This window comes from Silene latifolia, chromosome 4 (assembly GCF_048544455.1).
Source record: "Silene latifolia isolate original U9 population chromosome 4, ASM4854445v1, whole genome shotgun sequence".
NCBI lineage: Eukaryota > Viridiplantae > Streptophyta > Magnoliopsida > Caryophyllales > Caryophyllaceae > Silene > Silene latifolia.
In genome coordinates this window covers 74,010,043-74,082,131 of record NC_133529.1, presented here as the reverse complement: position 1 = coordinate 74,082,131, position 72,089 = coordinate 74,010,043, and the positions used below count along the sequence as shown (strand labels likewise).

The window sequence follows — 72,089 nt, the reverse complement described above, 5'->3', positions numbered from 1 at the left end:
AAGAGGAGAGGTATTGGCGTCAGAGATCGAGGGCTTTGTGGCTTAGAGATGGAGATCGTAATACAAAAATTTTTCACACTCGAGCTAGTGAACGGAGAACAAAGAATTATATAGCACAGCTAATTGACGATAATGGGATTTCTAATACGGGAAATGAGGCTATAGCTAGAGTGGCAAACTCCTATTTTCAGCAGCTATTTTCGACGTCCAACCCCACAAATTTCGAGGAGGTTTTGGAGGGTCTCGGGCACCGTGTTACTCCTGATATGAATGCGGAGCTGAGCATGGACTTTAGTGAGGAGGAAGTGATTGATGCTCTACACCAAATGCACCCGCTTAAGGCTCCGGGACCGGACGGAATGAATGGGTTATTCTATCAGACATACTGGGGTACGGTGGGACCGGATGTTGTGGGGACAGTGCTTGCTATTTTATGAGGTGAAAGGTCGCCAAGGGAGCTCAATAAAACAAATATTGTTCTTATTCCAAAAAAGAAAGCCCCGGACAAAATTCGTGATTTTCGTCCGATCAGCTTATGTAATGTGGCATATAAATTAGTCTCAAAGGTCCTTGCAAATAGGTTGAAGCTGTTTCTAGCCAATATCGTCTCAGAGAACCAGGGAGCTTTTACTCCAGGGAGAGTGATTTCGGATAATGTCTTAATTGCATTTGAATTATTTCACAAGATGAAGAACTCAAGAAATGCTGAAGGGTATATGGGTATTAAACTGGATATGGCGAAAGCTTATGACCGAGTTGAGTGGGGTTTTTTGGAGCGGGTTCTGGTGACTATGGGCTTTGACCGAAGGTGGATTGACCGAGTTATGGAATGTGTGTCTACTGTTTCTTTCTCTGTGCTGATTAATGGTACTCCGTCTGCTGAGTTTCGACCGTCTAGAGGATTAAGGCAAGGGGACCCTCTTTCACCGTACTTGTTTATTCTATGCGCAGAAGCTCTTTCAAACTTAATGAATGGGGCAGTGGAGAGAAATGCCCTTCATGGAATTTGGGTGTCAAGCTCAGCACCGTGCATCTCACACCTTTTATTCGCCGATGATAGTATTTTCTTTACGAAAGCGACGGTTGAGGAGGCTGATGTTGTAACTAATATCTTACGGCGGTATGAGGAGGCCTCGGGCCAAATGGTCAATCTCGATAAGACCACGGTGTCATTTAGCAAGGGTGTGCCGAGACAGAGGAGGAGTAATCTGGCGAGGAGGTTGTGCATTACGGAGGTGGAGGAACAGGTACAGTATTTAGGGATGCCAACGGTGATTGGGCGGTCTAAGAAGGTTCTCACAGATATCATTCGCGATAAACTTAGTAAACGTTTAGCTGGTTGGCGCGAGAAAATCTTGTCTAGGGCTGGTAAGGAGGTTCTTTTAAAGGCAGTGGCCAATTCACTCCCTACCTATGTTATGAGTATTTTCAAAATCCCGGTTAATTTCTGTGACGAACTATGATCGTTAATATTGCATTTCTGGTGGGGACACGAGGAAGGACGAAGAGGTATAACTTGGGTGGCTTGGAGGAAGCTTTGTCAGCCGAAGGGAATGGGGGGAATGGGCTTTCGAAATTTCCACTTATTTAACTTAGCACTCCTGGGCAAGCAAGCATGGAGATTAGTCACGGAAACGAAGAGTTTGTGGGCTAGAGTTATGAGGGCTCGTTACTACCCAAATGACACTTTTATGACTACAGGCGTGGGTAATAACCCGAGCTATACGTGGCGAGGAATTCTTGAGGCCAGAAACGTGCTCGAGCAAGGGCTTAGGAAGCGTATTGGTGACGGGCTCTCTACGAGGATTTGGCTTGACGCATGGATTCCGGGTACTCAGACGGGTCGGGTTCTATCACCTCGAGTACAGGGGCACGAGGACATGTTGGTGAGTGAGCTAATGGAAAAGAATGGTGGAGGATGGAAAGATGGACTAATTTCTACGTTGTTTTTGCCATTTGAGCGGGATCGAATCTGCAACATTCGGGTGAATACGTCTCGGCCTAGTGATGAGTGGTACTGGAACGTGGAGAAGAATGGGATTTATACCGTCAGGTCGGCGTACCGTACGCTGGCAGTGTTAGAAATCATATTTTAAATATCACATATTTTAGTTTAAAGTTTTAGTCATAAAAACTTAAGGATCTTATGCATGCAAACTAAATATCAAAAGATGAGAAAATCGTTTTCTCACCATTAAATTTTCGGCCATTTTGGGCACCAACAAGATCTCCTACTTGTTAGTTCTTGAGCTATAATGAATATTAGGATGATCCTCCAAAAATCCCAAAGTAGAGATTCTCCTCTTGATTGCACCCAAGATTATCCCTTATCCCCACTAAATAATATTTGCTAGATATTTGTTTAGTAGTTTACCTTAAAATTGATTACTAATACTCATATATTACACTAATAATATTAGTAATTTGATATGAACAATTTGATTGAATCTTCTCATATTTTAGATGAAGATTAAAGAGAGAAGAGAGAATAATGCATAAACTTTTGCATGTGATGTGTAAGAATAAAATAAGAGAACTAAAACTCTCTAAATGAAGGAGGGAACACGGTTTGAAGCCTCACCAAATGCCAAGGATGGCATCTTACTTTCTCCTTTTTGTCTTCACAAGAAATAGATGTGTAAGAGATGTAAGAGTAGGTGTGTAAGCTACATGGTGTAGGCATGAATATAATATTCTATCACATAAAATAATTCACCCATAATCGACCATAACTCCCTCTATTTCGGTCCATGTATGTAAAATGGACTACCATTTTATTTTGTCAATTTGTCATTTGTCACACAATATGTCACATGTAGTATGTTACATGTTATTAATTAATTAAATGCATATTTATCACATAAATATCATTTTTATAAATTAATTAAATTACTTCCAACAAATTGACTAGTGATACTTGATCACATAAATAAAATGGGTCATATAATTATAATTCACAACATCTTGTAATTATAATTAACCATTCATTCTTATCTCTATTGTTTCTCAAACAATAAACAATTTTAGTAATAAAGCCAATTTATTACTAAAATAAATCTTATTTAATCTCATTAAAATAAGAAATCAATATTCTCTCTCTCTCACAAATGAATTGTTCAATTTCAAGGAATTGATCAACTTGTATCGTCATACAATTAATCAACTTTACAGATAAGGGCATCATCCTTTAGGTGTGACCTTAAGGGATCAACTGACCACCACCGTCCCACGACAGTAACGTCAAACTCTAGCAAGCCAATCGTTACCGATTAATGTTGATCAGTTGACTATAAAATGAATCATCCCTTATGTATTCTTAAAAATGAGATTTAAACATGTGATCATCATGATCGACAATTGTGATCGCATTATTGTCGGAGACACTCCAACAATCTCCCACTTGTCCTCGACAAGTGTGCGTCACCAATTCTCTTGTCCTATTACTATCTCCCACTCAATGCAAGGTGTCTTTCAGGTCGTACTTGCAAGTGATCACATCGAGAGTGGTTTCCTCGATCTGGAGAATAACTGATTGACCGGAATTATCTACCATAGATACCTTCCGAGCGTGGCCACGCGTTTCCAGTTCATTACTCCTCGAGTGGCCCTGAGATATTGCTTTAACCCTGATAAGGGGGTGGACAATTCCTATCGCACTATTCCCTTCGACTAGCCACAGCCATCATAACCCAAAATATGCCCATTTGACACCATTTACGAAGGTAGTAGTAACATAAATCAAAGTTAATCTGAAACCATGCCACCTTAGGCGAACAGTCTTTAGTCAAAAGAATCGACTCATTAGAATACTATAGTAGCTCTCGCCACGACCAGGCTTTATAAATTTGCTAGAACTCTATAAGCGGCCACTGCCCGAAAAAGTGTTCCTAACAGTCTGCCTATGTGATCGACTAGTCATCTCACATGACTCTATGGCACTTGAACTTGCCATCAATCGCATCACACTCTAGTCACTTCGAGACGTCACCTCATACAAGTGACTATGGGCAAATACCATGTTAATCCGGGTTCACTTTAACGGGGTTCAATATTGTCTCTACAACCCGTTTGGATGTAATAAAGTAATAAAAGAGTTTTTTAAAGTAAAAACTCGAACGACAAATTCGATTATCAAATATGAATAGTCAATGCCTGATTACTATTTCATATTCTATAATCTAATTTGATCTTGTATGTAGTTGTTCATTTCAATTCAATTGAAATGACATGACTCATCATGTTTAGCCTATGATTGGGCCTTGCTAAGTAGGTTTTAGCAACTCCTTGCTCAACCTTGCTACATACTCGTTTTCCTTTCGTAATGCATACCTTGTATTACAAAACTTTCTGAGTACGTGTCTAGATCCAATCTAGATATAAGCTCTCTAGCCTTAGAATAGATCTCACTGTTTTCACAGTGTGCGGGATCCATCCTCTTGCACAGCTCATGATTGCAAGTGTACTCAATTTCCGTTGTAAATATTTCTCATTGTTCTTTGTTGCCTAGAACGATTCTAGAAAATCTATTTCTTAAAAAACATAGCCACAATGGTATCTTAACCATCCTAATGTGTTTTGATTATGGTTTTGTCGGAAACCATGCGCAATCTCAATTGTCAATTGTCATTTGTGTAACACCCTTACACAAAATTGCATCAAAAATACTTTGCTTTACATCCTTAATGCTTCTGCAAGCACTTAAGGGTAATCTTTATGGCTTACTTGGTAACTATTACTTAAATTCGATTTGAAACAATTCATCATACTCAAAGTATATGAAGCGTTATACATCATTACTCATTTAATTGATCCGGCAGCGGAAGCAAATGGAATCAATCAAATATGTTCAATTCGATTGAACTAGTCATGAATCTTATCAACATAAGACTCCTTATTTGACATTAATATCATGTGGATTTATCTCCATAAATCTGGATATTAAAGATGTATTATATTTCTCCAAAGTCTTAAATCATTCGCAATGATCAATATGTCATCCACATATAAGACTACTAAAATTTTCGTAACTCCCACTAAACTTCATGTATAAACACAACTTCTCGACTTATCGAGAAAAGTTTTATAACATGATCAAAACATTGATTCCAACTCATTGATGTCCTACTTAAGACCCTCTCTTAAGTTTCACATTATCTTAGGATTGCAAGAATCTACAAAACTCAAGACATGTATTGAATACATTCCTTCTAATTGAAGAAGTGGGTTTTAGATTAACTCGCTATATGTATATCATCATAATGAAACACAATCCCTAAGAATATCCAAATATACTTAAGCATTTCAACTAGTGCAAAACCCTTTGCTACCAATTAAGCTTTGATATCTAACAATTCACTTGGAATTTATTTCGGATTTTCATGGCTCTAAGCCTTGTATTGAGTTGTGACTTAAACACTCTCATGTAAGTCATATATTCTTTACTTTCCAGAAGTAATCAACTTTAATCAAAACTTTTCTTTGTAAGTTGCAAGCTCTTTACTTTCTAAAAGTAACACTAATTCCTCATCTTCAACAATCCTAGGTTTTGAAGAAACAACGTCTTACACAAAACGTCTCATGTAGCCAAGAAAGACCAGTTTCTTGCGACATAACATTCTTTGTGGCTCTTTGAATAATTTCTCCCACTCTGTCTTCTAGAAATAAACTTGTATTCTAGAAAGACAGCTTCATGAGCCACAAACCCGTTGTACTCGTGATTATAGTAAGGAAAAATGAGCATTTGTTTCTTTTGAAAACTTACATACATGGTACCCTACCATTTCATATCTCATCTGATTCGTTTAAGATTTAGTGGAAAAATAATTTAGACAAAATGATAAAATCCCCAAAAAGATCAAGTAACTCAAAGTAACTTGATTGAAGTCCAAACCATATCGAATAGCGTTTGATTTCTTATCCAACCACACATTATCCCATAATGTGTGTTAAGAGAGATTAACTTGTGATACTATATCACATTTCATTTGGCTTATATCAAAGTCTTCACTTTGATAATCCCATCACGACTAAATCGTGATTCTTTGAACTCTTTGAACTTCTTCAAAGATTTCTCTATTTACCTTATTAAGTGAACACATTAGCGTCAACTTAAATCGTTGGTAAAAGAAATGATCAACCTATTTTGGATCAATGATTTACAACCTCGATCTCCTTTTCAACCAAAAGGCACGAGACATCTTGCTTTGAATACAAGATACGCATATACCATAAGATCTAATGGTTTCAAGAGTACTCGATAACTCTTTGCGTTCATCATTCCAGAATCTAAGGTTCAATCTTGGGTTACCAATTTGAGTCTTGCATCATCTACATGATATATCATTCTAGTTTGGTTTAGAATATAATCACCTTGATAATGGGCTAGCCATACATCAAATCATGGTGTATAGGGTCACAAAAGTGAAACCTATTTTGTATCTTAACAAGTTATATTCTTATTTAGAGGTTATGCACTTAATAGTCACAATTAAGTACAACTCTAAACGCAAAAACTAGATTGAGTACACAATGACTCTATCTCTCAACATCATTGTTGCTAGTCGTCATATTTTAATCATCCTATGTATCAAATACAATGATGAAAAACACCACCGGTTTCTAATATTGACGAAGAAGTACTAGCAAAATTTATGTCAATCAAATAAACATTTAAAGAAGAAGGTCCCATTAGATGTCCCACAACTAACTTGTTGATTCTTCAATAATTTGGGGTAGTTTCCTTAGCATCCAACAATTAAGACAATGGAAACTTTATCGATCGGGATTGATAGGTTTAGTATCGTTATTCTTAATAACTTTACTTTTAACATTACCTTGTATCAATTCCATTCTAGTTTTACTTCTTAGAACCTCGTCCTTTTCTTAACGGTTTAAGTGAATGCTCCCACTCATTTCAATGAGTCTTTGCTAAGAGAAGCAAAATTGAAATTCATGAAGACTACTCTTCAATTCATTCGTTTAGTCTTAAAACTTTCATTGAAGTGGTTGCGGTATTTTGGTCAATTTTGATTTCCTACAAATCTAGTTACCAAAATGATTTAACATTTCAAAGTACTTAACTCAATTAAGCATATGAGAAACACTTCATTGTAAGTAGATATGTTAGTCAAGAATCAAAAACCCTTTTGATCACGAATGACTTTTATCTATACTCTTCACAAGAGATCCGTCCAATGGATAACACGAGGTTTCTAGAAGAAAATTCATATTTGTCTTTAGTTACGATGTTTCAATGGAGATTTGAACTAAAATCGAAATGATATCATATAAATTGAGGTAAAGAAATAGAACAATATGATAACGAAATAGTGGAAAACTTAACATTTATCGTTTTATTAATACTTGTAAATAACAAGTAAATCATTTATATAGTGACCTCTACCCAACTATGATAAATGATTCCGAGATCCAAATTCATATTAACTTGGGCACGGGGTAGCCGATTCATCCCTCATCAATATAACTCGGTGGATTAACTCTTTAATCGATTCTACTTTTAGAACTCTCAGTCGATAAAATTACTCTAATATTTATCTATAGCCCGGAACACATGCGACTACGGTCACGAATACTTCCGTTGAGCTCAATCCAAATTTCAAATAAATGTGTCCATGATCCAAATTCACATTAACTTGAGCACGGGGTAGCCGATTCATCCCTTATCAACATGAATTCGGTGGATAGACATTTATCACCCACTTCCCCTATGTAACAAGGTTTGTACCCCGGTGTGGCCGAGCGCACTCCCTCACGAAATAGGTTTTCATGGTTTCTACTTTTTGGTAAGGCTAAGTCTCAATTGTTTATTTAAGCGAGAGGTCATGTCAATTTATTATCTATCACGTTTTAAGTGAACTAAAGCGGTGAACTACGATAATTGTAATTGACACGGTCGATAAACTCGATTAAATGATAATGCATGTTTTAGTTATGGCGATTTAGCGATGCATGCAACATATAAATGAAATGCAAAGCATAAATAAAATCCTAGTATGGCCTTCCTAAAATAGTAAATCTAATAAACTATTACAAATTCGGAAACCAACTCCTTTGGTCCCTTGAGCTTCGGTCTTGGCACGCATTTCAAGGCAACACTTTCTTTGAAGGATCGCCTTCTTGAATGGCACCGTCTTCAAGGAACTCCGGAATAATAAAATTACAAAATGAATTACATAATTTCCTATTATACATTTGTAATTAAAATAAAAATAAATCTATTAAATTACAAAACGGTGATACAAGATCACAATAATTACAACTGAATCGATATTCCCATACATTTTGGGTAATACCAATTAAAACTAAGGCCATACTAAGTAAAATTACATAATTCAAAAATTATATAAAATTAAAATATGACAATCATAAATAAAATGCAGCATTATAATATGTATGAACGTGCTCGATTTTATGCTAAATCGCCTTTAAAGAGCCAATATCGTATATTAATCGGTTTTTACGGATTTGCGTGATTTAACCCTTTTAAAAATCACAATAATTACATAAATTCATATTTATGTACAAGTTAATTACCCTAACCATCTTAGGACTCAAAATTAGTCTCCACTAACATTTGACAATAATTAAACTTGATATCTTAATATTGTTCATAAATGGACTCAAAAACATAAAAATATGCTATAAACTTCAATTAAATAATAAAAATTTCAAATAATTTCAAAATTTGAAATTTAAACTCATGAACATTCTGGAAAAATACCATGGCACTCATAATATTCAAAACTTAGGTTAAAAATTTCGAAAATTTATCGAGAAAAATAATGTTGCGGTTTATCGGTTTTAACAATTATGACCATAAAAAATATGAGAAAAATTATATTCATCAACTTTTCACTTTTAGATCTGAAATATGTGATAAAATGCAACATGTGACATTTTTCCTTTAGTCATGAAGTATGTTTTAGCATTATTACTAATTATAGTCACTATTTATGTGATTTTTCATCAAAAATTCATAAATCATGCATAAAGACTTCATTAAAGCCAAATATTTTACACACATCTTGTAAAATTGCATGTGACAACATACTAAATTTCCATGACCAGATTCGAAATATAACTCATATTAACCTATTTACCCATTTAAATACAATTTTAATTTGAAAAATCTATATTTCGAGCAAAACAACTCATTTTATCATGAAAATTTACAGGCCATCAGTAGATAATATATGTGAAAACATATTCAAAAACCACTAAAACATTCGAAGTTTAGCTAATTTTCGTCCAAAAATGACATTTTTATCATAAAAATCACATTTTAATGCCAATATTATATAAAATGAACAATAAAATCCATAAATAAACCAAAATGTCCTAAAAATCACTTAGGACCAGAAACTTTTAACATGCAAAGTTATTTCGTTATTTATCTTCATAAATCCTAAATTTCAAGTTTTATATGTTAATTAAATTAACTCGGAAAACCTAACCCGATTTTGCATGCAACAACCGTGATGCTCTGATACCACTTGTTAGAAATCATATTTTAAATATCTCATATTTTAGTTTAAAGTTTTAGTCATAAAAACTTAAGGATCTTATGCATGCAAACTAAATATCAAAAGATGAGAAAATCGTTTTCTCACCATCAAATTTTCGGCCATTTTGGGCACCAACAAGATCTCCTACTTGTTAGTTCTTGAGCTATAATGAATATTAGGATGATCCTCCAAAAATCCCAAAGTAGAGATTCTCCTCTTGATTGCACCCAAGATTATCCCTTATCCCCACTAAATAATATTTGCTAGATATTTGTTTAGTAGTTTACCTTAAAATTGATTACTAATACTCATATATTACACTAATAATATTAGTAATTTGATATGAACAATTTGATTGAATCTTCTCATATTTTAGATGAAGATTAAAGAGAGAAGAGAGAATAATGCATAAACTTTTGCATGTGATGTGTAAGAATAAAATAAGAGAACTAAAACTCTCTAAATGAAGGAGGGAACACGGTTTGAAGCCTCACCAAATGCCAAGGATGGCATCTTACTTTCTCCTTTTTGTCTTCACAAGAAATAGATGTGTAAGAGATGTAAGAGTAGGTGTGTAAGCTACATGGTGTAGGCATGAATATAATATTCTATCACATAAAATAATTCACCCATAATCCACCATAACTCCCTCTATTTCGGTCCATGTATGTAAAATGGACTACCATTTTATTTTGTCAATTTGTCATTTGTCACACAATATGTCACATGTAGTATGTTACATGTTATTAATTAATTAAATGCATATTTATCACATAAATATCATTTTTATAAATTAATTAAATTACTTCCAACAAATTGACTAGTGATACTTGATCACATAAATAAAATGGGTCATATAATTATAATTCACAACATCTTGTAATTATAATTAACCATTCATTCTTATCTCTATTGTTTCTCAAACAATAAACAATTTTAGTAATAAAGTCAATTTATTACTAAAATAAATCTTATTTAATCTCATTAAAATAAGAAATCAATATTCTCTCTCTCACAAATGAATTGTTCAATTTCAAGGAATTGATCAACTTGTATCGTCATACAATTAATCAACTTTACAGATAAGGGCATCATCCTTTAGGTGTGACCTTAAGGGATCAATCGACCACCACCGTCCCACTACGCACGTCAAACTCTAGCAAGCCAATCGTTACCGATTAATGTTGATAAGTTGACTATAAAATGAATCATCCCTTACGTATTCTTAAAAAATGAGATTTAAACATGTGATCATCATGATCGACAATTGTGATCGCATTATTGTCGGGGACACTCCAACAGGCAGGGGATAGGGAGGCTCTCGAGATGGGTTGTGCGTCGGACTGGGGAAAGAGTAAGTGGCTTTGGAATAGGCTCTGGAAGGTTCCGGTATGGCCCCGAGTAAAGCTCTTCTTCTGGCAACTGTGCAGCGAAGCCTTGGCGACCAGAGCGAATATAGCTAATCGAGTTCGAGGTGAGTGTTCCTTTTGTCCTTTATGTGATTCTTTTGTTGAGTCGAGTCTTCATCTTTTTTGTAGCTGTGTGGTTGCTAAACGGGTTTGGGAGGGTATGGGCTTGGAAGGGGATGACGAGGACGGAAGGGGGGGCATTCGGGACTGGGTGGAAGCGAGGTGGCGTGAGCTTGGAGGACGGGAGATTGTTAAATTTATGGTAGGATGTTGGGCGTTGTGGGAGCATCGAAACAAGGTGATTTTTGAGTCGTGTAGGGTGGATCCTTTTAGTGTCATTCGAAGAGCTTGTGATATTTTAGACGAGATAGAAGGGGGCAGCTTTTTGCGGGACAATAAGAGGCTTGGGGAGGGGCAGGCGCCTGGTTGTAGCGAGGGAAGGGGGTGGACTGGTCCGCCATCGGGTTTCGTTAAGGTAAATGTGGATGCAGGGGTAAAAGATGAGGTGGGTAGTAGCATGGGGGTGGTCTGTCGAGACGAGTGGGGAAAGGTCCTATGGGGCGTGTCGAGAGTGACGGAACAGGTATGGGAGCCTCATATTGCGGAAGCTGAAGCACTCCTTGAAGGAGTTAAAGAAGCTATACGGAACGGGCACACAAGAGTTGTCTTTGAAAGTGATTGTCTACAGGTTATTGAAGCTCTGAAGAAGAAAACTAAAGGAAGAAGTATTTTTTCGTTAATTTTAGAGGATATTTCAAGTTTATGTAATGTTTTTATTTCTGTTATTTGGTCTTTCACTAGTCGGGTCAACAGTGTTGCGCATAGTCTAGCTCATATTGAGCCGCGAGTTGTTGGGCGGTCTCTGTGGTCGGTTGTTCTACCTCCGATTGCGAACAATGCTGTTCTTTATGATTTATCGTTAATGCAGTAATGCCTTCGGGCTTTTACCCTCAAAAAAAAAAAAGAGTACCTTGTGGTGTGATAACTCCTTGGCTACCGTTTATTCCAAGGTGACCCTTGAAACCATGCAACCATCTTCCATATTCTACCACATTTTGTCATCAAAAAGGGAATGGGCACAAAAATTGTTCAAAATTTGAGTTTAAGAATTGAAATGAAAATGAAAAAAGTTTGCAATTGCATCAAAAGAAAAGAGGAGTAACAAAAATGAAAACTCCTATGCTTCAAATACAAGCACCCTCACTACAAATGGGGTAGCTTTGAAAATGTTCAAAAAGAAATGCAAAAAGTTGAAATTGTCAAGTGTTGAAAATGCCAAACATCAAAGAAATAGCAAAAAGAAATGTTCTCAAAATGTCAAATGCCACAAATTGGGGGAAAAAAAAACAACAACAAAAAGCAAACTCCCATATGAAACTCAAGTTCTATAGATCCCTTTTCCATCGTATCCACTTTTGTGCATGGTAGAGAGGGGACGACCCTTCTTCTTGTCTAGGCAAGAAGGGGAATTCCGCGATCCTCCAGTGTTTCTAACACTATAGGGAGTCTACTCTTGATGAAAGCATTTAACGATTGAGGACAAAGGTACCCTAGCTTGACACAACTTGGAGGTGATCTGATTTATTGGTATTCTTCTAGGCTTAGTAGTTTGAAGAAACCATATCTATAATGGAATGTGTACCCTTGGATTGCTTCCCCTTTAGATAATTTCCATCACTTAGATGAGGAAAGTGGCTATTCATTTTTGTAGATGCATCCATTACTTGTTTTGTGTGCTTTAATGCTTGGATGTGTCGCCATTTTGGCAAGCCTCACCTTGCCTTGCAAGAAGGCATCCTACCTCATGGTTGTCTTGTTGTGAGTTGAAGGGGCGGAGTGAGACCCGATAATTGTCTCATATCGGCTATATTAGTAGGTTAGTTTGAATAAGGGTCCTAGTTTTTGTCACCTCTTTACTCGGGACGAGCAAAGGTTCGGTTTGGGGATGTTTGATGTGACTCATATTTGAGCACATTTAGTCCCCAAATTAGCCTCGTTCCTATGCTTTATAGTGCATAATTGGGTCATTTACTATCTCTAGTTTCCCATTTTGCATATTCTTTGAGGTTTTGTTTCCTTGGTAGGAGAGGAGTGCAAACCTTGCATTTACATGGCGAAATGGAGCTTAATTGATCGCATCCAATGACCAAGCATCAAAGGGAAGACGATACTAGAAGGCCTATGTAGATAATACCGTAGATTGGGCAATAATGAAAGGATCCTTGCATCCTCAACAAGATCCCCGCGGATTGTTGAGGAATGAAGAGAAGAGAAGTTGTCTGACCCAGGATCCGAGCGGATTGCCAACAATCCGGGCGTCTCCCTGCACCACAATCCGAGCGTCCCGAGCTTAAGACGCTCGTCTTGAAGCCATAGAATCCGAGCGTCTCCCCTAATGATCCGCTCGGATCTCCTGACAGAACCCACCGTGCCAGCTTCCAAGCCGCTCGGGACGAGCATATCCATACGAGACTAGCAAAACAGAGATGCTCATCTCCTTGGAGAGGAGCATTTCTTCAACTTTTCTTAAGGGTCTTAATAGTCATTTAAGCCCTTAGTAACCCTAATTTATGTACCTAATCTTTAGTATAAATATCCCATAATACTACTTAGATAGGCATGCTCTCTTAATCAAGTTCTAATCAATTAGTAATCATTCGTTAATCTTGTAATCAACTCTTAATTTAGTCTTAATACAAATCTCAATACTTAATCTTTCCTTAATTTCTCTATTGTTCATCATTTATTTTGGGTAATTAGAAGATCATTTGGGTTTATTGGGAGATTGACAACCTTCCATCAATCATCAAGTACTTCTATTATTCTTTGCATTATTATTTTGGAATCTCCATAGGTATAATTCTCTTAATCCTTGCTTTAATTATTGTTAATCATTTTCATTCATTCAATATGTTTTGCCTTGTTAATGTGATTGACAACTTTGTTAGCATGTTAAACTTGATCATGAGTGAGTAGTTTCCTTAGCTAGGATTAATGGGTAATTAGGGGAAACCAACATGGGGAATGATTCATGCTTAATCTAATATGTTCACATAATTTATTTGCTTGCTTGTTGTGATTTCAACTTTTGCACATGTTATGTTTGATGAAATGCGAGCCTATGAATCCTTGCATTTTTTACCCATCACTTATCTTTTCAATGTGGCTTTTAAGATATAAACCAACTCGAGCCTCATTAGACGATGCATAATGTTGAATAGTGAGGATTCAGTTGACTTGTAGGTGTTGTACAATCTAATCGATTCGGTTTTGGGACCCAAACCTTCTTAGGGATTGTAAGATATACACTAACTCGATCCCATCACAACAATAATTGCTTGTTTATAATTTGAGAACATGTTTATATGATCAACTCCCATGTATTTGAAGGAAATGTAGATCTATATACATAAACATACTCATATATGTTATAAATTAATTTGTCATAAAATTAAATAAAGGTCTTATGCATGCAAACAAAGTAGCAAAATAAAGAAGAAATCACCCTTACATTGTAATTTCGGTTCTTGTGGGCACAAGTGAGTTCTCCTACTCACTTGTTCTTGAGCTTTCCAAATGGAAGAACAAGGATTCAAGTATAGAATCCCTCCCAAAAGCATATACCCAAGGAATACTCATAATAACTAATATTATTTAGATCTAGTAATAATATTAGTTTTACTATAAAATTGACACAATATAAATTGTAATTTTACTCTTGAATATTTCGGTCAAGAGAGGAGTAATTTTTGTGAGTTTATTTCTCTAGAAAAATCATATATTGTAGAGATTATCCATTTTCTTACACTAGAAAATTGTATTTTTGTATCACAAAAAGAATGAATAATTAGAGAGGAAAAATTGCTCTCTTTCTTTTGATAGGGCCGAAAAAGAGAAGAGAGAGGGGGCCTTGGGTAGGTAGCCCAATACCTTTTATTTTTGCTCTTCTCAAAAGCATAGGTGTGCATGGCTACTCCTTTAGGTATAATTATTGTGTTTTCCACTCAAGATAAAAACACAATGTATATCATATACTCCCTCCATTATTTCGGCATATACAACATAAAATGGATGCTCCATTTTATTTTGTCATTTGTCAATTGTAACATATGTGACATGTTACTTGACATATGAAATTGTAATGTATTTTTAACATATTAAAAATCAACATACTCATAAAATATGTCATTTACAAAATCGACTAGTAATTCGTAATTACTTGTACCAAAAGTTTCCAAATTATAAACTACAACATTCTGTATTTATAATAATTTATTCATTTCGTTTCAATTGTTTCTGTAAACAATAATTTCATCTAAGTAATAAAACAATTCGATTACTTAGACCGTGTCTTATTTAATCATATTTACAATAAGATACGTAAATTATACTCACAAAATTATCCGTCAATTTTAAGCAATTTAATTAACTCGTATCGGTATACGATTAATTAAATAATCAATTAAGAGTATTTCCCTATAGGTATGACCTAAGGGGATCAACTGATCACCACCGTCGCACGACAGTAATGTCAAACTCTAGTCAGCCAATCATTACCGATATGTGTGGACCAGTTGACTTGTAAAATATTACATCCCACATGTATTCTTAAAATGAGATTTAATAATGATATTTAAATCATGTGATCGCACTATTGTTGAGGACACATTTCCCAACAATCTCCCACTTGTCCTCGACAAGTGTGCGTCACCAATTCTCTTATCCTATTACTATCTCCCACTCAATGCAAGGTGTCTTTCAGGTCGTACTTGCAAGTGATCATATCGAGAGTGGTTTCCTCGATCTGGAGAATAACTGTTTGACCGGATTTATCTATCATAGATACCTTCCGAGCGTGGCCACGCATTTCCAGTTCATTACTCCTCGAGTGGCCCTGAGATATTGTTTTAACCCTGACAAGGGGATGGACAATTCCTATCGCACTCATTCCCTTCGACTAGCCACATCCATCATAACCCAAAATATGCCCATTTAACCCCATTTACGAAGGTCGTAGTAACACAAATCAAAGTTAATCTGAAACTGTGCCATCTTAGGCGAATAGTCTTTAGTCAAAAGAATCGACTCGTTTGAATACTATAGTAGCTCTCGCCACGACCAGGCTATATAAATTGCCAGAACTCTATAAGCGGTCATAGGCCCGACAAAATGTTCCTAACAGTCTGCATATGTGATCGACTAGTCATCTCACATGACTCTATGGCACTTGAACTTGCCATCAATCGCATCACACTCTAGTCACTTCGAGACGTCACCTCATACAAGTAACTATGGGCAAATACAATGTTAATCCGTGTTCACTTTAACGGGGTTCAATTGTCTCCACAACCCGTTTGGATGTAACAAAGTATAATAAAAGAGTTTTAAAATAAAACTCGAACGACAAATGCGATTATCACACATGAATAGTCAATGCCTGATTACTATTTCATGTTCTATAATCTAATTTGATCTTGTACGTAGTTGTTCATTTCAATTCAATTGAAATGACATGACTCATCATGTTTAGCCTTTGAGAAGGCTTTGGTTAGTAGGTTTTATCAATTTCTTGTACCTTACTCAACCTTACTACATACTCGTTTTCCTTTGTAATGTATACATTTGCATTACAAAACTTTATGAGTACGTGTCGAAATCCAATCAAGACATAGGCCCTCTAGCCTAAGAATAGCTCCCACTGTTTTCACAAAGGTGCGGGACTCATCCTTCTTGCACATCTCATGATTGCAAGTGTACTCAATTTCCGTTATAAATATCTCTCATTGTTCTTTATTGCCTAGAACGATTCTAGAAAATCTACTTCTTAATTAACATAGCCACAATGGTATCTTAACCATCTTAATGTGTTTTGATTATGGTTTTGTCGGAAACCATGCGCAATCTCAATTGTCAATTGTCACTTGTGTAACACCCTTACACAAAATTGCATCATAAACACTTTGCTTTACTTCTTTAATGCTTCTGCAAGCACTTAAGGGTAATCTTTACAGCTTACTTGGTAAAGATTACTTAAATTCGATTTTTAAAAACAATTCATCATACTCAAAGCATATGAAGTGTTATACATCATTTCTTTTTAATTGATTCGGCAGCGGAAGCAAATGAAATCAATCAAATATGTTCAATTTAATTGAACTAGTCATGAATCTTATCAACATAAGACTCCTTATCGGCGCTAATATCATGTGGATTTATCTTCATAAATCCGGATATTCAAGATGTATTATAATACTCCAAAAGTCTTAAATCATTCTCAATGATCAATATGTCATCCACATATCGGACTAATTAAAAATTCCGTAACTCCCACTAAACTCCATGTATAAACACAACTTCTCGACTTATCGAGAAATGTTTTATCACATGATCAAAATGTTGATTCTAACTCATTGATGTCCTACTTAAGATCCTCTCTTAAGTTTCACATTATCTTAGGATTGCAAGAATCTATAAAACTTATGACATGTATTGAATACATTGCTTCTATTGAGGAAGTGGGTTTTAGATTTCACTTGCTGTGTATTTCATAACCTTATAATGAAACACAATCCCTAAGAAGATCCAAATAGACTTAAGTATTTCAATTAGTGCAAAACCCTTTGCAACTAATCTTGCTATGAAATATCTCTTTATTAGTGCAAAACCCTTTGTCACTAATCAAGCCTTTTATTTCGGATTTTCATGGCTCTAAGCCTTGTATTGAGTTGTGACTTAAACACTCTTATGTAAGTCCTTTGTCGATTACTTTCCAAGTAATCAACTTGAATCAAACAATTTCTTTTGTAAGTTATAAGCTCTTTACTTTCTTAAAAGTAGCATGAATTCATCATTTTTAACAAGTGACGAATTTAACCTCCTAGGTTTTGAAGAAACAACGTCTTACACAAAACGTCTCATGTAGCCAAGAAAGACCAGTTTCTTGCGACATAACATTTTTTGTGGCATTCTTTGTGGCTCTTGAATAATTTCTCCCACTCTGTCTTCTAAAAATAAACTTGTATTTTAGAAAGACAGCTTCACGAGCCGCAAACCCGTCGTACTCGTGATAATTGAAGAGGGAAAAATGAGCATTTGTTTCTTGTGAAAACTTACAAACATGGTACCCTTACCATTTCATATCTCATATGATTCGATTTAGTGGAAAAATAATTTAGACAAAATGATAAAATCCCCAAAAGGATCAAGTAACTCAAAATAACTTGATCGAAGTCCAAACCTTATCGAATAGCGTTTGAATTCTTATCCAATCATACATTATCCCATAATGCGTGTTAAGAGAGATTAATTTGTGATACTATATCACAATTCCTTTGCTTATATCAAAGTCTTCACTTTGATAATCCCATCACGACTAAATCGTGATTCCTTGAACTCTTTGAAATTCTTCAAAGATTTCTCTATTTACCTTATTAAGTGAACATATTAGTGTCAACTTAAATCATTGGTAAAGATAATGATCAACCTATTTTGGATAGATGATTTACAACCTCGATCTCCTTTTCAACCAAAAGGCATGAGACATCTTGCTTTGAATACAAGATACGCATATACCATTAACAATCTAATGGTTTCAAGAGTATTCGATAACTCTTTACGTTCATCATTCCAAAATTTAAGGTTTAATCTTGGGTTACCAATTTGAATCTTACATCATCTACATGATATATCATTCTAGTTTGTTTTAGAATATAATCACCTTGATAATGGACTAGCCATACATCAAATCGTGGTGTATAGGGTCACAAAAGTGAAAACCCTTTTTGTATCTTAACAAGTTTATATTCTTATTTAGAGTTTATGCACTTAATAGTCACAATTAAGTATAACTTTAAATCCAAAAACTAGATTGAGTACACAATTACTCTATCTCTCGACATTATTGTTGCTAGTCGTCATATTCTAATCATCCTATGTATCAAGTACAATGATGAAAACCTCCACTGGTTTCTAATATTGACGAAGTGGTACTAGCAAAATTTATGTTTAATTAAATAAACATTTAAAGAAGAAGGTCCCATTAGATGTCCCACAACTAACTTGTTGATTCTTCAATAATTTGGGGCAGTTTCCTTTCTTGTGTCCAACATTTAAGACAATGGAAACTTTATTGGTCGGGATTGATAGGTTTAGTGTCGTCATTCCTCAATGACTTTACTTTTAATATTACCTTGTATCAATTCCATTATTATCTTTACTTCTTGAACCTCGTCCTCATCTTAACGGTTTAAGAGAATGCTCCCACTCATTTCAATGAGTCTTTGCTTTGAGAAGCAAAATTGAATTCGTGAAGATTACTCTTCATTTGTTCGTTTTAGTCTTAAAACTTTCATTGAAGTGGTTGCGTTATTTTGGTCAATTACGAATTCTGAAAATCTAATCACCAAAACAATTTATCGCTTCAAGGTACTTAATTCAATTAAGCATATGAAACATAGTCCATTGTAAGTAGAAGTGTTAGTCAAGAATCAAAAACCTGTTTGATAATGAATAACTTTAATCTATACTCTTTACAAGAGATCCTTAGCAATGGTTCGTTTGAGGTTTTAGAAGCAAATTCAAATTTTGTCTTTAGTTACGATGTTTTAATGGAGATTCGTTATCAAAATCGAAATGATATCGTATATGAATTGTGGTAAAGAAATAGAACAATATAAAAAACGGAATAGTGGAAAACTTAACATTTATCGTTTTATTAATACTTGAAAAACAAGTATAGCATTTACATAGTGACCTCTACCCAACTATGATAAATGATTCCAAGACCCAAATTCATATTGACTTAGGCACGGTGGGGCCGATACATCCTTTATCAATATAACTCGGTGGATTAACGTTTAATCGATTCTACTTTTAGAACTCTTGGTCGATAATATTACATTAAAATTTATCTTTAGCCCAAAACACATTCGACAAGGGCACGGTGGGGCCGATACATCCCTTATCAAAAACTTTTGTTGAGTTCAATCCAAATTTCGAATAAATGTGTCCATGATCCAAACCCACATTAACTTGGGCACGGTGTGGCCGATACATCCCTTATCAACATGAATTCGGTGGATAGACATTTATCACCCACTTCCCCTACGTAACAAGGTTTGTACCCGGTGGGGCCGAGCGCACTCCCTCGCGAAATAGGTTTTCATGGTTTCTACTATTTGGTAAGGCTATGTCTCAATTGATTGTTTTAGCGAGAGGTCATGTCAATTTATTATCTATCACGTTTTAAGTGAACTAAAGCGGTGAACTACGATAATTTTAATTGACACGGTCGATGAACTCGATAAAATAGGATGCATGTTTTAGTTATGGCGATTTAGCGATGCATGCGACATAAAATAAAATGCAAGCATAAAAATAAATAAATCCTAGTATGGCCTTTCCTAAAATAGAAAAACTATTTAACTATTACATATTCGGAAACCAACTCCATTGGTCCCTTGAAATTCGGTTGTGGCACGCATCTCGAGGTAACACCGTCTTTATGTATCGCCATTCTTGAAGAAATCCGTCTTTGGGAACTCCGGAATGAATAAAATTACATAATAAATTACATAATTTCCTATTATACATTTGTAACTAAAATAAAATAAATCTATTAAATTACAAAACGCTGATACGAGATCACAATAAAATTACAACCGAATCGATATTCCCATACATTTCGGGCAATATCAATTAAAATCTAAGGCCATACTAAGTAAAAAATACATAATTCAAAATTACATAAATTAAAATTATGACAATCATAAAGAAAAATGCAGCAATATAATATGTATGAACATGCTCAATTTTATGCTAAATCGCCTTTAATTAGCCAATATCGTATATTACTCGGTTTTTACGGATTTGCGTGATTTTAACATTTTTATAATCACAAAAATACATAAACTCATATTTATGCATAAGTTAATTACCCTAACCTCTTAGGACTCAAAATTTAGTCTTCACTAATAATTTGACCATAATTATCCCATATTTTATAAAATTGTTCATAAATGGACCAAAAATTACAAAAATAAGCTATAAACTTCAAATAAATCACAAAATTTCAAATAAATTCGAAATTCGAAATTTAAACTCATGAACATTCTGGAAAATTACCATGACACTCATAACGTTCAAAATCTTAGGTTAAAAATTTCGAAAATTTTCCGGAAAAACAATGTTGCGGTTTATCGATTTTTAATAAAATAATCATAAAAACATGGAAAAATTATATTCATTAACTTTTCAATTTTAGATCTGAAAAAGATAATAAAAAGCAACATTAGACGTTTTTCCTAAGTCATAGATTATGTTTTATTAATTTTTCACTAATAATGTCACTATTTATGCTATTTTTCTTCAAAAATCCATAAATCATGCAAAAAGACTTCTTTATAGCCAATTATTTTACACACATCTTGTAAAATTGCATGTGACAACATATTAATTTTCTATGACCAGATTCGAAATTTAATTCATATTAACCTATTTTTGACCTAAATCCGAATTTAATAATGAAAAATCCATTTTTCGAGCATAACAAGTCCAAAAATTATGAAAATTTACAGGTTATCTCAAAATAAAATATGTGACAACATATCCAAAAATCAATGGAAAATTCGAAGTATAGCTAGCTAATTTTAGACCGAAAATGACATTTTTACTCATAAAATCATATTTAAATGCCATTATTGTATTATATGAACAATAAAAATCCGTAAAATTAACCAAAATATCCTAAAACATTTTAGGACCAGAAATATTAACATGCATGGATTAATTTCGTGATATCTCATAATAACACAAATTTTACAAGTTTTATATGTTATTCTTATAACTCGGAAAAACTTTTAACCGATTTGCATGCAAACAACCGTGGCTCATGATACCGATTGAAGGAAATGTAGATCTATATACATAAACATACTCATATATGTTATAAATTAATTTGTCATAAAATTAAATAAAGGTCTTATGCATGCAAACAAAGTAGCAAAATAAAGAAGAAATCACCCTTACATTGTAATTTCGGTTCTTGTGGGCACAAGTGAGTTCTCCTACTCACTTGTTCTTGAGCTTTCCAAATGGAAGAACAAGGATTCAAGTATAGAATCCCTCCCAAAAGCATATACCCAAGGAATACTCATAATAACTAATATTATTTAGATCTAGTAATAATATTAGTTTTACTATAAAATTGACACAATATAAATTGTAATTTTACTCTTGAATATTTCGGTCAAGAGAGGAGTAATTTTTGTGAGTTTATTTCTCTAGAAAAATCATATATTGTAGAGATTATCCATTTTCTTACACTAGAAAATTGTATTTTTGTATCACAAAAAGAATGAATAATTAGAGAGGAAAAATTGCTCTCTTTCTTTTGATAGGGCCGAAAAAGAGAAGAGAGAGGGGGCCTTGGGTAGGTAGCCCAATACCTTTTATTTTTGCTCTTCTCAAAAGCATAGGTGTGCATGGCTACTCCTTTAGGTATAATTATTGTGTTTTCCACTCAAGATAAAAACACAATGTATATCATATACTCCCTCCATTATTTCGGCATATACAACATAAAATGGATGCTCCATTTTATTTTGTCATTTGTCAATTGTAACATATGTGACATGTTACTTGACATATGAAATTGTAATGTATTTTTAACATATTAAAAATCAACATACTCATAAAATATGTCATTTACAAAATCGACTAGTAATTCGTAATTACTTGTACCAAAAGTTTCCAAATTATAAACTACAACATTCTGTATTTATAATAATTTATTCATTTCGTTTCAATTGTTTCTGTAAACAATAATTTCATCTAAGTAATAAAACAATTCGATTACTTAGACCGTGTCTTATTTAATCATATTTACAATAAGATACGTAAATTATACTCACAAAATTATCCGTCAATTTTAAGCAATTTAATTAACTCGTATCGGTATACGATTAATTAAATAATCAATTAAGAGTATTTCCCTATAGGTATGACCTAAGGGGATCAACTGATCACCACCGTCGCACGACAGTAATGTCAAACTCTAGTCAGCCAATCATTACCGATATGTGTGGACCAGTTGACTTGTAAAATATTACATCCCACATGTATTCTTAAAATGAGATTTAATAATGATATTTAAATCATGTGATCGCACTATTGTTGAGGACACATTTCCCAACAGTATTCCCCTATGAACCCATGATACCCTAGTGCTTTTAATCAATTGTTTACATCTTCGGTTTATCTACCTTGCTTTGTTTTTATTGTTGATTATTTTTAATTGATCTCCTATCTAAACTGTTAGATTTTTAATCTCATTAATTAACATATTCATATATGTGATATTTTAATTTAGTCATAAAATCAAAACTAGATCTTATGCATGCAAACAAATACAAGAGTAAGGAGAAAAACGGTTCCTTACATTTGATATTTCGGATATTTGGGCACAAGTGAAGTCTCCTACCTCACTTGTTCTTGAGCTTTCCATATGATAGGATGATCCTCCAAAGACTTCAAGTATAGAAGCCACTCCTCTTGATTGTACCCAAGATTATCCCTTATCTCTACTAAATAATATGTGCTAGATATTTGTTTAGTAGTTTACCTTAAAATTGATTACTAATACTCATATATTACACTAATAAAATTAGTAATGTAATTGAACAATTTTGAATCAAGATTTCTCAAGTTTTTAGAGAAAGATGAAGGAGTAGAGAGAAAAAGATGCTTGTGTATTTCTTGAACATGCATAAAGAGAATAATTAGAGAAGAAAAACAAAAGTCCCCTTACCTAGTAAGTGAGTGTCACGGTTTTTGGGGAGTATATGGACCAATATTTGGTCCTTCCCTTTTCCCTTTTGTTCTTATCTAAAAGTGTAGGTATGCTAGCTAGTAAAACTAGGTATGATTACAAGTATTTTATCTCATAAAATAAATCAACCACAATCCACTACTACTACCTTCATTTCGGTCCATATAAAATGGACTACCATTTTATTTTGTCAATTTGTCACTTGTCACACAATATGTCACATGTAGTATGATACATGTTAGTAATTAATTTAATGCATATTTATCACATAAATATTATTTTATAAATTAATTAAATTACATACAACAAATTGACTAGTGATACTTGATCACATAAATAAAATGGGTCATTTAATTAAAATTCACAACATCTTGTAATTATAAATAACCATTCATTCTCATCTCTATTGTTTCACAAACAATAAATAATTTTAGTAATAAAATATTTCGGTTACTAAAATAAATCTTATTTAATCCCATTATAATAAGATATCAATATTCTTTCTCTCACAAATGAATTGTTCAATTTTAAGGAATTGATTAACTTGTATCGTCATACAATAAATCAACTTTACAGATTAGGGCATCATCCTTTAGGTGTGACCTTAAGGGATCAACTGACCACCACCGTCCCACGACAGTAACGTCAAACTCTAGCAAGCCAATCGTTACCGATTAATGTTGATCAGTTGACTATAAAATGAATCATCCCTTACGTATTCTTAAAATGAGATTTAAACATGTGATCATCATGATCGACAATTGTGATCGCATTATTGTCGGGGACACTCCAACATAAACCCCACATCGTGACACTCTAAGACACGACCATTTACAATTGAAAATCCTACATCAATACCCGTCCCTTGGGATCCGACCTTTACTTGCCTCTTTACTAAGAGTAGTTGGTGAAGTTATAAATATTGTTTTGGTTAGGTGACTTTTGACGACGAGTTTTACGACCACACACCAGGACCGCAGCCCATCCTCACCTAAATCCCGCTCATCAACGAGCGATATCCATGTCCCTTAATGTGCACATCCCCTCCCGTAGCGGGTTCCACGGAGGGCGAACTAGAGTGTGAAGCCACTCTCGCAAGTGACTCCACCACAATCATCACAACACCACCACTACCACCACACCAACACCACACCAACTCTCCAACGATGATCAGCAGACAAAAATCATACACAGTACAACAAAATAATCTCAAATCAGTTAAACAGGAACTGAGTAGGGAAACCCTACCTTATCGCCAACCATGAAAATGCATCCACAAACAGCCAAGCAAGACTCCGAGACGCATCCTAGTGACGCGGACCAACGGTGACATGGACGACGACCACGCAAGCATCCTTCCTACGTAAACCCTGTCCCCTTCCATGGTTGAGGTCTAGGCTAAATGAGAGTGTATGGAGATATGGGTGATAGGTGAGAGAAAGATAAATTAGGTTTAGAGAAAGAGGAACTGTCGAAAATGAAATGAAACTTGCGAACTTGTGTTTTATATCAACGCGTCAATTGCAGCCATACTCGGTCGAGTACTCTCGTACTCGGCCGAGTAAGCTCTACTCGGTCGAGTATTCACACTACTCGACCGAGTAGTCCCTACTAGGTCGAGTAATCACTCCCGTAAGGCACTTATCCTCACCTAGCCTCTCACCTATCCCCTCCTAAGGTCTTTCCTGGTCAAAGGGTCGGTCAAAAGAGTCTTTAAACATTGTGGGTATTACAGTCTTCCCCCCTTAAAAGGAACTTCGTCCCCGAAGTTCAACCCATACATCTCAACGGCGAGGTTAGCCACCTAAGTGACGATCGATATAACACCAAGACTTACCAAACCCCGACCACCGCAAGACAATACAAAATCCACTGCTACAAAACACTCGTTGCACAAGACTCCGACTACTACAAAACTCACGACCATATTATCCAAATATTGCATCCAATCCTAATTCTCTTGTCGGTTACCACAATTAAGTTCAAGATGAACATAGAAAGAAGGCATATATGGAGAGAAGGCTAAACACCAAAGAACTTTGTTTTCACTTTTGTTTATACGGACTTTTGTATCGTGATATGTTATCTACCCCTCTAAAAAAGAACTTCGCCCCCGAAGTTCATTACACCCAATAACAAGGACTAACCAAAAACCCGATAACCATTATAAGACATATACTTGATGCACGACCACACACACACCTATACTCATAATCAACAACTCATCTACGAGTACTAAGCAAGGAGAAGATACACATATCCTACTTTAAGAACTACAGAAGCATAGAACGCCATGGTACTACTGCCATCTCAAACACAATCACGCTACGTATTACTGTTACCGCCATACTTGAAACTCATCCATAAGTTGTATTTAGGAGTACAAGGTACTCTATACCGGGGGTGTGAAGACACTAGCAAGATAACATAGTACACCCAAGACTAAAGGATTAAACATATGAAGCTAAAACGATTTGCAACACTATAAAACGCGATACCCTGATACTCGGCCGAGTATAAAAGTGTACTCGACCGAGTAGGCTCTACTCGGTCGAGTATGCTGTATACACGGTCGAGTTTTCACGGGCAGAGAGCGATTTCAGTATCTTAAGCACAAATTCGCCCACAAACTAACCTGCAACAAGTCATGATTGCCATTCACAGCTACATGTTCATGTCTACCAAATCACAAACATAGTATACGAAAACAAGTAACGGCCTTAAGGCCAAATACAGTCATCCAAATGAAAAGAGTACGACAAGAAACGATAAATATCCATCCACAACTGAAACAAGTCTATAAATACAAGAAAATCACACGCCAGGACCCTCCTCCATCTCATCATCACCACCTGTACCGGATGTACCAGCCCATGATGCACCAGCTCCCTGAAAACCCTCAGCTGAGTAGCCTCCTCCGCCTAGCTGGCTGCCGTAGTTGGCTCCCCACGGACCCGCGAGGCAGCCAAACTTGGTCTCCGCTGGTGGCCTCCAAAAGTCGGGGTCGACTCCATAGTTGTGAAAGACACCTGTGTTTACTCCGGGTCCTCTCCACCAAACGGGTTGTGCTAGCTCAGTCCCTATGCCCTGATTAAGGGCCATCTCATGCATGTTGCAGAGCACCAAGGTGGTGGAGATCCGCTCAGTCAAGTCGCTCACCTGCATCCTAGGATCATGCACTATGGGGTAGGGCGAGTACTGTTGTGGGTAAAAGTTCGGTGTGGAATAAGAGGGCTCAGTCTCAACCGAGTCCACCCTAGGCTGTCTAACTCTACGACGCTCACGAGGTGGGGGAGGAGCCTGCTGTCCCTCAGATGCCGCTGAAGGCTCAGGTAGGTCCAGGAGAATGGTGGGGTCGATCAAATAATACTGAGGTCCGGGTCTAAGCACCCCCCCCCCCCCCCCATGGGCTCCCACTCAGCTAGATAATCAACTACAGGAAGGCGTGCAGGGTCAGGAAGCACCATCCACGAGGATCCCCTCACTCTCCAAGCAAAAGACCCGTCATCCATCTTTCTCAACCATTTGTCCTTACACCAATACTTGGTGTTCATGGTAGGTACAGTCTCGAATAGCTCGTCCCCGGAGGGAGGTGGAGCCTCAAAGTCAGTCAGACGCTGGGCTAGGTGGGTCACTATGGCCCCGCACGAGATGTGATAGTTCGGGGACCGTGCCATGTGATCAAGGCTAGAGCATACCACCCCCGGAGCACTATAGTAAAAGGGCTTCCTCCGATGGAGGTTCAAGTAAGACATCAACAACATAACCTCATGGGAATTAAGCTTACTCACATCATCCCTCGCATACAAAAGGCAAGTGATCATCCTAAGGAACATGCGGAGGGATACATGCTGAACGTCATTAATCAGCATAGCACTAGTACTAGGAGCAGGTCGACCAGTCAGATATGGTAGGTAAAGGGGTGCGCCACTGTTCTTGGCTACATCACTAAGATATCCCTCCCCCTCTGCCTCTAGGCCCAGGTGGCCAGCAAACTCATCAAGGGTCAACTCATGGTCCTCATTCATGAGACGAAAAGAGACAGTCTTCTCTTTCACGTCATACACAAATGAACTCAAGAATTCCAAGGTCAGGTGAGGGTAGGATTTCTTCCGCAAGTTGTCTAGCCCCTCCATTCCCAAGATTTCAAAGATATGGACTATGTCTCCCTTAACCCCTAAGGCCTCCAAAATCTTGGGGTTCACACACCGAGTTGGTCTGAAAGGACGACTCATCAAAGCTATGAAGGCCTTACGTTGCTTGAAGTCGGGAAAGATTACCGATGGATGTTCGTCCACCGGAGGAACGACGGGTTCATTACTAGATTGACCCGCCTCAAATTGGGTGTTAGCACGAGTCCGCTTGTTGGTTGGGGCTCTTGTTTTCGGCATGCTACAAAAAGATGGATTTTAGCAAGGGTACATATATCAAAATTTGCCATGGTCGGACTGATTTTAGATTGTATACTCTTAAGACGAAGTTTTAAGGCGAAATTTTCTCACAAAACACAAAGCACTCTAACCAAGAGGGGTATTTTTATCATCAAAAATCCTTGAAATGGTATCATAAGACAATCAAAAGGGCCAGAATTCAACTTAGGGCAAAACCCTAGAAAATTTTGTATCACACGAGAAGCGATTTTAAATTAGGAAATTGTGTTTGTGACGGCATAGACGATGTTTATAAACAACTAAACCCAAAATATCAAAAGAAAGGTACCAATTTCAGCTTACACCCGATAGGGATTCGAAACTTGAGTAAATGTATACCATAAATTAAGAACAAATTGAAGAAATTGATTAAAACATTACCTTGGTTGATGTGTTGAGCAAACAAAGAGGAAAAATCCACAAGCAATTACAAGGATTCACCCAAGAACTTTGAGAGAGACAGGTTTTGAAGATTTTAGAAGTGTATAGATGAAGTGGGAGGCGGAAATAAGGAGAAAACAAGGGTTATAGGGTTTTTAGAGCTAATCGGGCTGAGTCACGATAAAACCGTACTCGGTCGAGTATTGGGCTTACTCGGCCGAGTATGGACTGCTCGGCCGAGTATCCAGAGATCAGTAGCAACTTTAATCTGAACTTACTGGGTACTCGGTCGAGTGTTACTATACTCGGCCAAGTGTGGCCTACTCGGTCGAGTCTCACGAAACAGCAACGAGATATCAAAATTGAAATTCATGAAGACTACTCTTCATTCGTTTGTTTAGTCTTAAAACTTTCATTGAAGTGGTTGCGGTATTTTGGTCAATTTTGATTTCCAACAAATCTAGTTACCAAAATGATGTAACGTTTCAAAGTACTTAACTCAATTAAGCATATGAGAAACAATTCATTGCAAGTAGATATGTTAGTCAAGAATCAAAAAACCCTTTTGATCACAATTAACTTTTATCTATACTCTTCATAAGAGATCCTTCCAATGGATAACACGAGGTTTTAGAAGAAAAAATCATATTTGTCTTTCGTTACGATGTTTTAATGGAGATTTGAACTAAAATCGAAATGATATCGTATATAAATTGAGGTAAAGAAATAGAACAATATGATAACGGAATAATGAAAACAAAACATTTATCGTTATAATGATACTTGTAAATAATTTATTTTAAACAAGTTTTATTACATTTATCTAGTGACCTCTACCCAACTTGATAAATGATTCCAAGACCCAAATTCATATTAACTTGGGCACGGTGTGCCCGATTCATCCCTTATCAATATAATTCGGTGGATTAACTCTTTAATCGATTCTACTTTTAGAACTCTTGGTCGATAAAATTACATTAATATTTATCTTTAGCCCAAAACACATCCGGCAAAGGTCGAGAATACTTTTGCTGAGTTCAACCCAAATTTCGAATAAATGTGTCCATGATCCAAATCCACATTAACTTGGGCACGGTGTGGCCGATTCATCCCTTATCAACATGAATTCGGTGGATAGACATTTATCACCCACTTCCCCTACGTAACAAGGTTTGTACCCCGGTGTGGCCGAGCGCACTCTCTCATGAAATAGGTTTTCATGGTTTCTACTATTTGGTAAGGCTAAGTCTCAATTGTTTATTTTAGCGAGAGGTCATGTCAATTTATTATCTATCACGTTTTAAGTGAACTAAAGCGATGAACTACGATAATTGTAATTGACACGGTCGATAAACTCGATGTAAAATGCATGTTTAGTTACGGCGATTTAGCGATGCATGCAACATATAAATAAAATGCAAAGCATAAAAATAAAATCCTAGTATGGCCTTCCTAAAATAGTAAATCTAATAAACTATTACAAATTCGGAAACCAACTCCTTTGGTCCCTTGAACTTCGGTCTTGGCACGCATTTCAAGGCAACACTTTCTTGATGGATCGCCTTCTCGAATGGCACCGTCTTCAAGGAACTCCGGAATAATTAAATTACAAAATGAATTACATAATTTCCTATTATACATTTGTAATTAAAATAAAATAAATCTATTAAATTACAAAACGGTGATACGAGATCACAATAATTACAACCGAATCGATATTCCCATACATTTCGGGTAATACCAATTAAAACTAAGGCCATACTAAGTAAAATTACATAATTCAAAATTACATAAAATGAAAATATGACAATCATAAATAAAATGCAGCATTATAATATGTATAAACATGCTAGATTTTATGCTAAATCGCCTTTTAAAGAGCCAATATCGTATATTTATCGGTTTTCATGGATTTGTGTGATTATAACTTGTTAAAATCACAATAATTACATAAATTCATATTTATGTACAAGTTAATTACCCTAACGATCTTAGGACTCAAAAATTAGTCTCCACTAATATTTTGACAATAATTAAACTTGATTTCTTAATATTGTTCATAAATGGACCCAAAATACAAAATTATGCTACAAACTTCAAATTAAATTATAAAAAATTTCAAATAATTTCGAAATTTGAAATTTAAACTCATGAACATTCTGGAAAAATACCATGACACTCATAATGTTCAAAACTTAGGTTAAAAATTTCGAAAATTTATCGAGAAAAACAATGTTGCGGTTTATCGGTTTTAACAATTATGACCATAAAAAAAATGCGAAAAATTATTTTTATCAACTTTTCACTTTTAGATCTGAAATATATGATAAAATGCAACATGTGACGTTTTTTCTTTAGTCATGAAGTATGTTTTAGCATTATTACTAATTATAGTCACTATTTATGTGATTTTTCATCAAAAATTCATAAATCATGCATAAAGACTTCATTATAGCCAAATATTTTACACACATCTTGTAAAATTGTATGTGACAACATACTAAATTTCCATGACCAGATTCGAAATATAACTCATATTAACCTATTTACCCATTTAAATACGATTTTAACTTAAAAAATCCATATTTCGAGCAAAACAACTCATTTTAACATGAAAATTTACAGGCCATCAGTAGATAATATATGTGAAAACATATCCAAAAACCACTGAAAAATTTGAAGTTAAGCTATTTTTCGTCCAAAAATGACATTTTTATCATAAAAATCACATTTTAATGCCAATAATATATATAATGAACCATAAAATCCATAAATAAACCAAAATGTCCTAAAAATCACTTAGGACCAGAAACGTTTAACATGCAAAGTTATTTTTAGGTTTATCTTCATAAATCCAAATTATTTAGTTTTGTATGTTAATCTTATAACTCGGAAAAACCATAAACCGATTTGCATGCAAACAACCTAAGGCTCTGATACCACTTGTTAGATTCATTGATCTCAAAAGTTTACATATTCATATATGTAATAATTTATTTAGTCATAAAATAAAAGCTAAATCTTATGCATGCAAACAAAAACAAGATAAGAGAAGAAATCATCAATCTTACTATGTGATTTCGGATTAAAGGGCACCAACAAATTCACCTATTTGTTAGTTCTTGAGCTTTCCTTAAAATGGATGAACAAAAGATCCAAAATAGAACCTCTCCCAAAAGTGAATACCCAAGGAAACCTCTTAATAACTAATATTATTTTGTACTAGAAATAATACAAGTCTTACTTAAAATTTGACACTAAATAAATTTTGTTCTCTCTTGTATTTTTCAGCCAAGAGAGGAAAGATTTATGAGGATTTTTATTTCTCTAAGTTTTCATAAGGTGTAGAGAGAGTTCATAATTTCTTACTCTAGAAATTATATCATAAGAAGTGAATGAATAATTAGAGAATAACCCTTGGCTTCTTTTTGGTGGAAAAACCGGTTGGAGGGAGTAATTAGGGCCAATACATGAGCTTGTGTTCTTCTCAAGATAAACTAGGCATGCAAGGCTAAGAGTATAGGTAATCATTGTGCTTTCTTATTTAAAATAAACAACACAATTAGACTCCAATACTCCCTCCATTTCGGCACACATATAAAATGGGAAGTCCATTTTATTTTTTGTCATTTGTCAATTGTAACATATGTGACATGTTACTTGACATGTGAAATTGTAATGTATTTTTAACATATTAAAAATCAACATACTCATAAAATATGTCATATACAAAATCGGCTAGTAATTCGTAATTACTTGTGCCAAAACGGTTTATCAAATTATAAATTACAACGTCTTGTATTTATAATAAATCATTCATTCAATTTCAATTTCAATTGTTTCGTAAACAATAATTTTATCTAAGTAATAAAACAATTCGATTACTTAGACCGTATCCAATTTAATCGAATTATAATAAGACACGTTAATCTTACTCACAAATCATCCGTCAATTTTAAGCAATTTAATTAACTCGTATCGGCATACGATTAATTAAATAATAAATTAAGAGTATTTCCCTATAGGTATGACCTAAGGGGATCAACTGATCACTACCGTCGCACGACAGTAATGTCAAACTCTAGACAGCCAATCATTACCGATATGTGTGGACCAGTTGACCGTAAAATATTACATCCCACATGTATTCTTAAAATGAGATTTAAACATGTGATCATCATGATCGACAATTGTGATCGCATTATTGTCGGAGGACACTTATTCCAACACATAACACCTCATGGCACATTTCTACACCGTTTACCATACCGTTAACTTGTATGCATATATTCACCACATTATCTCAGTTACAATTATGCTTTTGCAAATTTCACAATTCACCCTATACTCACACTACTCTAAACATTCATCTAGCAGTAAACCATCGTATGACACAACAATTTATCAAGTAAACCATTCGACTTAGTCATGCCACAACACAAAGGTATTTAGCAATTATCATCATCATTACATGTAAGACTCACATTATTACAAGAATTACGGCTAACAATCACACATGACAAACACTCTTCACGCAACTACTCCTACTAATTACCCTTTCCCTGTGGCTGGCTTAAGCACGATGGGGCCATGATTTTAAAATGAGGGCGCCTACTCACCCAAAATTTAGCATCAGCTGGGGCTCCCAACGCACATACACCAGGTTCATTTTAATTGACACCCTATGTTCATTTGGTTCATTGGTTCAGGTTCCAAAATCGTCGGCTCTGATACCACTTTGTAATACCCCCGCACACCAGGATACCTTACCAAGGACCACCCCAGTGTATGAAGGTGTTACCATCTCGGTCACCCGAGGTAGTAGATCAAATAGACAATGAAAGAACACTTATATTATATTACTTAAGTCGATTACAACCAAATTACAAAACGTGAAACAAAGAGATAACTACGACTACTATAGAGCTCTCGCGTCAAGACATCTATTTCGGTAGCGTGGTGACTCGAACCCCTCTAAGCCCATCAAAGATCCGCCTAATGGTACCGCTAAACATCGCTCACCATCCCCGAATGGATCACCACAGTTTTGAAAACACAACACGGGGTCAGTTACTGAACAATTACAGTAAGATAAGTACAATAAGCAACCAGCTGATCATCCTCCACCACCGGTCTCCCGAACTCACACTATAACCGACTACACACCGAAGTGTGAAGCCCTGCCATATTACCCATCGCAACAGGTAATCCTCGCCGCCAGTGGGGGACCGCAGCCCATCCCCACCTAAATCCCGCTCATCAACAAGCGATATCCCTGTCCCTTAATGTGCACATCCCCTCCCGTGGCGGGTTCCACGGAGGGCTAACTAGGGTGTGAAGCCACTCCCGCAAGTGACTCCACCACAATTATCACAACACCACCACGATCACCACACCAACACCACACTAACTCTCCAACGATGATCAGCAGACAACAATCATACACAGTACAACAAAACAATCTCAAATCAATCAAACAGGAACTGAGTAGGGAAACCCTACCTTATTGCCAACCATGAAAATGCATCCACAAACAGCCAAGCAAGACTCCGAGATGCATCCTAGTGACGCAGACCAACGGTGACACGGACGACGACCACGCAAGCATCCTTCCTACGCAAACCCCGTCCCCTTCCATGGTTGAGGTCTAGGCTAAATGAGAGTGTATGGAGATATGGGTGATAGGTGAGAGAAAGATAAATTAGGTTTAGAGAAAGAGGAACTGTCGAAAATAAAATGAAACTTGCGAACTTGCGTTTTATATCAACGCGTCAACAGCAGCCATACTCGGTCGAGTACTCTCGTACTCGGCCGAGTAAGCTCTACTCGGTCGAGTATTCATACTACTCGACCGAGTAGTCCCTACTAGGTCGAGTAATCACTCCCGTAAGGCACTTATCCTCACCTAGCCTCTCACCTATCCCCTCCTAAGGTCTTTCCTGGTCAAAGGGTCGGTCAAAAGAGTCTTTAAACATCGTGGGTATTACATTTAGAGAGAGCATTAAAATGTAGTCTATCATTATTTTGGGGTAAGGGATGAAACACAAAAAATGCATTTGCTATGCAGATTTTCTTACTCAACTTACTTTGGTCAACAGCATCATTTATGCTTGAATTTGTTGGGTTTGGTGGGAAATAATCTTTCACTTATCTACCTCCTTTTATTGGTGTTTATTTTACTGGTGTTTTTTTCTTCCTTGCAACAGTCTTTCGCCTCATATCTGTGAATGCATTGACTGATGTTAACACAGGTGAAAATAGAAATTTCGGCCAATGCACAATCGAGAGCATTAAAATGTAAACAAAATATGCAGATTTTCCGAGTCAAGGGCCCTCTACTAATTAAGCATTGGCACCTTATTGACAATGGACCAACTGCTAATTTTAAAGTGACACCTTATTTGATGCGGACAGAACCTTATTTGATGCACATTGAACTCTATTTCATGCACACTGGACCTTATTTCATGCATGTGCAGAGGACGGGTATCCTAAAACCTAAGCCTAATTGGCTAAGAAATGCTGAAAACATCAAGCAACTACCAGCTGGACTATTGTTTCAGATCCGAGCAATATAGGATCATTAAAACCAAAAGATCATCACAAATCTGCAAATTCAATTATAAAAAATTACTTGAACATGCAATTAGAACAAAAATACATAACTCACTAAACTATAAGCAACATATAAACTATGAATTTCTATGCAAATGAGTTCAATGCATAGTCTTGACGCTTGACACAATCTGATGTTGCTGCAAAAAGACTTGAAAAATGTACAAATTTGATTCAAAATAAATTCGATGCGAATCGGTGACACAATCAGATTATCATGCTAGACACTCGTAAATTATAATCCGTAGAACCTAAACCTGTAGCGAACATCCGAAATCACCAAGCAAATTGACAAATCTTAGCAATATAGATCATTAATAATCCAGAGATCATCTAAATTCCACATTTTCGAAACGTAGAACAAAAACTCGAACATGCAGTCGAAAATAAGACTAGAAATCTAAGAATTCGTCATAGAATAACAATGAAATACCTTAATTAGGGAAATTACTGCAAATTAGGGTTAATAGCTGGATAGGAATTGATGAATGTCGGGGGAAAAATACATGTATGATAAAATTAGAGTAGAATCGCCATTAATTTGAGAAGCATATTCCCTTAATTTGTAGTAATGAGATTGATAAATCTCGCGAAAATGCTGGTGATGAATGGATTGAACCGTAATTTGAGAAGCAGATGATCGGAGACGATGAAGGTAGGAGAGAGATGATCGGAGACGATGATCGGAGAAGACGATCGGAAATGGCGACGGAGATGATGATGGTCGAAGAGAGAGAAGAAGATGAGTGAGAAAGTGAAAATGGGAAAATGATTGAAATTGAAGGGTTTGGGGGTGAGCAGCGTAAAATTATTATTATTAGTATTATTAATTATTAATGTTAGTATTAGTAGTATTATTAGTGGTTCTCATGGTTCTCATCATCCTATTGGTTCTCATATGATCCTGAATCTATATATACATATATACATATATATATATATATACATATATATATATATATATATATATATATATATATATATATATATACACACACACACACACACACACACATATATATATATATATATATATATATATATATATATATATATATATATATATATATATACACACACATATATATATATATATATATATATAGAGAATTAGGATCACATGAGTCCTACCTAATTATTTGAGTCCATGAGTCCATCTACAATATCACACATGAGTCATAACAATACTCGCTTTATATCAAGCTATTAGTAAGGGTATTTTCATCATTTCCTCAAGTTGTTATATAAACCCTATTATCACTCTCTCACCTCACCATTTGAATTCATTTACTTTCTCTCTCTTCTCTCTCTTCCTTCCGCAATCACACTTTTCATTCTCACGCCACAATTTCTCGCGCATTGTTGTCTTCTTCGCTCTCGTTGTCATCTTCACCTGTGTTCATCATCATCCGTGATCGATTTCCAGCGATTTCTTCAACATTCGTCTCAGTTGCTTATTCTCCTTCACTTTTTCTTCATCATTCGTCTTCATCTATTTTTTCCTCGGTTTAACATATTCAATGTCGGGTATTTCATCGTTTTCGCTTCTTTAATTTTATGTTTTAATTTTTTCATTCTTTTTCTGTTTTATTGCATGATGTTTTATTGTTATTGTATCTTCGATCAATTCGTTGTATAATTACTGGTTTTTTGTTATAATTGAAGTTATAATTCATCAACATCAGTCACGAATTCATCAATTCGTGCTATTTTATGTATTAAAATCATGTACTGATTATATACTTTCTTCAACATGTAGTTTTTGCTATTTTTGTTGCGTTAAAATTTAATCTCTGTTTTTTTCATCTTCTAATTGACGTATAAAAAATAATGTACTCATTGTCCTTTTGTTTATCATCAAGTTTATTTTGCATTCACTCGCTTGTGTTTACTTCAAGTTTAAATCGTTATTTAACAGCTTCCTTTGTATCACTTTTTATTCAAAAGAGAGTATCATAATTAATTCGAATAGTATCACATTTTATAGTTTTTGTTTGCACGATTCGCTCATTAGAATCAGCTTTCCCTTATACAATATCACATTGAGTCCTTTACAAAGATCATAGGCTTTAGTACATGACTCGCAACTACTTTTTGTGCATTAGTATCACATGTTATGCTTTAGAATATCACATTGAATTCTTTACAAGATCAAAGGTCATGCAGACATGACTGTAATTACTCTCTGTGCATTAGTATCACGTGTTATGCTTCAGAATATCACATTGAGTCCTTTACAAGATATCATATCTTTGCAGTCATGACTTGTAATCGTTTACGTGCATTTGTATCACATGTTATGCTCCGAATATCACATGTATTCCTTCAAAGTATCATAGGCGCAATACGGTTGCGTATTTGTTTTATATTCATCAAGATCACATTTTATGTTGCACAATATCACATGCATTCCTTCACAATATCATAGTTTGTTATGATCTAGTTATATTTGTTATATTTGTATCACATGTTATGCTCCGAGAATATCACATGTATTCCGTCACAAGATCATAGGCTGCAATACGGTTGCGTATTTATTTTATATTCATCAAGATCACATTTTATGTTGCACAATATCACATGCATTCCTTCACAATATCATAGTTTGTTATGATCTAGTTATATTTGTTATATTTGTATCACATGTTATGCTCCGAATATCACATGTATTCCGTCACAGTATCATAGGCTGCAATACGGTTGCGTATTTATTTTATATTCATCAGTATCACGTTTTATGTTGCACAATATCACATGCATTCCTTCACAATATCATAGTCTTGTTATAATCTAGTTATATTTGTTATAATTTGTTTACTCAACTTCTCTTGCTGTAGAAAATACTTTTGTTGTCCCTGTGGTACCTGTTCCTTCTCCACAATGCATAGACGTTGATGAGGTGCATGCTGGGAATCGTCTTTCTTTGATGGTGACGCCTGGAGGTTCTGAAGAGTGGGTCAGAAATATTGCAACTGAATTTACACCTACAATAGGACAAACTTTTGCTACGTTAGACGAGGGTATACAGTTTTATGAGACTTATGCAATAGCATGTGGTTTTGAACCAAGGAAATCTTCAACGAAAAGGTTTCGTAGTAGTGGAGATATTAGGACAAAATTGATTGTGTGTCACCGGGAAGGATTTAGGGATTCTAAGCCGACAATATTACCCATTACTGGTGAGGAGGAGGAGCCAATGGTCAAGGCCTCTAATCCGAAGAAGACTAAGGTTACTAGGATTGGTTGTAAAGCTAGGATTTTCTTTAGATTTGTTATTAAAGAAATTGACCAAGTTCAAGTGCCATTATTTGTTGTTGATCAGTTTCATGCTGCCTATAACCACCGTCTTTCTCCACTCAAGTATAGAGAATTTCAGAAAAAATGTAGAAACCTTGCTTTGCAACATAAACAAACCATCGTTGATAATTGCAAGGTCAATATTGGCCCAACCTCTACTTTCAGGTCCGTCAAGGAATATGTTGATGGCTATGAAAATATTGGAGCTTCTTTGACTGAGTTTAAGAATTTTGGAAGGGAAATCAAGTGTTTTATAGGTCTTAAGGATGCTCAAATGTTTGTAGACCAGTTGGAAAACCTTCATGAAACCCAGGAAGGTTTTTATTATGCCTATGATATTGATCAGAATAAGTGTTTGTTTCGTGTATTTTGGGCTGATGCAGCAGCACGTCGTAATTACGCTCTATACGGTGAGGCGGTGACTTTTGACCCAACCTATTCAACTAATAAGTACGACATGATCTTTGATCCCTTTACTGGTGTTGATCATCACAAGAAGTCCGTCACTTTTGGCGCTTTTTTAAATGGATTTTCACAAAATGTCTAGGGAGAATGACCAGAATTTTAAATGGATTTTCACAAAATTCTTAGATTGTATGGGTGGGAAGGAACCCCATTGCTTTTTTACCGATCAATGTCCTGCTATGAAAATTGCAGTCCCTGCTGCTTTTACGACTGCTGCCCATCGCTATTGCATGTGGCATATTATGAAGAAATTACCTGAAAAGGTAGGCACGACATTGACCAAAGAGACTGACTTCGTCACTCGTCTGAATTCTGTTGTTTGGGATTCGAGTTAGAGCCTTCGACTTCAGAGAGGTGGTGTTCGTTGATCAGTGAGTTTCAATTGGAAGATAATACATGGTTTCAATATCTGTTTTCCAGGCGGCAACGTTGGATTCCGGCGTATTATCGTGATATTCCTCTTGGTTGTCTTTTAAGAACAACGCAACGCTCTGAGAGCGCAAATAGCTTCTTTAAGCGGTTTGAGAATCCTCATGGCACACTTGTTGAGTTTTGGATGCGCTTTCAAAGCGCTATGGATCAGCAACGCTACACCCAAAAATCTCTTGACAGAGATAGTGATCACTCCCTACCTCAAACCAAAACCCTTCTTAGCCTTGAGGTTCATGCATCGACTGTTTATACGCACGCTCTCTTTTATGAATTCCAACAGCAGTGCGTTGATTCTCTAAACTCATGTAGTGCTGGTGATTCTTCAAGGGAGGGCAGTACAAGGTTCCTAGAAGTTGAAGATTCTATCTTCAATAAGACTTACACTGTCGCATTTAATCCTTCAACATTTGATGCAACATGTTCCTGCAAGCTGTTTGAGAGGAAGGGATACATATGTAAACACATCATCTGGATTTTATCAGGTAAAGGGATCAAAAAGATACCTGATAAGTATCTTCTCAGTAGGTGGACAAAGAACACTAAAAAAATGCCCTTGTATGATGCTCACGGTCAATTGTTGGATGATTTTACTTCGTCGGATGTCACTAAGCTTCAGATTTCGACTGTCTGGTCTGAATTCTACTCAACATTAACACTGCTCAAATCTCTGCCTGAAAATCACATAAATGAACTGACTTCATTATCAAGACATTTAGACAAAATTTCAAGTCTCGGTGTTGAAAAATTGACTAAACACCAAGAGTTGGAGATGCTCCTTGGGGTTAAGTCTTCATCTGAGGTCCGTATACTACCTCCTGTTCAATCAAAAAACAAGGGTACTGGCAAGAGGTTGATGTCCAAGAAAGATCAGTCTGTTGCAAAGGCACAAAAGCCGAAAAGATTTTGCAATAAATGTAAACAAATGGCGCATCATGATAAGCGGAATTGCCTAATCCAAATTGTTGATACATCACAACACTAGTTTGATCATGAATCCGATGTAAGTAATTTGTCTTACACCTTTTATTATTTCAGTTTTACGTTTGCTATACCACGATTCTTTGAAGTGTGACCCTGATAAACAATATCGAGTCCACGCTAAAAATATCACATTCCATGGTAAATAATATCAGTACCTTGTTAACCACTATCAGAATATACACTTGATTGTAGACAATATCATCCCAATATTAAAAGGTGTCTACTTTGAAACAATATCACAATAATTTAATAACAATATCACTTGTCACTGGCAACATTTATCAATTTTAAATCCCTATCTATTTTCAGAATCAACCAAACAATATCAACACGTGTATTCAAAAATATCACAGTATGTACCCCAACAATATCAAACAACAAAAGGTTTTTTATATCCTTAGCCACTGTTGTTGTTCCTGAGTATTAATATCACAACAACTAAAACATAATATCATACAACCCTTGAAACAATATCACAGTTTACCAGAAGTTGATCAAAAAGAAGTTATACTTTGTCAAACTTCTTACTAACGTTATGTCACTGTTTTTGTCTGTTTGTTTTGCAGATTTCTTCACTTGTTGATAGTGATTAAGGGCTTCTGCATGCTGAGGAAGTTTATTTAACATCATCAACTTTTCAGAATCGACTTTTCATTGTTTATACTATTCAATTTTTTCTTGTATGTCATTCCAAATGGCATCAATTTTGTATTCTTTCCATTTTGGGTATCAACGTTATAAAAACCGCATAATTACTAATGTCGTTTTGTTGCCATTATTAAATACTATCCCACCTCATTTGAAGGTTTATCACACTTGATACAAAAACAATATCATCATAATAGTTAAACAATATCACAACATTACACTTGCTTGTATACGTATTTTATTATATTGTATTATATTGTAAAATACTTCTAAGGAATATCACATTTCAAGTGAAACAATATCACCAGTATTCATAAATATTACCACTACAATTGGATGTTTTTAGGAAACAATATTACAAAAATATGATTGAAATATCACAGTACATACTAGACAATATCAACCACTGAGTGCAATAATATCACAATTTTCAAACAATGTCAACACGTGTATTCAAAAATATCACAGTATGTACCCCAACAATATCAAACAACAAAAGGATTTTTATATCCTTAGCCACTGTTGTTGTTCTTGAGGATTAATATCACAACAACTAAAACATAATATCATACAACCCTTGAAAAAATATCACGCTTTTCCGAAATTGAACAAAAAGAAGTTATACTTTGTCAAACCCTTGAAATATCACAAAGACATACTAGACAATATCAACCAAAGGAGTACAATAATATCACAATTTTGTCTGCTGAATAATATCACAACTTATCCAACTAAAAAGGAATTTTCAAACCCTACCCCCTGATTTATTTTAGAGAATAAATACAACAATATCAACATGTTTACTTTACAATATCACACTGGGTACCAAAACAATATCAAAGAGAAAAAGATTTTAAGAACCTTGATTGCTGTTATTATTACTGATAACTAATATCACAACAACTTAAGCAAAGTATCACCCAACTCCTGAAACAATATCACAGTTTACTAAGAGTTGATCAAAAAAAAGTTCTATTTCCTACCATTGTACCTACAACAATATCACACAACTCCCGGAACAATATCACATGTCCTACCCTACCAAAGATTACATTCCTAGCCCTATTTTGTCCTCTTCCTCTACCTCTCCCTCTTCCTCTATTATTAGGATTTGCAGTTGTCTTGATCGTTTGTACTTTGGATTGTGGGTGTTTCGCATCATCTTCACCATCTTGTTTGATTCGTAGCCTTGTAAAAACAGAAATGTCATGTTATGGTTCTATGTGAAATTTTTACCTTTGTGTCCTTTCAAATAAAAGCGAAAACGTAATGCTATGATTGTATATCAGAAATGTAAAAGTCGGGTTTTTGGTTTTTACCTTCTGATTGGAGATTTGCGAAGAATGGGTATTTCTGTGTTAATTGTTGGCATTCTAGTAGCATCCTCCTTGGCTTTTGTTTGAACATTGGGCTTCTCTTTTGGCGGACCTTCCGCTTTGTTATTTCTGTTCCACAAGATTGTCCTTCTCAACAACATTATCCTTGGCTTTTATCTTATTGCCCTTGCCTTTTGCATCTTCGTTATTCTTCCTCATTTCCTTCAATCTATTTAAAAGCTCTCCTTTCCCCATTTGTAAATTCTTTAACTTTCCCAATCATTGCGTCCTCATGTTATTTATGTCCTAAAAGTAATGTCGCTATTTCTAACCAAAGTAGCGCCTATGCACTTTCGATCGCAAATCGCCTTCAAACAATCGCCCCTCATAGCGAATCATGTGCATCATTAAGAAGTTTCCGATTCAAAGTATTGTTTGCTTCTTTCTTTTGCCAATTGAAACTCGTGTTGACAACATCAAAATCTATTACGTTATGCGCTCTGTCAACATTTTTCCTCGCTAGAAATCACTCATGTGATAGGCCTACAATAATTAGTTATACTATTAATCATTATTTTGTCAAACAATCATATTCATTTACTCGTATACACTCAACCTATCCTAGCCACAATATCGATAAATTGTATGACATGTCACTAGCAAGAATATCAATAAACCATACCACCGAATCTTCACCTTGTATATTTCAAATCCCCGCTTGTCGTACTCTGTATTGTCTAACACTTCAATCGTCTCGGTTTTGAAATTTACACAAACACAGAAGTAGTGTTCTTGCAACACCATCGGAATAAAAACCAAATCTGCTTCCATGTTACATGGAACTGTGTTTCTTCTTATGAATTTGTCCCATTCTTCGAATAGCTTTTCCCTCTTCGTTTCTTTGCCTTCAGTAACATCTACTATTGATTCCTGTAGTGTATATATATGTATATATATAAGTTAAGAAATCCTTTACATTTAAGATTTACTACATTTTAATCAAAACGTGAATATGTATAAACAATATCACTTTTACGTTTGCTATATCACGCTTCCCGAAGTGTGACCCGATAAACAATATCACAGTGCATACTAAAAAAATATCACAGTCCATGGTAAATAATATCAGTATGGATGTGAACCAATATCAGAACATTATACTTGATTGTAGACAATATCATCCCAATACTAAAAAATATCACTTATTTAAAAGGTGTCTACTTTGAAACAATATCACAATCATTTAAAAACAATATCACTTGTCGCTGGCAACATTTATAAATTTAAAATCCCTATCTAATTTCAGCATCAATTAAACAATATCAATTTGTGTATGCAATAATATCACACTATGTACCCCAACAATATCACATTTTAAATAAGTGATATTTTTAATCAAAGCGTGAATATGTATAAATCAAAACAGAATGTCAGCTTACCATGTGTCGAATTCCAAAAAACAATAAACTTGTTTCACAGGGTTCTGTGTGCTCAATGTGATTCAGAATTAGTGACCAACATTCAATCACATTGTTGTTGACATGTACACTAGGAAGCAACGACAATATATCCTGTCTTGCAAGGTATTGATCATCACTGAACTTGGCAACAACCTCACTGCTCAAAACATTAACACCAATGTTCAAAAATTGTTAGATTAACTGTGATAGTGATAACCAATATCAAAATTAAACAATATCACATATTTAAAAGGTGATCCTGATAAAAAATATCACAGTCCACGCTAAATAATATCACAGTCCACGCTAAATAATATCGATGCCCTTCCAACCACTATCGAACATCATACTTGATTGTAGACAATATCACCCCAATACTAAAAAATATCACTTATTTAAAAGGTGTCTAATTTGAAACAATATCACAATCATTTAAAAAAAATATCACATGTCACTGGCAACATTTATAAATTTAAAAGCCCTACTTATTTTTCAGAATCAATTTAACAATATCATACTGTGTATGTAACAATATCACACTATGTACCACAACAATATCAAAATTAAGTGAACAAAAATCAGAACAGCATCTTTCTTTATGTGACACTTGATTATATACAATATCATGCTTTTATACCAGTTTCTACTCTAAAACAATATCAAACCCATTAACGTACAATATCACATGACACTAGCAACAATATCACCTTTTGTAATTCTTTTGTCAAACTTAGATATCATTGCAAATATTATCAGACCACTAATAAAAAAAGTTGCAGAAAAATATATGTTTTAAAGAACCTTTTATTTTTGATAGCGGGGTCGTCCAATAGGCAGTAGTCAATCACTTCTTTCCTCGTAGTCAACATGTTTGCACACAAATGACTTGTTTAACTTCATAAATCTTGAGACGAACTCAAATTTAGGATCAGCCACACCACGTTCAACGTGCATCCAAGGCCATCGGATTTCCCCTTTTACCGCTACCAACGACAATCGGCGAACCATCTTCTCCGAGCTAGAAACGTTTTATATTACAGTATTTAATATATATTTTGTATTTATAATAATAAAAAAAAATTTCAATGTAGAAGTCGGTGTTTAAAAATATAACCTTTTATTTTTGATAGCGGGTCCGAACTTTGTTTTTCCCACCTTTTTCTCTCTTGCTTTGTTTTTTCCCTCTTTGTCTTTTTGCCAAAGAACTTAGTTAACAAAGATACCTTTTGTGGCGGTAAAGGTCGTAACTCTCTTCCGACCGACTCCTATCTTTATTCAAATCACTCAATACGAGCGTTGCGCCACCTCTCCCCGTATAACCTGTCTCATATTTGCATCGCTTAGTTCACAATCAAAAGGCTCACCAACAAAGAACATCATGTGAAACATCATGAATAGTCCACAGTCCAGGTTCAACTCTTTCGATTGCCAGTGAAACTTCACATTATTCATTTCGTAGTCCTTCACCTTTAGCCCAATTTCAATACCTTTCGTGTTGAGGTAGTCACCATAAAGAGTCGCCTGTATATGATTAATGTACACAACTTTTCAATTTCAAGCTTATCGAACAAAACCATTATACCATTAGTTATTTGTTTTCAATATTGTACTTACAGCCATATGAGCCATGTGTACGTGCTCCTCGTCTTGGAATTCATCATATACTCTGTTGTCAAAATAGAACATTTTCTGCCTCTTCAAATCAACACAGATACAGACGTAGTGCTCTTCGTAGACCAAAGGTATGAACACCTTTAGATGAAAATAATATTAGGAAACAATTTAACAAAAATCAATAAAAATATCACAAAGACATACTAGACAATATCATTCTTAATAATATTTTTTGTCCCTCTGAAGTTTTTTTGTATGTTGTAAAATAATATCAACCAGTGTACCCAATAATATCAGAGTCTGTACCAAAACAATATCAATGTTAACAGACTTTTAAATCCCTATCGATTGTTGTTATTTTTAAGAAGCTATAAAACAATGTCAACCATTGTACATAATAATATCACACTGTCAAATATTAGGGAAAAAAAGTGATTCATTTTCATTTTTTGGGAGACAATATCACAATTAAGAAGTAACAATATCACACAATAGTATGCACAATATCACAGTTGAATTTAAGAATTGTTTTTAAGAACAATATCAATAGTAATCGCTAACAATATCATACATAATACATAACAATATCACTGATAAAAGTAGAAATGTCTCACCATATCTGAATTCAAATTCAAAGGTGGCTCCTTAAAAAGAGCCGACCACGTGTCCCATGTGTCATATAATTTGTTTGCTTAAGTTTTGCCAATTCATCAATATTATCTTCATCGAATTTTAAGATTTTTTCTATATCACCCTGTTGTTCATAAGGGCATCTTATTAGTCTCCATAAAACACATTCTACAATACCTAATTTAAAAGATGATAAATGTGTGTGTGTTTCCATACCGAGTGGGCAATGCCATAGAAAATTCTTGTCAATTTGTCGTTTTCCTTTTGAGCAATTTGGAACTCATTGAGCAATATTGCCCATGCTTCAATTACCACTTTTCTATCTTCGTGTTAGGCAACAAGGACTCAATATCTTCCCTTTGTATACAATGGAAAGTTCCAAAGTTGCAGACAATTTCTCTATTCCATTTTGCAAAAATATTAGCATATTAGTTATTTTTTTAAAGTACTAATATGGTGCAAATTAAGTCATGTCTTACATTTAAAAAATTGTTTAAAGAGTGACTTACAAATTGCTGAATGTATGGTCCGTAAGGAAGCAATAATCCATGACGTCCTTCCGATTCTTCAAGACAGGTTCAAATAAATTGTCGCTTCAACATCGATTCTGATACAAGGATATCATCTTTGACTGGCAAACCACATTGAAAAGTACACCCCAAATTGTGAGGTACCATATCGGCCGGTACTACTCATTCCGAGTGCAACAAATATTCACTGATATTTCCCTTCCCTGCTGTATCTAAACCAGCATTTTTTACAATTTCTTTTAATTTAGTCACCACATTACTATCGTCATTCATTTTATCAACCACAAGTTCTGTTTCAACAGGCTCCTTATCAATCACAACATCTTTTTCAACTCCTTCCCGAATTGAATGATTAATTAACCTCGTCCAATTGAGTCGCCACTTCGTGAACCTCATTGGCCTTCTCTTTCTCGGCCTCTTTTTCAACACAATGCTGATATGTTGTATCATGATGAACGTCTTCATTTGTTTTGTCTTCAACAGGCTGTGTTACTCCAAAATCAACATTTGGAAGAACCTCCTCCAATTGAGTCACAACATTTGTAACCTGATTGTCCTTCTCCTTCTCTGCTTTTCCCCGTAGCAATATCAACCTCCTTATTGATAACCTCATCTTCAACATTCTCGTTATTTTTCCACCTCTCTATCAATGTCCTCCTGATTTGTTGAACCATTATTACCCACCTCATTGTGTGCCTCTTGGACAGTCTTCATAACTCCCAAACCTTCATTTGTTTCCAAATTAATGTTTTCATTCAACTGAGTCAACACATTTGTCTCTTCATTAATGGTTTCATTATCTGTTTCCGTGATGGCTCTAGGAGTTGTAACACGATTCATATCCTCACTAGCCCGTCCTCCTCCGAAAACAATATTGTCTACTATGTCATTCAAATTTGAATACATATCATAATCCTCATCATCTTTTTTTTCATCATCAGCACTATTAAAGTTTGTAATATCAATAATTTCTTCACCTTCTTCCTCGTGATCACTGCTGATTTGAAGATCTTGATATGTACATCCTCCATATTTTTTGTTCAATTCCGCGTATCTGAATTTTTAACATGTCAATAAGACATCAAACGAGGGAAGCCCTTCTCTTGCTTTCGCCCTTTCATAAGACCTTGCTATCAACCCATCCATAAAGGCATGATATCCAATATCTTTCATGAAAGGCAAAGTTTGTGTATTGGGAGTATCTTGTTCTTGCTTCTCCGATGTATCACAATTATCGGTGTTTTCTTCAAGAATGTTTTCTTCTTTTTCGTTTCAACATCTTTACTATAGTCTTTTGTGGCAGTAGTTTGGGTAGAAATAGTTCTTTCATCTATTGAATTGCTGGGTTTCGTTTTGATGAACTTCTTCATGTTATGTACAAATCTTGAAAAGAACAACTCGTTGTCCCTCTTTATACGCAGATAAGCTTCATGAGCACTCGCAAATGACATAATAAAAATATTAAACAAGAGTATTAAATATTTAATCACAAAGAATATCATAATTTATTGAAAAAATATCACCATTATTCTTTAATAATATCACAACATTACACTTGCTTGTAGATGTTACCTATTTGTGTGATATTGTTTTACAATATCACACTTTATGTGACACAATATCACTCTATTTGTCTTACTGTGAATCAATATCATAAGCATTACAATTGGTTGCTATTATGAAAAAATATCACAAATAGCCACCATAAATATCACAGATTCAGTAATGAACAATATCACGCTTTGATAAAATATCATTATCATTAACAAAATTTAGTCTCCCTGGCAGTTTTTAGATTATGGTAAAACAATATCAACTTGGGTAAATAAAAGTATCACAATGTGTTCAAAACAATATCAAAGTAAGAAGAAAAGGAATAGATGTAACTGTAAGGACAACAAAAAGACATTAGTACTTACATCCATTGCTCTTGCTATCATAAGCATTACAATTGGTTGCTATTATGAAAAAATATCACAAATAGCCACCATAAAATATCACAGTTCGTAATGAACAATATCACAGTTTGATAAAATATCATTATCATTAACAAAATTTAGTCTCCCTGGCAGTTTTTAGATTATGGTAAAACACTATCAACTTGGGTAAACAAAAGTATCACAATGTGTTCAAAACAATATCAAAGTAAGAAGAAAAGGAATAGATGTAACTGTAAGGACAACAAAAAGACATTAGTACTTACATCCATTGCTCTTGCTTTGATTTCTTTATCGATTTCAACTCCTATAGGCGTTTAATCATGATGTAGCCCTCTTTTCCTTCAGGTTCACTTCATCATCATCTTTCTCGAGAGGTTTGTGTAAGTCTCATCTCCTATTTCTTCCAAAAATTAATCATCTCTTGTTAGCAACTCAAATTTTATCTTTATCAAAGACTCAAAGAAACATATCAATAACACTTGAGTACTTAATCATAAATATACATAGGAATGTTGTATTGTCTCCCGACCTTGATGTGATAAACAGATTGGGTACTCAATTTTCGAAATTGGTGCATTCCCCAATATTGTTGTTTGTTTCTCATCTTCAACTCTTGATGCCGACTCGATCATCCCAATGTTGGATTAGCGGTAGAGTGTATTTCATAGCCTTGCCCTTAAAATTGAACCTATGGAAGTAGGCTAGCATAATCACTAGTAGGCAACCGGTGATATTCGACTTCTTTTTTTCTTTCCATCCCTTAATACTAGCAGTCATCTCTTCAAAGACATAATCACACCAATCATAGTCTCTAATTTTATTCACATCCGCAACAGACTTAACAAGTTTTAAATCTAGGGTTTTATTTGTATTTGGCGCTAGGAAAATGGACATGCTATACAGAACAAACATTCTCTTAAACTCATCACCAGCCTCAGTACACACCATCAATCTATCATGCACATCCTTCACATTAATTGGAGCAGAAGTACCTTTCACACCAAACTTCATCCTCCAATCATTTTTCATTTTGGTGTCAATCAGAGTAGTGGCATTCCCCCTTTTTGTGGTGGTTACTTTATCACCTGTCCTGGGTAGTAGAAACATGTCATGGACATCATGCTTTGACAGCAGAAAATCCAACTTTTTTGTTCTAAACATATTGCTAGAACAGTCATATGCTTTCAAGACCCGATTCAGGATTCCATGTGGTAGTTGAGTTACCTTTAACTTTAACAAACCTCCAAATCCAATATCCCTTACAGCGTTCTGTTGTTCTTCATTTAAGTTCTTAATCAACTCAACCAACTTTTTTGGCCTCGCACTTAGTCCGAAATTGTTCCTTCTTTTTGTGTACCTTAGGCTGCTCAACTTCTTGAATTGCGACTTCTTTGTTCGTGTTTTGTTCTACCAGCTCCATAGTATTGTTTTCTTTGTTATTCTTTGTTTTCCTACGTTTATACTTCTTTAATGTTGTTTCTTCAACATTATAAATTGCTGTTATTGGCCTCTTTTCGCTAATGGTTATGTTAGGTTCATCTGTAACTGCCAGTTCCATTTTCTTGCTAATAACAATCTGCATTTAAAATTTTATTAGTATCACATTCTGTGCTTAATAGTATTAGATCATATAAACAACAAAGATCAAGTTACAGATAGTATCACTACCAATTCTTAACGGTGTCACACCTTATTTTTTACAGTATCACTGGTTAAACAAATGTTTCTCAATTGACCTAAACTATCAAAATTAAATAGTATCACTACCTACTCTTAATAGTATCACACTTAATAGTATCAACAGAGAACGAGACTTTCCTCATTAACAAGTCCAAATTTACTGGTTAACACTAGATTTCACATTGAACAATAGTATCACTACCTACTCTTAATAGTATCACTACCTACTCTTAATAGTATCAACAGAAAACGAGACATTCCTATTTTTCGCAATTGAAACAAACAAAACAACTAATAATCATCTACAACTATCAAATTTAAATAGTATCACTACCTACTCTTAATAGTATCAACAGAAAACGAGACATTCCTCATTAACAAGTCCAAATTTACTGGTTAACACTAAATTTCACATTGAACAATAGCTAACCCTATTTTTCGCGATTGAAACAAACAAAACAACTAATAATCATCTACAACTACAATCGATCATAGTTTTTTGTTCAATGTATCCATGTTATCGACGAAATACTGTTTAAACTCATTAACAACTAAGACACTGTCTAAATTTACAACAACAACTTGAAAGTAAGCATTTAAACTCATTAACAAGTCGAAAATTAGTGCTTAAATGCTATTTTTATCATATAATTGAACTCAATTTGCAGTAATTAAGAACAAAATCAATATGTATAATCAAATTAAAACTGCAAAAGATGAACAAAAATCGCAAAAATGTAATAGAAACTGATTAGAGCGTACCTCGACGATTTTTCAACCTAATTTCGAAATTAAACTGATATTATGCAAAGGATTGAACGACTGAATCTATATTATTGATATCAAGTTGATATCGTCTTTGAATTTTTAGATTTTTGCGGATTTTTAGTGAGATTTTTGAGGGAGTATTTGTTTTTGTGTGATTTTTATAGAGAGAAACAGTTTTAAAAAAAGTGAACGGTTTTGTTTTGTTTTAGAAGTTTAAGCGCCATTTTCCTGTCAATATTCAGCGTGATATTCTTTTGCCTTACGCGTGATATTGTGGATGGACTCATGGACTCAAATATTTAGGTGGACTCACCGGATCCCGCCTCTCTCTATATATATATACATATATATATATAGAATTAGGATCACATGAGTCCTCCTTATCTTTTTGAGTCTCGTGAGTCCACTTATGTATCACATGCTCTACACAAAAATATCACGATTATTTTTATGAATAAAAAAAATTTATGATTTTTTTTTTTAATCAAAGCTGTGATATTGTTTAGTATAATCTGTGATATTGTATCTAGTCTGTGAGTCCAGTAAAAGAGCATCACAAGTTATACAAAACAATATTACACCTTACATTAAACAATATCACTAATTGTACTAAACAATGTGTTAGCAATGAATGAAAGAATTGGATCAGAAGTCACTACTGCTGAACTTAAAGGGTTTCAGGACTGTGTTGCTTACTGTGGACTGATGGACATACCTGCTCAGGGAGCTTTCTTTACCTGGACGAATAAACATGAGGTGGGGGCCATGGTTTTCAGTAGGATAGACAGGGCTTTGATCACTGATGCTTGGTTGGATAGCTACCCTGATACTCTCACTACCTTCCATCCTGAAGGGATCTTTGACCATTGCCCATGCACAATGGTGCTTAGGCCTTCAATGGAAAAGAGGAGAAGCAACTTTAAATACTTTGATATATGGGGGCATGCTGATGGGTTTATCAACATTGTGAGGAAGGCTTGGGATATCAGAGTTGCAGGTGTAAAGATGTTTCAAATAGTCAAGAAACTTAAGGCTTTGAAAAAACCATTGAAGGATCTGAATAATGACAGGTTCTCTAATGTTGAAATAGCTGCAGAGGTGGCTAAGATGCACATGTTTAATGTTCAAAAGCAGCTGCAGAGCAATCCTACTGATCTCCAGATGCAGGCAGAAGTAAAAGTTGCTGCTGATGCATATAAGGAGTTAGATGAGGCCAGGAGGAGGTTTCTGGTGCAGAAGGCCAACGCTCAATGAATGAAAGATGGGGATGTGAATACTCAGTATTTCCATAGTGTAATCAAGGCTAGAAGATTGCGGAATAAGGTCTTGAGCATACAAGATATGAGGGGAGTTACTCATACTGAACCTGGAGCAATTGAAGCAGCATTTGTTGAGTACTATGTTCAGTTGCTGGGAACTAGTAAGGATGTCAACCCTATTCTCATTCCTGTTGTTAAAATGGGTAGGACTCTGTCTGATGAACATGTGACTGGCTTGCTGAGGCCTGTTACTGAATCTGAGGTCAAGGAAGCCTTGTTTTCTATTCCTGCTAACAAGGCTCCTGGCCCTGATGGCTTTTCATCTCAATTCTTTAGAGATGCTTTCCCAGTGGTTGGGACTGATGTGGTTCAGGCAGTTTTGGAGTTTTTCACTAATGGCAAGCTATTGAGGCAGTTTAATGCTACCACATTAACATTAATCCCTAAGAAAGCTCGGCTTATTTCTGTTGCAAACTTCAGACCAATTGCGTGTTGCAATGTTATATATAAAACTATTTCTAAGGTGCTCTGTAATAGGGTGGCAGCTGTTCTTCCTCATATCATCAGTGACAATCAGAGTGCGTTTATTAAAGGGAGGGAAATTGTTGACAATATTCTGATTTGTCAAGACCTAGTGAGATTATATAAAAGGAAAACTTGCTCACCCAGGTGCTTGATGAAAGTGGATTTAAAAAAAGCGTATGATTCTATAGATTTGGAGTTTATTGAGCAGATGTTGGGTGCCTTGGGTTTTCCCAAGAAGATCATTAAGCTGATTATGGTGTGTGTCACTTCACCATGGTTCACTTTGTCACTCAATGGGTCTTGCTTTGGTTATTTTCAAGGTAAAAGAGGAATTAGACAGGGGGATCCCATCTCTCCTCTTTTATTTACAATTTGCATGGAGTATTTAAGTAGGGTTCTCATGGCTGCCACTACTAGGAGGGAGTTCACCTTCCACCCCTTATGCAGAGCCTTGAAGTTGTCTCATTTGTGCTTTGCAGATGACCTTCTGATGTTTTGTAGAGGGGGCAGGAACTCTCTCACTGTTATTCTGAGAGCATTTGCCACATTTTCTGGCTCCTCTGGTTTAGCAATGAATCAGGAAAAGTCAGAGATTTACTGTAATGGAATGGATGCTGGAGGAGTTGCTTATATCCTTCAATTGTCTGGATTCAAGGTGGGTCAATTCCCTTTCAGATACTTGGGAATCCCAATTTCTTACAAAAGAATGGCAGTGGGAGACTGTTCAAGGCTGATTGAGAAGATTGTTGAGAGGATACGAGGCTGGGGGGGCTAGGAAGCTTAGCTATGTTGGACGTCTAGTTCTTATCAAAGCTGTTCTCACGCAACTGCACTCTTTCTGGGCCAGGATATTCATTATTCCTCTCACTGTTATTGATAAGATCACAAGTATTTGTAGGAATTACTTATGGGCAGGTAGTGATAAGTATGGTAGAGTTCCTGCTGTAGCATGGGAACAGGTTTGTTTGGGGAAAAAATATGGTGGTTTGGGAATAGTGGACTGCATGTTGTGGAATACTGCTCAGATAGCTAAATACACTGCCTGGTTAGCTACTAAAAGTGACCACTTATGGATTAAGTGGGTGGACCATATTTATATGAAAGGAAGACACTGGTTTGATTACTCACCTACATCTAATTCAAGTTGGGTGTGGAGGACAATCTGTAAGGTAAAAGACAGAGTGAAAGCTGGCTTTATAAATGATGTCTGGTGTGCTAATCAGGGACAGTACACTGTGGCCAGTGGCTATGCCTGGTTGCAGGGGGATCTGGTTAAGGTGGATTGGTGGCCTCTGATCTGGAATAGGCTCAATCTACCTAAGTATGCTTTTATTGGTTGGTTAATGATTCAGGAGAGGCTCTATACTAAGGATAGGATGATGAGATTTGGTGTCATCTCTGATGGACTGTGTGATATATGCAGGACACAAATGGAAGACCACCAACATCTTTTCTATTCTTGTGATTTTAATACTAGATGCTGGACTCTGTTGAGGGATTGGCTAGGAGTCCCTCTGCCAGCTACTGATATTCTCTGAATTGGTGAAGTGTGTGGAGGTGTAGGTCTTTGTTGAAGAAGCAGTTAGTTTATGCAGCTGTGGTGGCTCTGGTTTACCACATTTGGATGGCACGGAACGTCTGCAGAGAGGAGTACAGGGTGCCTACTCCAAGGCATGTTATCAATGAGATTAGGAGTTACATCCAAAATTTGTATAGGAGCAAGGAAGTGTTGTCTAGATTTAGTCTTGTGCTGTAAGTTTACATGGTGTGGCTGATCATGTATAAGAGTAGTGTGTAACAATGCTGATGTACTGGTTGGACGCTTAATTATATATATATTCACATTTCACCAAAAAAAAAATATCACGGGTTATACTATACAATATCACACCACTGAACCTACGATACGTTTTCTAAATGACTAAAAAGCAAAGCTAAACTGGGATCACAATCCAAAATCCTACATATAACTGATGTATAAAACTGACATAAATGGTGTGAAAATAAAACAAAGAATTTTGGGCAGATTGAACTAACGGCTCAGATTGAATTAAAAAATTAAAACAAAGACCGACATGGCGACATTCCTTCTTCCCAACCTTATGACATCAAAACTTTTTTCTTCATCCTCTCTCCCCTCAAAACAAAAAAACTATATTTGTGTGAAAAAAAATTAATAAACAAAAAAATACTTAGAATTTTGGTCAAAAAATTACCGTAGCAATGGTATCTCATGGAATTTCTCGAATTCTAAACTCAAATTCAACAATATTGTTAATTTTCGACATTTTCGATCCCAGATATTACGACGTCGTCATATGTACTGTCGATTTTGATGACTTTGTGATCAAGGAGGTAGTTGAGAGGATGATTACGCTCATAAAAACGGTGATTAAAGTTAAGGGGAGATATTTGTGGGACTTGATGATGATTTAGGGGAATCGATCGAAAAAATAGGGATTCTTGATTGAGGTATATATTGATGAATTTGGGGGATTGGTCCGCTATTTTGCGACGACTATTTGGTACAAATTATTTATCCTGTAAATAATTCGATGCCGCAACCGCTTTGAATATGAGCACGAGAATTGAAGCTTGATGGTGCGAGTGGTTGCAAATTGAGTCGAGTTGTTGCTGCTTAGTGCGGTGGTCAAGGTAAGTGATGGAGTCCGAGGATGGTGATGCTGCTAGTCTTGTTTCGCGAGAGCAAATTATGGCCACAGTAGTTGTCGATTGGCGAGCTCCGTCGTTGGTTTTGAGACCGATTTGAATTGTGGTGATGCTGGTGCTTTTCGTGTCGGAATTTGAATTGAATGGCCAGCCATGGTGAGTCGTGGTTGTGGTGGACTCCGGTGATTGTCGATTGATGATGAACGGTGTCACAGGAAGCCATGATGAAGGTGTTGATGGAGGACAAAAAATCTTGATATTCTTGTGTACAACGTGTGATACATAAGTGGACTCATGGGACTCAAAAATATAGGTGGACTCGCCGGATCTTGCCTATATATATATATATATATATATATATATATATATATATATATATATATATATATAGGCGGGAACCGGTGAGAACGAACACTCGGTGAGAACGGTGAGAACGACCTATAGTTAGGAAATTACAACAAATCATACGGAATCCGTGACATTATGTTGCACGCGCATATAAAAGCCTAAAAAAAAAAGACCAGTTCATAATCACGGTAATTCATTCTCTCTCTAACTTTACCCTCTCTCTCTCTCAAACTCTCACAAAAACCCCGCGAAAATACAGGATGAACGCTAATTTCTGCTAATAACGCCGCCAAATTGAAGAAATTGTTCTTGATCAATACATTTGATCAACGAATTGATGTAAGTTTCAATCAATTTTATAGGTTTAACCGCATAATAGTCGTATTTACTCTACAATTAGTATTGTTTGTAGTTTCTGATTGTTGTTTATGTTTTTTTGATCTGATTCGTAGGGAGTTGATGGACATTGAAGAATCTAATGTCTTGATTGAACCTACGGATGCGATTGTTCCAATCGCAAGCAATGATGTCGCACAAACATCCTCCAATTTAGGTATGTATCAAGTTTAAATTGTTGATACGTTACAGTCTATAGTTTGGTTTGATCGTGATCAGATCGTTGCGAATTGATGTATCTGGTAGCCTAATTGTTGAGCTAACTGATGAAAATTGATGTATCAAGTGATCTAAATAGGAGCTGTGTGTGTTATTATAATGTTAACGTGCATTTAGCGTCATAATTTGATTAGTTTTTTTAGCATCATGCTTAATTATTTTGTAGTAAAAGATGATTCATATCAGTTACAGGGTCAAGGATAATCGATGAATAGTTTTAGAAATTTTGCAAATCTGATTAATGTATCTGCTAGCCTAATTGTTAGTACAACAATATTGCAACAATGATGTCATTTATGATGGTATCTGCATAAATGATTAACGTATCCATTAGTATAATTGATGCGGTTACGTTTTTCAATGAGCGTAACTATAATTATATTTGTCGCGTATCAGATAATTGAACTCTCTGCTTATACGAATTACTGTTCTATTGTGTATAGATGCAGGCTCACCAATCATCGAGACAACCTCAAAGGAAAGAATACCTGTATGCGCGCCAGAACTGAAGCCTGTTTTGGGTATGGTTTTTGATAAACTAGAGGATGGGCTAGAATTCTATAAGACTTATGCTGCTAATTCTGGATTTAGAATGAGGAAGTCGACGCAACGAAACATAGATGGGGTGGTGATGACTAAGTATTGTGTGTGTAGTAAGGCTGGTGAAAGTAAACCTAGAGGGAAGGTAAAAAAGAGGCAGAGGACTAGAATTTCATGTAGCGCAAAGATTTTTCTTCGAAGAAATGAAAAAGGACAATATGTGATTGCTGACTTTCATGAAGGTCACACCCACCTTCTCTCAACACCAAACACAGTGGTGCATTTGACCGAGTCACGAGAATTAACCCTTATAAATAAAACCATGATTGTTGAGAATTCTAAAGTGAATAAGGGGCATGTGCAAAACTTTAGGATGTTCAAAGAGTACGTGAAAGGGTATCAAAATATAGGGGCATCACTCGAGGACTTCAAAAAATTTTGGAGGGATGTGAAAAAATTTATTAAAGGGTATGATGCGCAAATGATGATTGAAAATTTCATGCACAAGAAAGCCATGTGTAGTTCTTACTACTTTGATTTTGATGTTGACGATCGTGGACGACTATCTAGGGTTTGTTGGTTTGACCCTATAGCTATAAAGAATTACAGTCTCTTTGGTGATATGACATCTTTAGACACGACGTTTAATATGAACACATATAAAATGATATTTGCACCTTTCACGGGGGTTGACCATCACAAAAATGTGTGACATTTGGTGCAGGACTTATAAGGAAAGAGACTGATGAGGATTTCGTATGGTTGTTTCGGAATTTTCTGAGCGCAATGAGCAATAAGTATCCTGTGTGCATAATTACTGACCAAGATAGAGGCATAAAAGCAGGGGTTAAAATAGTGTTCGGGGACAAAACTCAACACAGATATTGCATGTGGCATATCATGAAAAAGCTGCCAGACAAGATCGGAACTACGTTATATAGAGAAACTAACTTCATGAAAGAGTTGTGCTCCTGTGTTTGGGCAGAAGACATCGAACCGTCTGAGTTTGAGGAACGGTGGTACTCAGTTATATCCTCATACGGGCTGACCGACAATGAATGGTTAGATACGATGTTTGACAAAAGGGCTTCTTGGATCCCAGCATATTTCAGGGATTTATTTATGGGTGGACTAATGAGAACCACGTCCATGTCTGAGTTCGAGAATAGCTTTTTCGGAAATTTCATGAACCCAAACTTAACTTTGGTTGAGTTTCTTATGAGGTTTGAAAGCGCTATGGACGCTCAACGATGGAAACAGTCCAAATTAATAGCCGAGTCAAAAAAACACCTTCCCTGATCTAGAAACGCCTCATCCTTTGGAAAAACACGCTTCTGAGTTCTACACCCCAGTGATGTTTTCTGAATTTAAAAACGAGTGGGTGGCTGCTTGTTTCACCTGTGGTGTTAAAATTTTAGGGGTTACTACCAGTGACAGCATCCCCATTATTGATCGTGAAAAAGACAAGGTTTACTATGTTAACTTTATCTCTGACGAGATGAAATTGAACTGCTCCTGTAAAAAGTTCGAGAGACATGGAATTTTGTGCCGTCATGCGCTTTATGTGTTGAAAGAACAAGGCCTTGACAATGTTCCGGATCGATCTCATTAAGTAGGTGGAGCAAATTGGCAACATGTCAGCCGATTTGTAATAATGTGCCACATACTTTAATTGAAGATTGTAACTCATTAGATGTTAGACGGTACAAAATTGGTACCCTATGGTCCGATGTGTTCTCGTGTGTAACGCTCGCTGAACAAAAACCTGAGTATGTGGATGAATTAATGGGCATTCTGAAAGGTTTTAAAGACAAGATAAGCGCACAAAACAGTACGTCAGAATGTAGTAGTAGTAGTAGTAACACGGGTGATAGGCTGAGGAACAAGAATAGGGAACTTGAGATGCTCTTAGGAACAAAAATACCAACAGAAGTGGTTGTCTTACCTCCTATTCAGTCAAAGACAAAAGGGTCTGGAAAACGAATGATGTCCCAAAAGGAAAAAGCTACGAAATAACAGAAGAAAGCGCCCATAAAATGCAATGCTTGCGGAGAATTAGGATTCCATGACAATCGGAATTGTCCTGGGAGAGTATGATTCCATCATACAGGTACGCTATTAATTTTGGTGCATTCATTATTAGAGAATATGGATAGCAGATTGAATTTGTTAGATGGTACTTGATTAAGGAATAGTATTGTTGTATCTAATAAAATTTGTAACCTTTAATGTTTGATAGCCTTTTTTCGTTTCAGGATTGAACAACGAAAACAGTTGCGGATCACATACACAAAGATAATGAATAATGGCAGAAGGATTTAAGACTTCATTTTTGAGCTGTTCTATGTGATTTTTGAACATTTTTTATTTTGATTTTTGTTATTCTTTCTTTTCCTTTTTTATTTCTTTTATTTTTTATTATCCGTATATCACAAGATACTAGCGTATCTTCATGGATTATATGTGCATCTGTCAAGGCTGAAGGTGTATCTATCAGGATTGTGAATGGAAACACATGTATATGCATGTTAACCTATACAATACATGGATGATCATTAATAGGTTTTGATAGGAAGAGTTATTGTGTATTTTGTTATAGCTATGATGAATTGGTAAACGTGAACTGTCAGCTATTTTCCATTAACTGATGATTTCAGTTTTATGTGAAAATAAAAAAAGCGTGTATATTAACACGATTGTTGCACATGTATTACATGAGAAGCGTACCAGCAGTATTATATATGAAAATAAATAGCGTAAATATTTATAACGATGATTAGCGAATTTAAGTTCCATATACAAAATTAATATTGTATGACGTCTAATTTTCCATTAACTGATGATTTCATTTTTAACCAACGGCAAAAACGTATTCACTTGTGGGTGAGTTGTGTAAATATATATTATTGGTTTGTCTACACATAATAAATATATTTATTATGTGTAGGCAAACGAAATTATCACGATTGTGGGTGAGTTTAATCTGAAAAAATAAAAGAGGCGTGTATATTAACACGATTGTTGCAAATGTTTTACATGAGAAGCGTACCTAGTAATATAATATTGTATGACGTATAATTTTTCAGATCATTGTCACATAACAAAAGAAGATATTGTCCAATTTTCAGACCACTTACCACATAGTCACCACCATTTGTCTAAAACAAACAGACATATGGGTTGCATATCCTACATATTATCCACAAAAGTTGGGGCGATGCCCTTCCATTACAAACTGTCAAATCTGACTTGTTCGATAGTTTGTGGTCATGATTCCATATCCAACATAATGTCACAGATGAAAACAAAGGCGTTTCAAAAGACGCATCATGAACACAAATGTTGGCGAGACTCGGATAACCGTAAACGAAATTATTACAATGCAACAGAAACTGAACAGTCCCGAATTACACTATCACACATTCCAGAAGATATACAAACTCAGCCACACTTCTACCAAATGCAAGCCGCTTCCATGACTTCTAGTAAACCTACATATCAGCCATGAGAAAAAACGATGTAAACCTTGTATTTAATTAGATGTGATCAGTTAAATCTGATGATGAAGACAAATGAAAAATGAGATTAATTTTTACTACCTTGCGCGTGTTCTCCTGCCAACGTAACAAGTTGAGCGCAACGGCCTTCCTATATGAAGCCAACGCCTTAAAGTTGCTCTTGTCTTCCCACAGATCTCGGTTGCGTCCAGCTTCTAACCACTTGAGAACATGCACACCGCAATCAAACCTTCACCAAACAAAACTAAAAAATAAGTACCAACAAAGGCAGCCTTATTATATCATCCGTGAACAAACACCTTATGCCAAGCATACAAAAATCAAACAAACACATGGGACATATCGTCACAACACACATACTGCATTAATGTACCTAGCAACTGACTTAATGTGACTGATAACTGTTGAGACGTACTTAGGTGATAAGTAAATAAAAAAGATGTGTACTTACAGATTTTGCTGCTGAGGAACAGTAAGGGTCGAAAACTTGGCTAGAGGTACCCCTACAAGATGCTTGTGTACCCTTTGGATCGGCATAAGATCTGGCAGACATTACTAACCTAAACAAAATGATATATTGAACCTATGAGTTATGAATCATTATGGAAAGAAATATCTGAACGAAAACAGTTAGAATTCTAATTAAAATATACCACTTCCGCAGCAAGTTCGTTGTCAGCCCGGATATCTTTAGGACGTAGTGAGTTCAGAATATAGTTCGTCTTCATCTCCAGATCACACACGATAAGAAACCAGTGGTTGTTATCAATGATGGGTATAAAAATCTGTTGACAAAATTACAAGACGTATAGTATGAATGAAATGGGTGTGATCTTCATAAACAAAAAATACAGGTGTTACATACCCACATTAAAAAAGTCAGAACAGTCTACTTACAGCTTTCACACACGACCCATCTTTAGGCATATATGATGTTTTGATGTAATTGCGACCAAGATTTCTATCTCGTTGGGGATTGAGATGCTGGAATAGACAAAGATATCGATTTATAAGACGGACATACAAACTGATAATATTAAGTGAATCACGGATGAAAAGGTAACACTCACACGTGTGGTTGATGGGATATACAACAAACCTGGATTGAGTATAGTTGAATAGATCCCGAACATATCGATTACCTAAATTGAAAAAACGAGTGTTGTTGTATACTACATAAATTAGTAGGAGACACGTATGAAATTAAGAACTGACCATACCATATTAGCAACCCATTTCCGAGGTCTCAGAGAGCACATGCCCTCTTTTGTTACTTGCCCAAAGCTTGACTCGACTACTACGTCACTACAAAAATAACGTATACACCAACAAAAAAGGTCAGTATGTGCTATTTCTAACAACACATATAAGTTCTTAACAGATAACTAACACTTCAACATGCTAATAAAAGGATTATCATTACTCTTTATCTACTTCCCCCGCACGTGGAAGGAACACATAGTCTAACAGGTGCGTATCAGAATATACCACTTCCTGTTCAGCCACTTGTTTCCTTTAAAAACAAAAAGGAAATATAATTAGTAAGAGAATCGAGCACGTACAAACAAAAAAAAAACTACCAAACGATTAAAATTTTGAATAATGAAAAATGGGTGTTTGCCCGGATTTGACGTTGAGACGCTTCGCATCTATCAAAACTTGTTTTGATAATTCGTTCTGAGGGCACGACAAGACAGCAAAACAGTACTTTATCTTCTGTTTAAGAAGGATCTTGCCAATTGCAGCCCCTGACCTAGATTGGATGATTCAATATGTATAAAACTCATTAATGTGAAAGATGTGATTACTTATTTAATTAACGTACATAGACAAAGAAAAGACGTATCTTACATTTATGACCTGATTTTTGATCATTTGGCGGCACCCCGTATATATCTCCATGTAACACATCACGTAAATGCCATCGTCCACAATGTTAATCGCATGCGTTTTGGGAACGAATTCTTCACATGAGTAAAACAGGACTGCCTTAAATCTGGACGATTTAGGGGTCATGTCACATCCTGAAAAAGTCATAATACCATCAGAAAACATTGGCGGAGTGAAAATTAAAAATCAACGTTTGACAAGGTAAACGGGTATGCGCAAAATCATGTGCTCACCACCATGCGGGCAGAATCAGTGAAATCTACTGATTTAGGACGCATTGGATGAATGACTTCAATTCTTCGGGATATCATGTTGACACAAATCAGACGAGGCTCACGAAGTGTAAATGGGAATAGCATCTGGTTTTTTAAACACATATGTCGACCTTAGTGAAAACACAAAATGGACAAAACTGACGAATGTTACTAAAAAAAATAAAAGGGACATATTTGAAGCTCACCAGCTTCACTTTATCGTATTCGGTTATATTGTCACATATAATTCCCTGTAGTTGAACATATTAAACAACAATACTAAATCCAGGTAGAACGATAACATATCAATGCAAAATTACCTATATAGAAAAACACATCATTGTTTAAAACTAATAGGTTAACTTACATTATGAGTAACAAAAGTGTATAAACGCAAAGGGGATGAGGCAGCTTTTAACTCCTCTCGCTTGTTTAATATATTAGCCCATGCATTTATCACGCTTGTAGAAATCTTTGTGTCTGCGATAAAGGTCTTTAAATCGCATCTTCTTAGCTGGAACAAACGATTCCTGAACAATACCTCGCTGAATATATCAAAACAGTTAGAAACATTGGATAAAAATATAGATACGTTCTGATATATTAGAGAATTACTCCATAACTGAACACGATTAAACATGTATCTTGAGATTAAAATAGGTTATAAAAAAGGATTATAATTACCTATCATCAGATCCCTCATTAAAAACCAAGTCAGAAACATCTCTCTCCGATTGGCTCAATTCAGAAAACATAGATATATTCCTTTGAATGAAGGGTGACTTGTATACATTTGGAACAACTACGTCTCTCTTGTTCTCTGTGTTGGCAGCAGTGTGGACTATATGAACTGATTCACGAGCAGCTGACGGGGGGAGGGGGGGGGGGGGAGACAACAGGTGCATTAGGACATTTTGGAGAACCAGCTGATTGCGATTTATCTTAAGATTGAAATAGGTTGAAGGTCGGGAACTCGGGAGCAACTCGTCTTTTCTTTGGAACAGGTACATCCACTGGATCGTTGTTGAATGCGTTACCCAACGCGATGGCCGCTACCACAAAGGTGGGATCGTTCCATCAAGGGTCATCATTGGTGCCTTCTGGTGTAGATGGAACACGACCGCCATGTACCCCGGAGGCTGGCCTACCCCCTGTAGCAGACGGCACATTAACAATACGTGCATCTGCACCTGAACCCGGGGCAGCAACAGATTCATCAGTGTGCATGTCATTGCCACCAACAACTGGGTCACCTCGTCGACAATCCACTTTTGTCCCAACCTCTTCTTCAGGTTCAATAGGTGGTGTTAACTGGAATCCCCCTAGTAGAGAGTCTGCCATGGCGGAAAGCTGACAAACAACCACAGAATTTGGCATTATACGCTTAACATTATTGATCGAATATGCAAAATTCTCGAAATGCGATAACAAGGGCTTTATTGTGCTTGCCAACGTTTCGATACAAGAGCTGACATGTGATCTGTTAGCATCGTGCCCATCACGTCCATTGTTGTCGGCGGCATCATCCTCATCATTGCCAACAACATCATCCTCAGACACGACATCAGGTTCTGTTCTGCCACGGCTCTCAACATACCTAGAACCAAAGCAACTTGGGTGCTTTACCAACTGCGTATCAATAAAACCAGAACCAAAACGATGAGCTTCCCTTTTTTTCTTTAGATATTCGCGAAGATATCGCTTCCTTCGTCCATGTGCATAATGTTGGGAACACCCGCTCAACTATTCTAGCCTTAAAAACCATCCTATCGAGATAAATGAGAATTAGAACCATTATAGGACCTTTATAGATCTTCTTGCAGCTCCCATTGGCCTCCTTCTCCTTCTCATCCCTCCACTGTTGGACACTTGCAATTAAGTTTCTTCGGGTAAAATCGCACCATCTCAGTTTTGGGATTAAGGAGACATCCCTCAAACACTTGAGTATTCGCAAACTTGGAATACTTCCCTTAACTTCTATAAGAAACGCAGACACAACATATACGATAAAATTTCTCTTGTAATCGTCCCCACCTTGTCTTTGTTCAGCCATCTTATGCAATATGTGGGTGTTGGTAACTTTGTCAACACCCTCAAACTGGGACTTCCATGCATTAACCAGCTCTACAAACACCTCGGTCTGCTCAAAACGAGTCGCTTGCACTATTTCCACCTCACCCATGGGTAACACCGTGGCAAGATGAACATCTTCATCGCGAATAGGGAGCTGGTTGTTTAAGAGGGAAGACGTAAATGGATCAAATCCTGAAACAAGCCAGTATGCTAACTGCCCGGGAAGCATATCAGTTTTAAGGCACAGGATACCGCCAAAGCCCATCTCTTGAATGTCTGAGATTTGATTGTCGGAGAGGCCACTATTGATGAAATGTAGAAGACCGCTAGGACTCATCCTTGTTTTCAATACCGGAAAATCTTCAGAAGGATCACATCCAGCTTGTTGTATACTTGTGTCAGGCACTTCTTGATGTCTGTTTGTCCCTGCTCCGTCTAGTGGCAACGTTTCTGAACGTGATCTTTTCATGATGACCCCTGTAATCATAAACAATTTAGCTGACAATGTAATCAATGTACCTAGCAAACAACAAATACGTATCGACATATATGATGAACTAAACCTAAATTACACATGGCAAAACACAAAATAGCCTCATTTAAAATAACCAAGCTGAAGAAAAAAAAACAAGCCATGGATTCACAACAAACAGCTTCAAGTGCACAAACCCTTCAAATGCTCAACCCAGGTATCACTCCATACTTAACCTCAGAGTACAAACAGTATGCATATTGCATATATACACACAACCTAAACTAAAAACGTATCCAGCAACTCGTTGAACGACATATGACCCGTATAGACGTACCTGACTGGCACATAACCCCAAAATTATACAAAACCCAGATCAACACACAAACCATCCATGAAAAAAATACTCTGCCTACATCACAGGGGCATCACAGATACGTTACAGGTACAAAACACAAACATTGCAGAACAAATTCAGATATGATCACCCTCTTAAAAGGGCACTGATGCATTCATTTTATTAAACTCAAAAATAACGTACCTATGGACTAAATAAACGTGGTTAACGCGTATTAAAGTGCACCTAGACCCTAAAATACTCCTTAAGTGTAAAACCCCCACTGAAACACGCAACAAAACAAAAAAAAGTAATACAGAAAGCATAATAACAGTATATCAAACACCTTATGCCAAGCATACAAAAATGCCACAAATACATAGGACATATCGTCACGACAAACATACCACATGAATGTACCTAGCAACTGTCTTAGTGTGACTATTAACCGTTGGGACGTACTTAGATGATACGGAACCATTTAAATGTATAAAAAAAATCAGATAAAACACACACAGACTTAATTCTGAAAGGCAAACACAAGGACACAACGTGGAAATACACATAAAATCAGCTCGACAAGAAAATACACATAAAAAACGACAAAAACTTGTTGTAAACAAAACAAATTTCAGGAAGGAAACTTCATAACTACGATCATGTTAAACCTAGACTGATAACACAGTAAAAAGAAAAAAAAATGTAAAATCGAACAAAAAGAAAATAGGAAAAATATAATACCTAGTTGATAATACACTAAGACGACAATGCTCTTCAATTGGAACGGAACAACAACCTGCATGCAACCGAACGGAAGTAAACATCAAATGAAATCAAAGAATAATCCGGACATAAACAAAAATAAACCTAAAATTAATCACGACAGTAAGATAAATACCTAATTACCAAAAGCTCGACCGTAACGCAGATGAACCTGCAATAGTGATTTCAAAGACAATGAAGTAATTAGATTCAGCTTATTAAAAGAATAATTCAGCTTATTAAAGCAAAGAATCGAAGAAATCGGCATTAACAACTAAAAGGCGAAGATCAAATCATACCAAATTACTTGCGAAATTCATAGAAATAGAACGATTAAGGAAAGTAGAACAATTAAACGGCAGACGACTAATAATCGATCATCGTTATCGGCAATAGATTCACCATAAATTGACGAACAAATGATTTGGGGAAGAAATTAGGGTTTATGATGATTTGGGGAAAAGGTAGAGAGAAGAACGGAGATTAAAAAATGAGAGGAGAGAGAAGGAAATGAAAAAAAATATCGCATATATATGAATGCGAAATTAGGAAAATTTGGCAGAACGTAAAAAATCTGTTTTAAAAATCCTATTGTTGTAGGTCTTTCTCACCGTTCTCACCGGATCCTAAATCTATATATATATATATATATATATATATATATATATATATATATATATATATATATATATATATATATATATATATAAATTTTTAAAATTCGGATCGGATTCGGATATCCGATTTTAAGAAAATCACAATCTAAATTCGATCCAGTTTATTCGGAAAAAATTGGATCGAATATCTAATTTAAATGGTATTCATATATTTGGATTTTTTTATATTTTTTTTTAGATCGGATATTTTTTACTCGGTCCCTACTACCTAGGTTGCACGGACACTTCTCCTAATCGGTTTTCCCGTGTCTGACACCCGTGTCGGACACGACACTCGTTGGACACACGTCAAAACGTGTCAGACACCTGTAAAGCCGTGTCTAACTTTCATCTTTTATTTGGGCACGTGTCCGACGCGTGTCCATGGTATTTTGAGCCGTGTCCATGGTATTTGGACACACTTTCAAACGGAAAGTTGAATTTAAGGTAAATGACGTGAATTTTTATAAGGTTGAATTTGGTGGGCAAATGATGTTCTTTAGACAAGTAATGAGATGTCGAAATAGGTTGATTATAAGTTGGTTTTTGGTTTTAAAAATGAGAATAAGTTATATTTAACGTCAAATTTTACCTTCATTTATTTAAATTTAATATCAAATACTTTTTCAAAAGTAAAATCACAGATATATAACTACAAAATATATATTTTATTAATTTAAATAACGTGTCCCGTGTCCAAAATTTCATGGGATGCCGTGTCACGTGTCCGTGTCGTGAACGTGTCCGTGTCCGTCCTACCTAGCCTACTACTATAGGGTATGGAAGGAGACATTTGTGACATGGTGCAGGTGGTGCGGTTGGGTATAAATAGAGGCTTCAAACTCAGCTGCTTTTTTTTTCTCACTAATTCCCCAAGACTTCCACTCGACCAGTCTACCATTTCCCATGTAAATTCCTTTCCCTCCCTACTTTCTTCTTGCTTCTTCTTTTCTTAATATTTCTGTTCCTATTATATTAATTAATTAATACCTGTAACTGATTATGTTCAGACCGTCTCATATCCTAACTATTGAATTTAGCTTCTGGGTTCTTTATTATGCATTTTTTCTGCTGGGTTTTTTGTTTCGTTAATGGATTCTTTCTGATGAATTTATGAAAGTGTGTTGTAAAGTACTCCGTATTATTATACATTATACATTTCCTTTGTTTATTCGTTCTTTCGTAGTGTTCTTTCTGATAAGTTGTTGCGTATCTAGAACGTTTTTTTTTTAATTTCGGTTTCGTTGATGATTATGTTTTAATGTTGTTTGTTTGTTGGGAGAATTGTTTACTTTGAATCTTTGTCATATATTGGTTTAATTAAGTTCTTTGGTGAATAATCTCTTCACAGTTTTGTTAGCTTCTTTTTTTGTCTGTTTTAAGTTTCATGTTTCTTTTTATCATGGCGACAACTGACAATGGTGGTCGGGATTGTTTTTACTTATAATCAAAGCGATACTTGGATAAACCCCTCTTGGGAGTTGGATAGTTGGGTTTATGTTTATCTAGAAAGTAGAAACGTCTCTTTGGGTTTCAATCCAAGGCAAAGGTTGCATAAGTTGGACCCCCTTACCTAGTCATAAGAGGGATCATTTGGGATATTGGGGAAATTTTGTTGTTTTTAGGAGTTGGGCATTTCATTTCACTGATATTAGGTTGGCGTTTTTTTGGAGGATTTCCTTAATTTCATTACCTCTTGTTTTGTACAATTGTACTCTAATAATCTTCCATATTATATTAATTACAAACAAATAGTGTGACTCCTAATAGTTTCTCATAATTATCCAGTATTCCAGTGATTGTTAATTTGATGAATTCTGAATGTAGATGCATAGCCTTCATCTTGCCATCTGACATGTTTTTAAAAATTACACACATAATTCATAGTTATCCATTCCATTTTACCTTATGACTTATTGTTGAGATATGTCGATATATCTCAACATATCGACATATTTCAACACTATACATAAGCCATGAGTGCTTTGGTTTCCAATGTTTTTTTTTTTTTCGTTTCTATGTATGTTGCTGCACATATGAGTATTGTTTTTGATACTTGCATTAGTATTTTCCCTATGTATGTCAATGCTATGTTGTATGTGTATCTTCTGAATTGTTGAACAGCCGAGTATTTGGACTTTTAAATGATTGTGTTTGAATCATTTGATTCTGACTCATTAGAACGTCTTCGTACAAAGAATTTTTGACCTAGTACTTGGTACTCCACTACTCCTCTGTCCCAATCATTTGTTTACCTCCACTACTCCACATATAAGTTCCTTCTCTTGGATGGTTCCTTTGATTTGTAACCTTTTTTTATGTCATCTTTTATTTTGAGGTGCTACATCCTTGAGCACATTGAGAGGCAATCTCCTGGCTTTGTTCCTGTCATTTCACTTACTTTGTTCCGTGTAAATGTGAGTTTAATATGGTTTAGGTCCACTGTCCACCTAGTTGCAAAGTGTATACAGTGCTAATTCTATCACTCTAGTTTGCAGTTTCAGTCAAAACAATTTTCTTGTTCTTGTGCTATGTTTTACTTTTCTATTTGATATTTCTTTCACTTAGTTTAAGCTGAGTGTCTCTTGGTACAGGAAGGCTTATCGGAAAAAAATGAAGAACTCTACTCCAAATCCATGTAGGAATTTAGAGAAGGCTAATCTAGGTGGTGTCATATTTGGTTGCACGAATAAAACCATGAATGAGTGTCTTACTAAACAAATTTTTGGTAGGTGATTACTTTCCACCTCTATATTTTGGAGGTTTTATACTTTATCCTAGATTTATCCTCATTCTTCATTTAACTTTTCATTGTCTGAATGTATGTCCTAATCGTGATAAAGTTATTCCTGGTGCTTCACGATCATGTATAAAAATCGGGATTTCTAAGGACTTTTTTTTTTTTTTTTTTTTTCATGTATTCTTCAACTGTTTTTTTCTCCCTTGGTTTTCTAACAGGCTTACCTGCTCAGCACTTTGGATATGTAAAGAATATTGACCCAGGTTTGCCATTGTTTCTATTCAACTACTCCAAAAGGTCACTTCATGGAATTTATGAGGCTGCTAGTCCTGGCCAACTGAATATTAACCCATATGGTTGGACTAGAGATGGTTCAGAGCGAACAGGATTTCCTGCTCAGGTATTGTTGTCCTGATAGCTGTCTAACTTGAACCATTTTGTTTAGGGCAGACTTAGATGTATTATACGGAGTATAAAGCTTCCCACCAATTGCCATTGTCCTTTTGCTTTTTTATTTATTGTATAATCAATGATGTAGGTTCTAATACGCACCCTGAAGAATTGCCGTCCTTTGCTAGAGAATCAGTTCTCACCAGTAATTCAAGAAAATTATTATACTCATAGCCATTTCTGCTTTGAGCTAGACCATGTTCAAGCCAACAAGTTGATAGCCTTATTTTCAACTCAAGTTGTTGCACCAGCTCCTTCTACGAGAAATCCAGGGAATTCGGAAATACTAAATTTACGACCACCAAGGCTGCGAATCGGGGAATGCAATGAAAATGTGGCATCTGATCCCTCTACACACCATATGGATATGTCCCAATATCTAAGAGATGATACAGAAACAAATGGTAAGAATGAATTAGAGCTGGTTTCTGAACAATTACAAAATCTGGATGTGAATTCTGAACCATCAGATTCTTTTCCTGAAACACAAGTACACAAGTCTTCAAGGACCAGTGCAATACATTTCGAGGTTGATGTTACACAAGAGAAAGAAATTACTGAGGAGGATAATGTCGAGGACAGCTCTTTACTGCCATCAAATTATCCATCCGTTATAGCTCAGGTTCTTTTTGTAAGAGTCATATGCTGGCATGATTTTTAAAATACATGTATCCACAAGTCTGAATAGTATGCTACGTTCATATATGAAGTTAATGTTAGAAGTTCGAGAGCTGAAGGCATTTAAGCAAGAGTCAACTGATAAGATCGCACAATTGGAGCATCAAGTGGTAAACTTCTGCACCTCTATTCAGTTAATGTGTCTCCTTGGTGGTTGCTTATTCATATTCTTTTTGGCATCTCACATTCCTGGGATATATCAACTTGGTTTTATCTTCTGGTGCTGATTAGAGGAGAGGATTTTCTATCCTTGTAGCCGTTATGTTGTTTGACATATTTCCCATTTATAACATTTGAAAAATACTGATTTTTCAACCGCGTCAACCGATATCGCAGAAAACACCCCAGTAGTTTACCAATATTCCAGTGCCTTAATCTATAATACTGTTCTTGGAAAATATATCAGGAAACATGTGTGCTTCCAAATGGTGTACCTTTGTCAAAAAACAGGTCAAAAGAGAGGGAAGTTAAACCACAAACATGGATTTTGCAAATGGTGTATACATTTGTGAAAAAGAGGTCATAACTCATAAGAGAGAAAAGATAAACCACAAACATGGAAACTATCTCAAGTTTTTGATCTTCGGAAGTAAAGAGTAATACGTTTTGTTAAACGTCCCACATTGGCCGGGACCCTTTACGTTACATCCTTGACATCTCGATATCAAGATTTCACAACCATTATCGTAACCGTGATTCAACATTTGCATACCATGCTTTGACCTAAATTTTGTGTATCTCTTTGTGCACAAATATGCATCTCTTTTGATATAGTGTATGTGCATTCCTTTAAGTTTTGCATTAGAATGAACTTTAGTCTCTGTTGATTAAGGTTTTCTTCTTCATAATTGTTGCACGGCTTGTTTATGTGGATTTACAGCGCATATTAGAATCAGAAGTAAAGCTGTTGCAAGGTCTTGATGATAGGATGCTGGAACCCTTGCCTGGCGATTGTGAGACATTTACACTTGGAACAATGGCGGCGTCATGTAGTGGCCAGCAGCCGGATTTCGATGACATTATTTTTATGGCAGGAGGATATGATGGGAAGTCATGGCTGGCATCATTTGAAGCGTATTATCCATCGAAAGATACTGTTGAAGCTCTTTGTCCAATGAGTTCAGTTCGATCCTATGCGTCTGTTGCTAGGTTAAAGGGTGAGATCTATGTGATTGGTGGTTGTTCTGGTGGATCTCATGGTTTGTGGTATGATACAGGTAATGGTGCTTAATTATCTTTTTGGGTTTTGAAACTCAACCAAGTCAATTGTTGATATAGCTGTGCGTTGTTTTGAAGTGGAACGCTACAGTCCTCTGTATAATGAGTGGACAATGCCTGCTTGTTTGAACAAGAAGA

At 35.7% G+C, this 72,089-nt stretch overlaps 4 protein-coding genes across 10 annotated transcripts in view; all 4 read left to right on the top strand.

Annotated features, from left to right (window-relative positions):
• Positions 1-1,553: 1,553 nt before the first annotated feature.
• LOC141651657 (uncharacterized) lies at positions 1,554-11,864 on the top strand. The gene is made up of 2 exons (XM_074459358.1): positions 1,554-2,053; positions 11,063-11,864. Exons 1-2 carry the CDS (start codon positions 1,554-1,556, stop codon positions 11,862-11,864), a joined length of 1,302 nt encoding a protein of 433 aa, XP_074315459.1.
• A 23,014-nt stretch (positions 11,865-34,878) lies between these two features.
• On the top strand, positions 34,879-40,943 carry LOC141651656 (protein FAR1-RELATED SEQUENCE 5-like). The gene is made up of 4 exons (XM_074459357.1): positions 34,879-35,056; positions 38,023-38,980; positions 39,368-40,293; positions 40,927-40,943. Exons 1-4 carry the CDS (start codon positions 34,879-34,881, stop codon positions 40,941-40,943), a joined length of 2,079 nt encoding a protein of 692 aa, XP_074315458.1.
• A 10,630-nt stretch (positions 40,944-51,573) lies between these two features.
• LOC141651655 (uncharacterized) lies at positions 51,574-52,200 on the top strand. The gene has a single exon (XM_074459356.1). The coding sequence runs from the start codon at positions 51,574-51,576 to the stop codon at positions 52,198-52,200; it is 627 nt and encodes a 208-aa protein (XP_074315457.1).
• A 15,485-nt stretch (positions 52,201-67,685) lies between these two features.
• Positions 67,686-72,089, top strand: part of LOC141653584 (uncharacterized) — an 8,526-nt gene continuing 4,122 nt past the window's right edge. For 5 of the 7 annotated variants that reach the window (XM_074461405.1, XM_074461410.1, XM_074461409.1 and 2 more), the window contains exons 1-7: positions 67,686-67,773; positions 69,460-69,593; positions 69,824-70,005; positions 70,144-70,677; positions 70,766-70,843; positions 71,614-71,950; positions 72,030-72,089. The exon at positions 72,030-72,089 is cut by the window's right edge and continues 140 nt beyond it. In XM_074461405.1, the coding sequence (XP_074317506.1) occupies positions 67,772-67,773; positions 69,460-69,593; positions 69,824-70,005; positions 70,144-70,677; positions 70,766-70,843; positions 71,614-71,950; positions 72,030-72,089 (1,327 nt within the window). In that variant the 5' untranslated portion in view covers positions 67,686-67,771. Of the gene's footprint in view, positions 67,774-69,118; positions 69,283-69,459; positions 69,594-69,823; positions 70,006-70,143; positions 70,678-70,765; positions 70,844-71,613; positions 71,951-72,029 lie in introns of those variants that run through there. The other 2 variants (XM_074461407.1, XM_074461406.1) reach the window with 2 other exon arrangements.

Coding starts and splice junctions, on each gene's coding strand:
- LOC141651657 (XM_074459358.1), top strand. CDS start 1,554: ATGGGGGGAATGGGCTTTCGAAATTTCCACTTATTTAACTTAGCACTC. Junction 2,054..11,062: donor AATGGGATTTATACCGTCAG/GTCGGCGTACCG, acceptor TCTTTTTTGTAG/CTGTGTGGTTGCTAAACGGG.
- LOC141651655 (XM_074459356.1), top strand. CDS start 51,574: ATGAATGAAAGAATTGGATCAGAAGTCACTACTGCTGAACTTAAAGGG.
- LOC141651656 (XM_074459357.1), top strand. CDS start 34,879: ATGCAGATTTTCCGAGTCAAGGGCCCTCTACTAATTAAGCATTGGCAC. Junction 35,057..38,022: donor CATGCATGTGCAGAGGACGG/GTATCCTAAAAC, acceptor CTCTTGCTGTAG/AAAATACTTTTGTTGTCCCT. Junction 38,981..39,367: donor GGTGTTGATCATCACAAGAA/GTCCGTCACTTT, acceptor TCTGTTTTCCAG/GCGGCAACGTTGGATTCCGG.